Source organism: Mus musculus, chromosome 9 (genome assembly GCF_000001635.26).
Source record: "Mus musculus strain C57BL/6J chromosome 9, GRCm38.p6 C57BL/6J".
NCBI classification, from domain to species: Eukaryota; Metazoa; Chordata; class Mammalia; order Rodentia; family Muridae; genus Mus; species Mus musculus.
In genome coordinates this window covers 5,119,956-5,192,044 of record NC_000075.6, presented here as the reverse complement: position 1 = coordinate 5,192,044, position 72,089 = coordinate 5,119,956, and the positions used below count along the sequence as shown (strand labels likewise).

Genomic DNA, 72,089 nt, shown 5'->3' with positions numbered 1-72,089 from the left:
TGACATCTGTGTATTCTTAATGTTTGAATCTGTTGATTGGCTTTTGTCATTCAAAAGGAATTTCTATTTCTGGTTCATGGGGTTAGGAGTGACTTCCTATTGAAATATGAACATGTTGAGCTAGTAATATGAACTATTACACTAGAATACTATTGATCTTGTTTTGTTTGTGACTATAGGCAGTTTGTTTTGTTTTGTTTTATTTTTTTTCTGATGTTGTATGAGTGTAAAAAATACACAGCCATGTTTTTGCTAGGTGGAAACTGAAGTGAACATACCCCAACAGGTCTATAATGGTAGATGTTGCAAGATGTTACTGTTGGTACTGAGAAGCAAGCTGAGTTTTTTTGTTTGTTTGTTTGGTTGGTTGGTTGGTTGGTTTCTTGAGACAGGGTTTCTCTGTATAGCCCTGGCTGTTCTGGAACTCACTTTGTAGACCAGGCTGGCCTCGAACTCAGAAATCAGCCTGCCTCTGCCTTCCGAGTGCTGGGATTAAAGGCGTGTGCCCAGAGTAAGCTGAGTTCTTAATGGGTTTTACTGATACCTGATAGTATCTCAGTGCCTCACAGTGATGCTACAGTGAAAAAGTGAACTCCTTAGTATTTATAAGTGGTCAAATCAATTTTCTAAAACATCTGGCCTTGCAGAGTGGCAGGGTGTCTTTATCATAAGCAAAACAAGGAGGATATAACTTCTCACGTTGTCTCTAATGACATCATACTGAGAAAACGTATTTAGTAGGTTTGAAAGACCAGACCCTCCTCCTGCCTTTCTCAATACCTGCCCAGTGCTAGGGTGGGGACTCTGCATATCACAGTATGACAAGGGTAAGTCTTCATGCTTCCCCTGTTTCCAGACTTTTGCTGAAACAGTAGTGTTGTTTCCTACAGAATCTATCAGGAAAAGAAAACCTATCTCTAAACTTTTCTGCATTGTATGGATACAATTTTTCTGAAATTTGCTGGAATAGAAAACTCTTGTTGAGAGATTTTGTACATATGTTTGCCAGTGTTTTCCAGCATCCAAATTCTTCTGTTCTTAGGCTAATATGCACAAAGCCTTACAAAAGGCATATTCATTATTTGTTGGTGATTATGGTCTCTGGAAAAATATACTTGATGCCTGAAAAACTATAATGTTAAAAAATATATATTGTCAAAGTTTATTATGTAAGCTGATATTTCATTATTAAAGTAAAAATCCTTCATCTCTTCTCCCATCATTCTGAGAAGAGTTCTGAACTAGAGGGAAGAAGATAGGAACCTAGTTCATTTAACACTTTTTAACGAGGATTTCTTTATAGGAAGACGAAATGTTGAAACTGCTTTTTTAATGAGCCATTGTCTCAGTCTATTAGATGAGTAGCTTAACCTGACCAACTGAGCCATCTGGACCAATCATTTTGTTATATAAAGTAATTGTTTGGGAGCTATTTATAGAAATTAGATATGTGAATATATTTTTACTCCCGCAGTCTTTATTAAGGATTTGGCAGTGATCCATGTATATTACATATGCAATGCATTAAAGAACAATTTATTTTAAGGCTTAAACTGAAAGACAGTATCTTAAGCTTTATTTTTCCCCCTTCGAAATTACAACACACAATCATTTGCCAATGTCATGCCAAAATCTTGTTTTTCATATTCATGAATATTTTGGGCTAAAATCTTTACCCATAATGTAATATGAAACCATTTCATAAGCCAATCTTATGCCTGGCTACTATCAGAAAGAAGCCAAAGTTCAGTGCTGATTTTCTCACATTATTTCAATTGACTATTCTGTAATTTTACTATAAGATTAAATATTCAAGGCACAATATGTAGCACCTACTATTTACTGTGCTTTGTAAGATTGAACAAAAGTTAAATGAGATGAAAAGGAAAGGCCATAGGCTAATGGTGGACACCCAAGCCTCACCATTTTGAACAGAATTTTAGATCTAACTGTGACCCTAAAATGAATGAAAATGTATTTCATTCATTGCTATTATAACTGATTTAAAAAAATTAGGCAAAAAGAATAAAGCAGGTATATGGGTAGCTACTTAGAAACTGGTTGAATTGGTGCACGCCTTTAATCCCAGCACTTGGGAGGCAGAGCCAGGCGGGTTTCTGAGTTCAAGGCCAGCCTGGTCTGCAAAGTGAGTTCCAGGACAGCCGGGTCTACACAGAGAAACCCTGTCTCAAGAAACCAAAAAAAAAAAAAAAAAAAAAAAAAAAAAGAAAAAAAAAAAAAAGAAGAAGAATTTGAAGTGAGTATCATAGCTCTATAAATATATTTTGGGTCAAGATAGAGTCATAAAATGAAATGAAAAAGATGAGTATATTTTTCAGTATCCTAAAATTTATCATGATACTTTGTGAAGCTGGGGAACATAGAACTTTACAGAAGCAATTTCCTTATTGTATTATCTATGTAGTATACATTAGTTATTAGTACATATTTCAAAATTTTATATCTATCCATTAATTATAATACAAGGAATAGTTACATGTAAATTTAACTCTGTAAATACTATTTTCTAGTTTATTCTTCTTATGTGTGCCATATTGTCTCTTACTGATCTAGCTATGTATAGCACACTTTTATGCTCTTGGCCATAATATATTTTTATATTATAGTCATAGAAGTTTACATGCATTTTTAATTTAATTTTGCTTTAACATAGCTCAACCACTTTATACATCCTTGTTGATTTCAGGATATTTCTACTCCAATCAGATTGTATCAATAAAGCTCCATTAAAAAAAAATCTAAAAATATCAGACATACATCCAGTATCATGTTTATACTGAGGGAGGAAATATGATACTTTGGTTGGTTTTTCTCATGAATTTCAACATTATTACAATAACTTAGGTAATGAATATTCTGGAAATACTGAAAAGTTGAACACACATTACACCAAACGAATCCATCTATGTGTGTCCTTTGACAACTGAAGCTGATATATATATATTGCCCAAGGAAAGAGCTTTTTCAAACTGCTGATCATGTTCTTCCTGGTAAATTTCTCAAACATGAATGACATACTATGTGAATAAACTTAATTATGTATTGTTGAAGCCATTTATATATTCTCAGAAATCTATTCTTCTCATAGTTATGTAGGAGAAGAAATAAAATGTAGTTCTTTAGGGTATTAATTAATATATTAAGTTCAAGTCCATGAAATGTCCCAGAGGCAGCTGATTACTTATTTTAAAGTATTTTGTCTTTGTTCACTTTGCCCTACAAATAGTAAATTATTCATTGCACACATTTATCATATGCTAGCCATCTTCCCAGAATAACCAAGTTTGAAAAAGTGGGCAGAAAAGGTAGGTCAAAAGCATATTAAAAACACGAGCAAAATGATACACATTTTCCTGCAAATTTTTAAATATCAAACTGTAAAGGCACATTACTTGTGCTAGCTGTTTTGTTATTTTGCAAGCATATAAACATGTTTTAGAATTCTGTTTGGTTTAAAGTCAAATATGTGTGTGTGTGTGTGTGTGTGTGTGTGTGTGTGTGTGTGCGTGTGTGTGGTGTGTGTGTGTGTGTGTGTGTGTGTGTATCAACAGCTACCTCAATATGATCTTTGGCAGAAAAAAATTTCTGCTCTAGCAGTAGTCAGATTCTACATGTTTCCCTTTGTCTAATTTGTAAAAGTTTTGGCATTCATTTGTCACAATTGGCTTTCTGTAAGTGTATAGAAAAACATTATATCAATGATTAAACAGAAAATTTCTCATTCTTATTTAAATTTAATTTTTAAAATCTACTGTATTTATATTTTGATGTTGATATTCTTACATGTATGGTTAGATAGTGTGTGTGGTGGTAGGAATAAGAATGTCCCCCATCTACAGGCTCAGATAGGTAAATGCTTTGTTGTCAGGAAACAGCATTAATTGAAAAGGATTAGGGAATAGAGCCTAGTTTGTCACTGGAGTTGGTTTTTGCGGTTTCCAAAAGCTCAGTCCAACCCCAGTGTCTCCTCCAGCTTCAGATATGGATGTAGAACTCTCATATACTTCCTTGTGCCATGTCTACATATGTGCTGCCATGTTTCTGACCATGGTGATAATGGGCTAAACCTCTAAAACTGCAAGTAAGCTCCAGTTAAATGCTTTATTTTATAAGAACTTCTTTGGTCATGGTGTCCCTTCACAGAAATAGAATACTAAGTCAGTAGGTACAAATGTTCATTTGTGTTTAGACAGCAGAGGAAAATGTTGAGATGCTGGCTATCACCTTCATTATTCCCCACTTTATTTTTGAGTCAGTGTCACAAGCTAAATATATAACTCACAGATTTAGTGTGACTATATGGGTAGCAAGCTCAAAGATATTTTGTCCTCACCTCTATCTTTCAGGTTATAGAAATGTGTCAATAACCTAGTCTTCCACATTGATTCTGATGATCTGAACACAGGAGCTCATGCTGCTCTGCAAGGAGTTTACCACCTTAACCTCTCTCCAAACTTATGTTTGCTTGTGTGTGTGTATATATATATCTATATATATTTATATGTATAGATATATATAGATATAGATATATTTGTTTTGTTTTGAAGACATAGTTTTACTCTCTAGTCCAAACTGACCTTGAAATTGCTGGCTAGGCCAGTCTGATATTATATTTTTGATTATCCTTCCAAGATTATTTGAAAGCACTGTGATTACAATCAGGCAAATTTCACAATGGAATAATGTGATCTAAGAAGTATTTTTTTCTATTTGCATTACACATTTAATATTAATTAATATTTACCTGCAACTATGTCAGAAATTTACCCTAAGGAATTTTGATGTATGTTCTTGATTAATGGCTATTGAAATAACTAAGAGATTGTGAGCATCTATATCTTATTCTAGAAATATGACAAATTCAGAGGGACTAACAAAATTTACACAGCCAACTACCAGAGTGTGCCCTTGAATCTACTTATGTCTGAGCATAGAGCCCAAGAAGCAAAAAACACATAGAGACTTCTATTTTTTTTCAAAGGAATAAGTGACCTAAAAACTAAAATTTCACCGGGATAACCCTTACCAGCTATTTTGTCACGGAAATTCGTTGTCTTTTATAAATACAGGGCTAAAATAGGTATAATAGAACTTTCCCTGTTAATCTTGGCCGTTAGCCAAGCCATGCTGAAGAAAGGATGTAAATGGTTCAATCTCTGCTTTAGATCCAGAAATAGTACCAGGTCTCATAAAGAACTGAAGGAGCTCAGTGCCTAGCACACAGATGCAGTATTTAGATCACAATGAGATAAATGAAAATGGAAAATGATGGAGTGTGTATTTTAAAATAAGAATGTTTTCAAAAGTACAAATGATCTCATTTATTATTCAATGACCTATCAAATCACCACACAATATTCTACAAGATTTTTAATGTTAAAAAGAAGATTGATTTTCTAGCAAAAAAACAAAAATGTGAATCTACAACTGTTACACAAGAGCAACAAAGGCTGAGCCTTGCTTTTCAGAGAATTTGCCTGCTATGCTTCCTTCAGAAGACTAAACTCTGAATGAGAAATAAATTATTCTCAGGTAGGTACTTGAGACTCTCCAGAACAGAAACAAAGGGGCAAATCGGGTTGTGATCACGCTCTGAAAATATTTCTCAGAGAATGCTTAGATTTGCTAAAAATCTGTTCCTTTCCAGAAAGTAAAAATATAACAAGTGTGCTTAAGGTAAGTATGATTTAATAGCAGAATATTTATGGTTCTGGGTTTAGAGATTAGAAGGGCTAATTGTCTTCGTAGCAAAATTAAATGGAAGTCTTTGTTAATACATTCTCCGTATAACCCTGGCTATACTAGAACTCGTGTTGTAGACCAGACTGGCTTTCAGCTCAGAGATCTTCCTGTCTCTGGCTCCAACTGCTGAAATTGAAGGCATTTGTCACTACCTCCTAACATTTGTTAATATATTCTGAGCTTCTTTTCCTGCAATTTTAGTGAACTGAGAACAAGAATTCAAGGAAAGGAGAAAAGTGAAACTACAAACAATAGACAGTTGAATGGTATTCAATGGAAATTCATCTCCCTCAAAACTAAATTTATATCTTAATTTCTAGTGCATTTGTACATGACCTCATCTCAGAGAAGGAAAAGACTGTTTGGGCAATAAAATTAAGCTTTGAATATTGAGATGGAAGTTCATAACTGTGGGTCCTAAATCCAGTGAAAAACATACTTAAAAGAGAATAGCAAATAGAAGCTGTGCAGAACAGAATGTATCATAGATATGGGATCAAATTTTGCTGCCAAAGGCCACAAGTCCATAATCATATCAGCTATCAGAGCCAAGAAGAAACAAGGTTGGATTCTACCCAAAGAGGCTTTGAAGGGAGCAAGGCTTTCCTTATAAGCAGCATTATAGATTTCAAGTCTTTCAAACTGTGAAAGAATAAATTTTTGTTGTTTTAAACTGTAATGGCACTGGAATTTTGATGGTATGCTTAAGAAATAAATACATTACTTACAATTTGCAAAACACACAAAACTCAAGAAGAACAAAGACCAAAGTGTGGACACTTTGCCCTTCTTAGAATTGGGAACAAAACACCCATGGAAGGAGTAACAGAGACAAAGTTTGGAGCTGAGATGAAAGGATGGACCATCCGGAGACTGCCACACCTGGGGATCCATCCCATAATCAGCCACCAAAAAAAAAAAAAAAAAAAAAGAAGCCATTGCATACGCCAGCAAGATTTTGCTGAAAAGACCCTGATATAGCTATCTCTTGTGAGGCTATGCCAGTGCCTGGCAAACACAGAAGTGGATGCTCACAGTCAGCTATTGGATGGAACACAGGGCCCCCAACGGAGGAGCTAGAGAAAGTACCCAAGGAGCTGAAGGTTTCTGCAACCCTATAGATGGAACAACAATATGAACTAACCAGGACCCCCAGAGCTCATGTCTCTAGCTGCATATGTAGCAGAAGATGGCCTAGTCGGCCATCATTGGGAAGAGAGGCTCCTTGGTCTTGCAAAGTTTATATGCCCCAGTACAGGGGAACACCAGTGCCAAGAAATGGGAGTGGGAGGGTAGGGGTGCCGGGGGGCTGGGTATGTGGGACTTTTGGGATAACATTTTAAATGTAAATGAAGAAAATACCTAATAAAATAATTATAAAAAAAGGAAATACATACATTACTTACTTCTATAGTGTTGTTATAAAACAATATCAAGAGAACATGAAAATAAAATAACAAAATAATATTTCTTCTTGCTTGCATTTAGACTTTTAGAATATTTTTCAATTTATCTGAGTTTGTTAACATTTAAAAATGATACACAGATCTGGGATAAAGGATGGACCCAAGAATCAATGAGTGTAACCTTACTACATTTGGGATATGGAACTTGAAGAGACCACCTCCTTTAGCCAGACATGAACCCCAGTGGAGTGATAAAGACACCAAAAAACCCACAAAACATTTATCCTAAAATTTGTCCTGTTTACAGGAAATGCAGGAGCAGTGGATAGAGCAGAAACTGGGGGAACGGCCAAGCAATTACCAGCCCAAATTGAGAATCATCCCATGGGCAAATAACAATTCCTAACACAATTAATGACAGTGTTTTATGCTCATAGACAGAACCAAGTTGTCTTCTGAGAGGCTCCACCCAGAAGCTGACTCAGACAGATGCAGAAACTCACAACCAAACAGTGATGGAGAGTAGGGAGTCTTATGGAAGAATAGGAAAGATGGCCAGCCCAGATGGTGATAGGCCAACAAAGTCAACTAACCTGGCCCCTTGGGGGCTTTCATAGAGTGAACCACAAACCAAAGAAAATATATGGGTTATATCAAGCTCTCCTCACTCAAATGTAGCAGATGAATAGCTTGCCCCTTACATGGGTCCCAAATAACTGGAATGGGGGCTGCCTTGATCTGTTGCTTGTATGTGGGAGATGTTCTACTAGCTGGGCTGCCTTGTCAGTGTGAGAGGAAATACATAACTTTGCAGAAACTTGAAGTGTCAAGTTGGGGAAAATATTTAGGAAGGGCAACTAGTCAGAGGAAAAGAGAAGTGAGGAATGATTGTGGGATGGAGTAACCATGAAGGGGACAGTGAGCTGAATATAAAGTAAATAAGTAAAAAAATTAATAATGAAAAAAAAAAAAACAGCCATTCTCCGGGCAGTGGTGGTGCAAACCTTTAACCCGAGCACTCAGGAGGCAGAGGCAGGCAGATTTCTGAGTTCCAGGACAGCCAGGGCTATAGAGAGAAACCCTGTCTCAAGAAACCAACCAACCAACCAACCAACTAACCAACCAACCAAACAAACAAACTCAGCTTGCTTCTCAGTACCAACAGTAACATCTTGCAACATCTACCATTATAGACCTGTTGGGGTATGTTCACTTCAGTTTCCACCTAGCAAAAACATGGCTGTGTACTTTTTACACTCATACAACATCAGAAAAAAAAAAAACCTGCCAATAGTCACAAACAAAACAAGATCAATAGTATTCTAGTGTAATAGTTCATATTACTAGCTCAACATGTTCATATTTCAATAGGAAGTCACTCCTAGCCCCATGAACCAGAAATAGAAATTCCTTTTGAATGACAAAAGCCAATCAACAGATTCAAACATTAAGAATACACAGATGTCAGAATTATTGTGGAAGGATTTCAGAGCATTCATCATAAAATGTCTCTACAAGCATGAGTGTTACAAGTGGAAAAATAAAAATGAAATACCAAAAATCTGAAAACAAAAATAAAACATCATTTGAACCCAATAAAATGCAACACTTTTAAAATCTTTCAAAGTATATATGGTAATTTGTATGCATCTACAAAGTGAGCTCCAGGAAAGCCAGGGCTATACAGAGAAACCCTGTCTCGAAAAAACAAAAAACAAAAAACAAACAAACAAAACAGCCATTCTGCCCTGAGCAGACCTTGGGCACAATCTCTGAAGCCAGCCCCACAACACCCAGAAGCAGCTCCACTCCCAGGTGCTCCAACATCCTCAGGACCAGAGGATCAGTGGTGAAGAGGACACAACATCTGCCCCCAACAATGGGAGTAACTGGGACTGGCAGGACACAGTCACATGGGAACTCTGTCAGATCAGAAATATAGAAAATTAATCTGGGAGGTGGCTTGTAAGAGAACAGCAAAGACTGATGGCTTTGCTTGATGTTTATAATTATTGTATCAATTTGAAGAAGATAACTTTATAAGTTATTGTATTCAGAGATGAATGCTTTTCAAAATCATCACAGCCAATGAACCTTCAGTGATAGAAGTAGTCACAGTTTGGTCTTCCTTCTTCTTGAGTTCCATGTGTTTTTCAAATTGTATCTTGGGTATTCTGAGCTTCTGGGCTAATATCAATTTATCAGTGAGTGCATATCATGTATGTTCTTTTGTGAGTGGGATACCTTACTTTGGATGATATTCTCCAGATCTATCCATTTCTCAAAGAATTTCATAAATTCATTTTTTTAATAGCTGCATAGTACTCCATTGTGTAGACGTACCACATTTTCTGTATCCTTTCCCCTGTTTAGAGACAAATGGGTTCTTTCCAGCTTCTGCCTATTTTAAATAAGGCTACTATGAACATAGTCGAGCATGTGTCCTTGTTTCAAGTTGGTGCATCTTCTGGGTCCCCTTGTACAAAGCTCAATTCTAAGTGGATCAAGGAACACCACATAAAACCAGAGACACTGAAACTTATAGAGGAGAAACTGGGGAAGTGTCTCGGAAATATGAGCACAGGGGGAAAATTTCTGAACAGAACAGCAATGGCTTGAGCTGTAAGATCAAGAATTGACAAATGGGATCTCATAAAATTGCAAAGGCAAAGGACACTGTCAATAAGACAAAAAGGCAACCAAAAGATTGGGAAAAGATCTTTACAAAACCTAAATCTGATAGGGGGCTGATATCCAATATATACAATGAGCTTAAGAAGTTAGACTCCAGAAAACTAAATAACCCTATTTAAAAATGGAACACAGAGCTAAACAAAGAATTCTCAACGGAGGAATACCAAATGGCTAAGAAGCACCTAAGAAAAAAATTTTAACATCCGTAGTCATCAGAGAAATCTTCTATTTGTGCATCTAAATATATCATGGCTCACATATGGAGGACAGAGTGCAATTTGCATAAATGTTTTCTCCACCTAGTGAGCTACTTTACATGATAAGTCATTTCTTTAGCCCAATGTTTTTGGAAAAAATATTTATTATAATTTAGCTGAGTTATAAACCATGTCTAATAACACAGGAAATAAACACAGTAAAGCTCATATCTAATTTAAGTGAATGGTATCATTGATTATTTTAATTATTACCATTATACTTCCGTGAGAATATTTATTATGTTTTCACATTTTTTTTAACCAACGTATTACTCTTAAGAACCTCCTCAACTCCCTACCTGTGTTGATACTTAATAAAAAGTGACAAAAATGTAAAGGTCTTATATGGAACATGTGAGCAGGATATCATTGTTAAAAGTAAAGTCACTTTCTCTAAACTGTCATCAATTTCAGTGGACCAGAGTGATATATCTTATCTACTACAGAAACCTACTTTAGAAAGCATTAAATGATCACATGAGCTCGAGTTCACTTCTCTTTATTTTCTTGACGACAAGAGATAGGAGATTCCAGAGCATTGTAACCCTGGGCATTTCCTGGAGGTGTTAGGAGGATTTGTTGCTCAGTAGAGCTTAAAAACAAGAGCTTGTAGCTCCATGAACTCTTATCTCTTATGTTCTGTGTCTTTCACTGACCTACACTATGCAAAGATATGTTAAGGATTATATGTCTTTTTAATTAGCTCTTTTTTTATATATTCATTTAGGCATTGAGTTCTCCTGCAAGGTGTTTGTTTGGGTAGGAAGATCATTACAGATACCTGTTTTAGATTCTGAGTGAATGAAAGGGTCTTCTATTCTAGAAATGTAAGCTCCCTACTGACCCACGCTACGATCTCGCCAGCAAAACGCATGCAAGCCACTCGGATCCTTCTGCAGTAAAGCTTTAATACATCTCGAGAGATAGATGATCAGCTTCAGGAGAGGAGACCCAGAGAGCAGAAAACCCTTCCCTTTTATGGGCTGCGAAAAACAGTTGGATACGTGCACCACCGGGATTGGCTGCCCACTATCAGTCAGTTAACGCCACGAGAGAGGCAGGGCTCAGGTAATGGAAAGATACCCTGACGCCTGCGCACATTTTACTAGGAGCAACCGATGTCAGCGCCATCTTGTAACAGCGACTATGAGGGTGGCTCCTCACAGGCCTCTTCTCCCATTGATGCCCTACAAGGCCATCATCTGCTACATATGCGGCTGGAACCACGGGAGCCATGTGTATCCTTTTGTTGGTGGTTTAGTGTCTGGGAGCTCTGGGGTCTGGGTGGTTGATATTGTTCTTCCTATGGAGTTGCAAACCCCTTCAGCTTCTTCAGTCCTTTCTCTAACTCCTCCATTGGGGTTCCCGTGCTCAGTCCAATGGTTGGCTGCAAGCATCTGACTTTGTATTTGTCAGGCTCTGGCAGAGCCTCTCTGGAAACAGCTATATCAGGTTCCTGTCAGCAAGCACTTTTTGGCATCCACAATAGTGTCTGTGTTTGGTGACTGTATATGAAATGGCTACCATATGGGGCAGTTTCTAAATGGCCTTTCCTTCAGTCTCTGCTTCACACTTTTGTCTTCATATTTCTTCCTGTGAATATTTTGTTTCCCCTTCTAAGAAGGACTGAAGCATCCAAATTTTGGTCTTCCTTATTCTTGAGCTTCAAGTGGTCTGTGAATTGTATATTGGGTATTCCAAGCTTTTGGGCTAATATCCACTTATCAGTGAGTGCACACCATGTGTGTTCTTTTATGATTGGATTACCTCACTCAGGATGATATTTTTGAATTTCATCCATTTGCCTAACTAAGAAATTCATGAATTCATTGTTTTTAATAGCTGAGTAGTACTCCATTGTGCAAACATACCACATTTTTTATATCCATTCCTTTGAACATGTGTGTAGTTTTGTGTGTGTATATGTCCATACACATGCATATGAGTATTTCCTTAAGCCAAAATAGTGTGTCATCTCCTGGAGGTGGAATTACATGCCATTGTAAGTCTCTTGATAGAAGTTCTGGTGTTATGAAACTCAAGGAGAATGAAGACTGAAGTGTGGACACTATGCCCCTCCTTAGATTTGGGAACAAAACACCCATGGAAGGAGTTACAGAGACGGAGTTTGGAGCTGAGATGAAAGGATGGACCATGTAGAGACTGCCATAGCCAGGGATCCACCCCATAATCAGCATCCAAACGCTGACACCATTGCATACACTAGCAAGATTTTATTGAAAGGACGCAGATGTAGCTGTCTCTTGTGAGACTATGCCGGGGCCCAGCAAACACAGAAGTGGATGCTCATAGTCAGCTAATGGATGGATCATAGGGCTCCCAATGGAGGAGCTAGAGAAAGTAGCCAAGGAGCTAAAGGGATCTGCAACCCTATAGGTGGAACAACATTATGAGCTAACCAGTACCCCGGAGCTCTTGACTCTAGCTGCATATATATCAAAAAATGGCCTAGTCGGCCATCACTGGAAAGAGAGGCCCATTGGACTTGCAAACTTTATATGCCCCAGTACAGGGGAATACCAGGGCCAAAAAGGGGGAGTGGGTGGGCAGGGGAGTGGGGGTGGGTGGATATGGGGGACTTTTGGTATAGCATTGGAAATGTAAATGAGTTAAATACCTAATAAAAAATGGAAAAAAAAAAAAAAAGAAGTTCTGGTGTTTCAAATCTGCTTCTCTGAAAGAGTAACACGCACTCTTAGTCAAAACTTATGTTTTATGTTCTTTTATGACTTTTTAATGCCAACACTCAGAATTCGAAAATTCCACTGTAGAAGGCATTTTTTAAATAATATTTAGGTGAGGAATTTTCACTTTTTATTTGTTTCTAGAAAACTAAAAAACAAAACAAACAAACAAACAAACAAAGAAACAAAAACAACTTCCTAAACTTCCTAATTTATTCAGTGATACATTGCTTTCCCAATACATTGTTCATGAGCTAGTGAATTTTCTGTAGCTTCTGTCATTTCAAGTTTTAATAAGTGACTCCCTGAGATTCTTTCTACTTGACTTGAAGTGTATGTGTGTGTGTGTGTGTGTATGTTTTTGTGTGTGTGTGTATGTGTGTAGTGATGAGCTATTCTTCTTGATCACTTCTCTTCATTTTATTGAGGCAGACTCTCTTGTCTAGAACCTAGAACTCTATAATCCCAGCCAGTCAGGTAAATCATTTTGATCTGGTAACTCCTTGCCTCTGGTTTCTGATGCTTCGAATGCAGGTGGCTGCCACACTTGCTCAGTTTTTATGTGCTTTCTAAGGAATCTAGTCTTTTATCCTCTGGCTTACAAATCAGTAATTTACCCATTCTGTGATTGAGACAAGAAACAGATGGGAAAAAAGTGAAAGAGTAGACTACATGATATGGACCACGAGTGATCATCTCTCTGTACTAATGTGTTATGTAGCCAAGTGACTGGCTGAGGTATTCAGTAGCCTCAGAGTATGTTTCAGTCTGACTGCTATTATTCACTATATCTGTGCCTTGGACATTTTTTTTTTCTTGAAGAATCTATGGCTTAGTCTGGAAATTAGATTTTTAGCCATAGTTTAAAGGGCTTTTTTGAAAATTTATGAGGACGTTGCTTGTTAAATGCCAAGGATAGGGTGTGGTTCATGGGTTATTGTCACTAAATGGTATATCCAGTTTTCTTCATAGTGAGATTTTGATGAATTAGCAGGCTATATCATCCGCACAGTATTGCCAGTATACCACAAATACTATCCAACAACACAAACATGTTTTCTGCCACATTATCACTGAAAACTTCTGTAAAGATTGTTTCCATAATCAGAAGTAATATAGTGTAAACAAAGTAGTTTTTCTTTTCCTTTAAAATTCAGTTCATTTTCTCCTCCATATCCACCTTACTTTAAGTTCTTTATCAAAAGCAAACATACAAACCACCAACACAACAAAATCCAAAAACCTAAACAGCAATATGATCTCTCTCTCTCTCTCTCCCTCTCTCTCTCTCTTTCTCTCTCTCACTCCCTTTTATTTTTTGAGACAGATTTTCTCTGTATAGTGCTGGCTATCCTGGAACTCACTCTTTAGGCCAGGCTGGCCTCAAACTCAGAAATCCACCTGCCTCTGCCTCCCAAGTCCTGGGATTAAAGGCATGCACCACCACTGCTTGGCATAATACCTCTCTCTAAAAAAAAAAGGAAAAGAAAAGAAAAGAAAAAAATCAAAACAAAACAAAAACAAACACCTCACCAAACTGTAACCAAATAAAAATCCAACAGAAAGAACTGAAGGAATTACAGAGAGAAGACTATGATCAAAATATATTTGAACTTAAGATTGTTTTAATAATAAAAATGATAATAAATTTGTTAACTGTTTTACTTGTATTTTTTACAAATTTAGTTTACCATTTTAGAACATCTATAATATATTAAGTAATTTTTATGAAACATATAAAGATGTTTTATAAAAATTAAAGATGAAGATGAACTAATTAATACTGTAACTCAGAGATTGCCTAAAAAGTAATTATAGTTCTACCTATTCTATAATGAGCTATCTGCTATAACATTAGCATGCATGAATGTAAATAGAAATAAAAGAGTTGATTCTGGAGTGTCATACAGGTTTAACACTTAGTTAATCCATGAATGATTAATAATAGACAAGGCTGTGTTTACAGACAGGTCACTTGAATTGTCATATAACAGTCCACATGAAGCAAGACCCAAAGCTTGGTGTAATGCTCTCTTATAATTAATTTTTTAAGAATTTTGGCTTTTGAGATTTATAGGTAAAACCCAATGAAGAAAATAAATTTTGTATGAGCAGAGGAAATGGCTGTATTATTTTCTTATTGTTCTTTGACATTCCTTTTCTTTATCCAATTTTTTTTATTAAAGAACCCCTCCTCCTTCTCTTTCCATTTCCTTCCTTAAACATACCTCCCCCCATTTCCATCTCATCTCAACGTGGGGCAGTCATTGGTTTGCTGTTGCCTCAGTTCTGCTCCAAGTTTATCCAAACCCATCTTGTAGGCAAGACAAAGCACGGGAACACTAAAGATTCCCCGTAAACATAGAATCCAGGTTCTCTCCAATATCACATTTAAATGAATGCACATAAAATACACTATATCTGTGACTGATTAGAAACTAGAACATCCACGGGGTGGGGGAAATCCCATTGATTGATTCAGTTTAAACATTTAACTGATTAAAAAATCATTTTACTTTATTAAATTAGCTAATATCTAATGCTGAGAAAGAAAATAAACTGAAAAGTAATAAGGTAACTTATAATTAATTCATTTTCTTTATGCATTTCCTTATGTATAAGTATGGACATAACACAAATGTAGCTTTCTTAGTTACAATCAACTTGTGCATGCTTGCAGAAGTAGTTAGGTTTACCTTCATTAGTACTTTATTATGTATACTAAAAATTATATGTGGTACCTCACAATTATGTACAGATTTTATTGTGTAAATTAGTTTTCTAAGGAACTACATTACTACTGATAGCAATTGAAGTATATTCCAAATATTTTGGGTAAGATATATGCCTATTTAATAAAAATATAACATAGAAGTGAAACAATTCTGTGTAATACTTATAGCCTTGTAAAGAGAAAATACATGTACAAACTACAAAAATTGCATAATTTCAGTGACTCCACATTAATTCAGCATTTAATTTTCATTTAGAAAGTGTTACTGAAAAATATAAAGGCAAATGCTTTAATTCATGATAATTGCTTAACACATTGATTCCTTACTTTAATTTTTAAACCACACAGTCTCAGCTTTCATTTGATCTACACTTGCATAAATCATTCTTAATAAGAAAATATAATGAGTCAAAGTGTTCATAATACCAATAATAGGAAGCTGGATTTATAAATGCCATGCTTTCAGTATCAGTCAGAAAAGATAGAGAAGGACAAGCTAAGTTCCTGGAAGCTACAAACTCTCCCTTCCTGCTCTGGACTTTTATGTTAGGATTTAAATTTCAGTATGAGATATCCACAAAAGGTTATTACTCTCACCTGAGACAATTTTTCAGTGTCATTTGAAGGAAATATGAGGATGTGGCTTTATTACCATGGAATCCTCTGACACCAGTCTCTTGTCATCTGTTAATTAGAAAGATTATAATGGAAGAGAGAGTCAGAGTGAGAGAGCAGGAGAGAGGTAAGATAAAAGAAAAAGAAAGAGGGAGAGGGAGAGGTAGAAAGAATGAATGAGTGTAACCCTAGTCGAGATACATAATTTAAATTTATCACCAGAGTTAATGTCTAAGTGCCATGGACCGGGCTCAGGTAGCTCCCTTCAATCCTTGGGAATCAGGGTTTCTAACAGATGGGCAAGGAGTAGGGGATGTCACAACATGGCCTGGGGCAGATCTGATTACCCAAAACCCTCCCACACCCAGACACAACAAGGTTTTGAACCAGATCAGAAGTGAAATACCCTCTGCCCCAATACCTGGTCTAACTTAGACCTGCACATGGCCCAGTGGAGGCAGGCTCTATCCTCCCTGCCCTGCTGGAAACACACCATTCTTCTGACTCAAAACTCAACTCCAGGGCAGAGCCAGTGCTCCAGATACACCTCTGTACCCAGAGACAGCTTGACTCCTAAGTGGTCCATCACCATCAGGCTTACAGGCTCACAAGTGAGACAGGAGCCAGTCAGAAACAGCAAGGCCAATTAACACCGGAGATAACCAGATGGCAATAGGCAAGTTCAAGAACATATGCAACAGAAACCCCTGTCACTTGGAGCCTTCAGAACCAAGTTCTCCCACCACAGCAAGCCCAGGATACCCTAACATCCCTGAAAGACTACAACCTAAAATCCCATCTCATGAATATGATAGAGGACCTTAAGGAGGGCATAAATAACTACCTTAAAGAAACACAGTAGAACCCAGATATAAATGTAGAATCTCTTAAAGAAGAAACACATGAATCCCTTAAGTAAATACAGGAAAACACAACCAAACAGATGAAGGAACTGAACAAAACTGTCTAGGATCTAAAAATGGAAATAGAAATAAGTAATAGAGAAATCAAAAAGGGAGGCAACCTTGGAGATGAATAATCTAGGAAAGAGATCAGGAGTTAGAGATGCAAATATCACCAACAGAATACAAGAGATAGAAGAGAGAATCTCAGGTGTAGAAGATACCATAGACAATATTGAGAAAGCAATCAAAGAAAATACAATGTGCAAGAAGCTCCTAACCCAAAACTTTCAGGAAATGCAGGACATGATGAAGACAGCATACCTATGAATAATAGGAAGAGATGAGAGAGAAGATACCCAAATTTAAGAGCCATGAAACATCAACAAATTCATAGAAGAAATTTCCCCTAACCTAAAGAAGGAGATGGTAAAGCATGTAGAAGAAGCCTATAGAAGACCATATAGATTTGACCAGAAAAGAAATCCTCCTATCAATAATCAAATCACTAAATGCACAGAAAAAGAAAGAATATTAAATCAATAAGTGAAAAAGGCCTAGAGACATAAAAACACAGACCTAACAGAATTACATCAGATTACTCAACAGAGACTCAAAAAGTCAGAACATTCTGGACAGATATAATGCAGAAGAGACCACAAATGCCAATGCAGGTTACTATACCTAACAAACTCTCAATCACCATAGATGGAGAAACAAAGATATACCATGACAAAACCAAATTTAAATGATATCTTTCCAATAACACAGCCCTACAGAGAGTACTAGAAGGAAAACTCCAAAACAAAGATGGAAGCTACATCCAAGAAAAACCAAGAAATTAATCATTTAACAAAAAACTCAAAATGACAGAAACATAATAACACCACAACCAACAAAAATAACCAGAGCCAAAAATCATTTGTCTTTAATATCTCTCAATATCAATGGACTCAGATATCCAATTAAAATCATAGGCTAACAGACTGGATATGTAAATAGGACCTAGCATTTTGTTGTCTACAGGAAACACACTAAAAAGTGTGATAAAAATGTACACTACTTCACACTAAAAGGCTAGAAAAAAATTTCCACACAAATGGTCCCAAGAAACAAGCTTGGATAGCCATTCTAATATCCAAAACAGTGTATTTTCAACCAAAATTTATGAAGAGATGGTGAAGGACACTTCATAATAATAAAAGGAAAATTCCAACAAGATGAACTCACAATTCTGAACATCTATGCCCCAAATGCAAGGGCACCCACATTTGTAAAAGAAACATTCCTAAAGCTCAAAACACACATTCATCCTAACACAATAATAGTGGGGGACTTCAATACTCTACTATCATCAGTGGACAGGTCATAGAGGAATTAAACACACACTATCAGAAGTTACAAACCAAGTTATTAAGAGACATGTATAGTGCATTCACCCTAAAATAGAATTGAAGAATATATCTTCTTCTTAGCACCTCATGGTACCTTCTCTGAAATTGACCATACAATCGGACAAAGGACAAGCTTCAACAGATACAAGAAGATTGAAATAATCCCAAGCATTATATCAGATCACCATGGACTAAGGCTGGTCTTCAATACCAACAAAAACAACAGAAAGCCCACATACATATGGAAACTGAATAACAATATACTCAATGATAACTTGGTCAGAGAATAACAAAAGAAAGAAATTAAAGTCTTTCTAGAATTTAATGAAAATTAAGGTAGAGTATATCCAAACTTATGGGACATTATGCAAACAGTAATAAGAGGAAAATTTCCTTCATAAGAAAAAAAAATGGAGAGATCCTCCACTAGCAACTTAATAGCTCTTTTGAAAGCTCAAAAACCAAAACAAAACACATTCATCCCAAGAGGAGTAGAGGCAGGAAATAATCAAACTAAGAGCTGAAATTAACCAGTTAGAAACAAAGAGAACAATACAAAGAATCAACAATACCAAGGGATGGTTCTTTGAGAAAATCCAATAGATAAATATGTAGCCTAACTAACAAAAGAGCTTAGAGACAGTATCCAAATTAACATAATCAGAAATGAAAAAAGGAGATATAACAACAGAAACTGAGGAAATTAAAAAAAATGTCAGAGCCTATGCTCAACAAAACTGGATAATCTAGATAAAATGGATGATTTTCTAGAAAGATACCAGACACCAAATTTAAATCAGGACCAGATAAACTTTCTAACCTCTAAGGAAATAGAAGCAGTAATTAAAATTCTCCCAACCAAAATAATCCCAAGGCCAGATAGTTGTAAAATTTAGTGCAGAATTCTATCAGACGTTCAAATAAGAGGCGAGTATACCTGTGCAAGGGGCAGAGGTGGAAACACTGGGATTAAGTACACCTGTGGAGGACCACTAGGCAGAGACACAGTGGGAGGGGAGGTCTCAACCAAGGCAGAGGATTTACCCTGTCCAATTACATTAGTGCAAAGGAGGCCTATGATTGGACAGGGAAAGGGAAGAGCCAAGAGTTAGAGCAACAAAACATGTCAGAGTAGAAGAAGAAGAACAGTAGCTGCGGAAGTGTACCCACATGGCGTTTTCCAGCTACAAGTAGCTATGATTTCACAAGGTTAGAAATATTGGGATAAAGCTTTTATCATTATCATTTGGCTCTGAAATTGTATTTGCATCTTGTAAATTGTGATATTATTGACACATAAATTTGATTGCTTAATTAAGCAGTAAGAGTCTTGATTCTACTGGGGTACTGGGTATTGTGATGTGATGGTGAAATGCACAGGCAGCTTGCCTCCAGGATTTTTCTCAGGAGTTTCCCTTCCCCCTGCTCCTTCATGCAGCAAGTGCCGTGAGGTTCCTCTCCCCCTCTCTTGGCAATTCAGAAGAGACCTGGTCTGGCCCCAGAATATTGCTCTCCCTCTTTCCACAAAGACACCCCTTAATAGCATACACCGGAGGAGCCACAAATGCCTGCTTCAGAATAGACAAATAGCAGCCTCCCTCTTCTCTGTGTTGCAGAGGCTGGTGCTCTCACTAATAAACAGCTAAGCACTTCCCAGGTCCAACTGGTCCTGTCCTTGAGAAAGAAGAAAAGAAATATCCTTGAGAAAGTAATCAGGGGTCACAGGTAGGAATGACTAGCTGTAAAACATACTAATTCCTACTTGTTGGGAGCTATTAAGACAACTCTATTGTCTTGATCTCAGAATTGGGCCTGCCCCACCCCCAAGTAGAAAAGGGGGTCAAAAGTGGGCCACTGACGCACCATTCTGAGAACAACCACAGAACGTTCCAGCCCTAAGTCAGTGCCAGATGTCCTGACCACAAGATGTACCCTGATACCACCAAGTTCCTGCTTCCCCCTGTAGTTGCCAAAAGAAAAATTTCTGCTGCCCCATCCCTCCTGCTGAGAAGTATTTCCTCTTTGTCTTGTGCATTTAAGCCTTGAGTCTTGCTGAATACAGAGACACCTTGATGCTACTCAGACTGCTTCTGTGTCGTTCTTGCACTTGGTGTCCGTCTCTCTCTCCCCCCATTTGGTTCTTAGGAGAAGGCCACCTCGAGACCCTTGAATAACTGGACCTGCTGGACGGGTCATCTACTAGCATCATAAAGTTACTCCTCAGGTCAGAGAATTCTCCCAGCCTCCCAGTTGAGCAATTCTGCCTTGTCACCTGAACAAACGATATCATGCTTGAAAAATGACTTGCTTTTTCACTCTCCCATCACACTAAAATCCAAAGAATTTCTAACTATGCTGTATATAAGTGCCAAACCTTCTAGATTCAGGATTGTACTCCTGTCCTTTGCAGTGGGAAAGTTTTCGATCTGAGTTTGACTCTTATCAATAAAACACTCTATTTGCATCTTTAAATCAGGCTCAGCAGTTCTGAGAGCTCTCCTGGAAGTTCTACAGAATCATGGACACAAAATTTGGGGACTCATCTGGGATTCCCAAGCGGATCTCTGGAATCTGCAGTCTTGGGAGTCTAAAACTGGTGAGTGAGTGTGGTGAGTGTCAGTGTTTCTGAATTGTTCATTGTTCACGTCTGTTCTTTTTGGCCATATTTTGGCATTGGAAAAGCCTCACGGTAACAGTGTATGCATCAAGAAGTGACTAAAGTGGATGTGCTGGACCGTCACCTCCATAATAGGGGTCAAGAAGACGTCCCTGACCCCAGGTCCTGGGTGGATGCAGTTCCTGCCCATCAGTTAGAATTGCTTGAAGAGACCTCGGCACAATCTGCTTCAGTATCAGCCTCTCTTCCACTTTCTGAGGTGAGAGTCTGTGAGTCCTAGTGTTTGGATTTACTCGTGTTTCCAGTCATGAAGTGGCTATATCGTGTGTGTGGTTTTTGTCAGTGGTGATTCTGTTAGTGCTTAGTCTTGTGTTGTTCTGGATGGTGACAGACACAACACTCACTCAGATGTTAACTCTCACTCTCTTCCCTCCCACCCCATTAACATTGTTTTAGCTCACTTAAAGGAAGTGAAAATCAGAGCTCACAATCTCTCAATGGACGTGAGAAAGAAGGAAATGCACAAATTTTGCAGATTGGAGTGATCTACTTTCAGAGTGGGATGGCCAGTGGAGGAAACTTTCCAACTCCTCACGGTGATAGAGGTAGAAGACAAAGAATTTTAGAAAGCACAGGGGCATCCAGAACAAGTTCTCTCTCTACATTGTAGTCTGGAAAGATTTGGATGCCAACCCATCACCTTGGGTGAAATCATGTTTACTACCTCTTACCAACGCTACTTAGCCTCCAGGAACCATGCCCACATCGATGGCAGAAGAACAAAAGTGGGAAGTCTCCAAGTCTTCTAAACCCCTCTATCCTATTTCACAGAACAGTACACCAGAAGAAGTAATTTTCCCACTGCCTTACACTCAGGCATCAACTCTGACAGAGGAATTCAAGTCACATGCCTAAACATAACAAAAGCAATATTCAGCAAACCAACAGCCAACATCAAACTGAATGATGAGAAACTTGAAGCAATCCCACTGAAATCAGGTACAAGAAAGGCTGCCTACTCACTCCATATTTATTCAGTATAGTTCTAAAACTTCTAGCTAGAGCAGTAAGACAGAAAAAGGAGGTCAAAGGGATACAAATTGGAAAGGAAGAAGTCAAGGTACCGCTATTTGCAGATTATATGATAGTATACTTAAGTGACCCCAAAAATTCCACCAGAGAACTCCTAAACCTGATAACTTCAGCAAAGTGGCCGGATATAAAATTAACTCAAACACATCAGTGGCTTTTCTCTACATAAAGGATAAGCAGGCTGAGAAAGAAATTAAGGTAACAGCACCCTTCACAATAGCTACAAATAACATAACAAAATCTTTGTGAAACTCTATCCAATCAAGTGAAAAATCTGTATTACAAGAACTTCAAGCCTCTGAAGAAGAAGAAATTCTCAGAAGATGGAAAAATCAGAATCAGTAGAATTAACATATTAAAATGGCCATGTTACCAAAAGCAATCTACAAATTCAATGCAATCCACATCAAAAGTCCAACTCAGGTCATCACAGAGATAGAAAGAGCAGTTCTCAACCTCATCTGGAATAACAAAAAACCCAGGATAGTGAAAACCATTCTCAACATTAAAAGAACTTTGGGTAGAATCACCATCCCTGATCTCAAGCCATACTACTGAGTAATAGCTATAAAAACCTTATGGTATTGGTACAGAGACAGACAAGTATATCAGTGAATATAATTTTATAACTAGTAATAAAGCCACACAACTATGGTCACCTGATCTTTGACAGAGAAACCAAAACTATACAGTAGAAAAAAAGACAGCATTTTCAACAAATGGTCCAGGTCAATCTGGTGCTTGACATGTAGAAGAAGGCAAATTGATCCATTTTTATCTCATTATACAAAGCTCATATTCAAGTGGTTCAGAGGCCTCCACATAAAATCAGATATGCTGAATCTAATAGAAGAGAAAGTGGTAAAGAACCTAGAACACATAGACCCAGGCTTTTGGTAACATGGCCATTTTAATATGTTAATTCTACTGATTCTGATTTTTCCATCTTCTGAAAATTTCTTCTTCTTCAGAGGCTTGAAGTTCTTGTAATACAGATTTTTCACTTGATTGGATAGAGTTTCACAAATTTTCCTGAATAGAACACCAGTAGCTCAGGCTCGATGATCAACAATTAACAAATAGGGCCTCATGAAACTGAAGAGCTTCTGCAAGGTGAAGGACACTGTCAACAGGACAAAACAGCAAACTACAAATTGGGAAAAGTTCTTTACCTACTCTACAACTGATAGAGGGCTGATATCCAAAATATAAAAACAACTCAGTAAGTTAGACTCCAGTGAATCAAATAACCCTATTAAAAATGGTGTACAGAGCTAAACAAATAGTTCTCAACTGAGGAATCTTGAATGGAAGAAAAGCACCTATAAAAAGTTCAAAATCCTTAGTCATCAGGGCAATGCAAATCAAGATGACCCTTAGATTCCACCTTACACCAATCAGATTGGCTAAGATAAAAAAAAAAAAAAAAAAAAAAAAAAAAACTCAGGTGACAGCAAATGCTGGAAAGGATGTGGAGAATGAGGCGCACTCCTCCATTGCTGGTAGGATCGAAAGATGTTACAACCACTATGGCAGTTTCTTAGTAAATTGAAAATAGCTCTATCTGAAGATCCAGCTGTATCACTCTTGGGCATATACTCAAGAGGTATGCCAATACATAACAAGGACACATGCTCCCCTATGTTCATAGTAACCTTATGTGTAATAGAAGCTCAAGATATCTCTGAACTAAATAATGGATATAGAAAATGTGGTTCATTTACAAAATGGAATTCTACTCAGCTATTAAAAATGATGACTTCATGGAATTTGTAGGCAAATGGATGGAACTAGAAAATATCATCCCTCATAAGGTAACCCAGACCCAAAAGGACATACATGGTGTGTACTTACTGGTAAGCCCAAAAGCTCAGACTATCCACGAAAGAACTCACAGACCACAATAAGCTCAACAAGAAGGAAATTCAAAGTGTATATGCTTCAAGCCCACTTAGAAGGGATAGCAAAATAATCACAGAAAGCAGAGGGAGGGAGGTATCTGGGTGAGAGAGTGGTAGGGGCAGAAAAAAAGGGCATCAGGACCAGGTATGGGAAGATACAGGAGAGAAATCCAGAGGGCCAGGGGGAAAAATACAAATAAGTAGCAGTTGGAGTGTGGGGAATTTGGGTAATCACTAGAATGTATCAGACACCAGTGATTGGAGAGGCTCCCAGGACCCACTGGGGATAACTTTAGCCAAAAACCCAACAGCAGGGAGATAGAACCCAAAGAGGCCACCTCCAGTGGATAGATATGGTTCCTAAGTGGAGGGATGAGACCACCCACCCATCTCAAAAAAATTTAACTCAGAATTGTCCCTGTCTAAAGAAAATACAGGGAAAAAGTGAACCAGATGCTGAAGGAAAGGCCATCCAGAAACTACCCCATCATGCAATCTATTCCATCCACAGACCTCAAACCACAACTTTAATGCTGATGCCAAGATGTACTTGTAGACAGGAACCTGGTATGGCTGTCCTCTGAAAGACTCTGCCAGCACTTGACAAACACAGATGCACATAGTTACATTGGACTGAGCCTATGGACCTCAAATCAAAGAGTTAGGAGAAGAGCTGAAGGAGCTGAAGGGGATTATAACCCCACAGGAAGAACAACAGTATTAATTAACTTGACTCCTCAGAGTTTCCAGAAACTAAAGTCCCAATCAAAGAGTAGACATGGGTGAATCCATGGCTCCCGATATATATGTAACAGAGTTCTGACTCATCTGGCATCAGTGGGAGAGAAGGCACTTGGTCCTGTGTTTGCTGGATGTCTTAGAGAAGAGGAATACTAAAGGGGTGAGGTAGAAGTGTGGGGGTGGGTACGGGAGCACCCTCTTAGAGCCAAAGGAGAGGGAAATGGGTTGGGGTGTTCGTGGAGGGGAGACCGGAAGTGGGACAACATTTGAAATGTAAACAAATAAAATAATAAAATAAAGAGGATGTCTTACCTTTTTGTGCTCACTAGAGGCAGAGCAGAAAGAACTCCTGTGTCATTTTGTGCTCAAATGAAGCATACAACTGATCCTTACCATCTCCTAGAAAAGTACATGACATTTAGACTAGGCACAAAAACAATCAACAAAACAGAACAAGAAGCAATTTTACCTTGTCTTAGTCAGGGTTTCTATTCCTGCACAAACATCATGACCAAGAAGCAAGTTGGGGAGGAAAGGGTTTATTCAGCTTACACTTCCATACTGCTGTTCATCACCAAAGGATGTCAGGACTGGAACTCAAGCAGGTCAGGGAGCAGGAGCTGATGCAGAGGCCATGGAGGGATGCTACTTACTGGCTTGCTTCCCCTGCCTTGCTCAGCCTGCTCTCTTATAGAATCCAAGACTACCAGCCCAGAGATGGTCCCACCCACAAGGGGCCTTTCCCCTTGATCACTAATTGAGAAAATGCCTTACAGTTGGATCTCATGGAGGCATTTCCTCAACTGAAACTCCTTTCTCTGTTATAACTCCAGCGGTGTCAAGTTGACACAAAACTAGCCAGTACATACCTCATCTCCTTTTATTTTTGAAGTCTTATAAGATAGGTATTTCTATAATGGGTTTTAAATTAAACCTTGTTTCTAAATTGTATATTTTCTAAGGTGTGTTTCCTGTTTTAAGAGAAAACATTGCCCCTTCCAGAATTGAAAGATAAGTAAATTGTTCTTGTTTTTACATAGTGTCCTTTAGAATCATTTCTTTTCTGCTTAAAAGTTATGGGTTTTGCTTGTTTTGTTTCTTTCAACTGAAGTCTGTTTTTATCTTAACAAAGGGAACATAAACTCAGCACTACTTTTTCTTTTAAATAGGCTGCTTGTCACAACCCAACAGATGTTGAATGCCTATATATCTTGCATATGATCCTGGATCTGTTTCTTGGCTTTCACTTCTGTCCTATAGAGAATTTATCTATTCCTGGCTTGCATGGTGCTATTTTTACTACTTCATATTTTATTTAAATAGATGAAAGAGCTAATCTCTTACAATTAAACAGGGATGTCCTAACACTGTATTTTCTTTACATGATTATCTTTTGCATTTGAACATCATAATGTTATCTAATATTTAAAAGCTCTACCAGCTCCTTTAATCACGGATGTCCATTACTTTGAGCCCAAGGCTGTTTTCAGCTCATGTATGTAAGGCATTTGTCCTGCTGGGAATAGCATCATTGTTTCAGAGTTTGATTCTCCCATGATTGTTGGTTCGCTGCTTTGCTCTTCAAATTGAAAAAGTAAATTATTTTGTACAGGATTGTTTGCATGTATGTTTGTATATGTATGTTTGCAGCATGAGGAAAGCAGACAAAGGGAAAAACTTAAAATTTTTGCAAAAGGAATTCACGACAATACATGTTTGGTTTTGTATTCAATCCCTCTCTATTTCCCTTTCTCACAGCAAACAAGGAAGAGTTACTACAATGTTTCTTTATTCCAAATAGTTGACATGAAAATGAAAATAAGTAAAGATGAAGGTTTTTAACTAAAAAATATATAATGTTTCTATGTTTTCACCAGAGGACTGGGAGTCTCTGGTATCTTAGAGAGCCCATCCATTATTAACACCTATCTCAACAAGGAGTAGTAACCAAAAGGCCTTTTCTTGTGTCAAGACTTAGAATACCCAGAACTACTCTGACTGTTAAATTAAGAACTAATTTAGTACAATTAGCATGTATTTATATTTGCAAATAATTGACATTATATTGTTTTACAAACATGAAGGTATATTAATGCTGAAGATCCCAGTTGGAGTTCTACACAATATACAGTATTTCTTCTTTACAAACCCCTCCCTTACCACAGGGAAAGACATTAGTTGAGTCTATGCTGAGCACTTGACGAAAGCTGTATCAAAGGATTTCCCTAGGGACTTTTGAATGGAGAAAGTTCCTCTAAGTACATTTGTATGCAAAACACAGATGCTCATAATTTTAAACTTTCTGTTCTGCATTGCATGTGAGCCACAGGTTAAATGCACACAAAAACACACAGCAGTGAACCATGCCTGTGATTTCCTAAAATCAGCCAGGGGCTATGGAAGAGAATCCAGACAACTTTGGAGGTGGCTGATTGCTCAAAATGTCTGTGTTCTCACTTCTAACATCTCTGAGTTTATTTTAAACTAAGGCATTTACTTCCCATTTATCTGGCTTAATTAGCCAATTCCAATCAAGATGTATTTAGATAGTAAATTCCAGGTGTGCCTAGGTAGCCTTTTGATCAATAGCCTTTCAGGCATAGCTTAAAGTCTCAAACCTATGATTTGAGCAAATTACCCACTTAATTTTTAAGTGTTTTCAACAGTTAACTGAGAGTTAAAGACCTGGTTCATATTCCTGAGGAATATTACTGTCTGCTGCGTTGAAGTCAGCTTTTACCAGCCTTTCTAAGCTAAGGATGAAGTTTTTAAAGTTCCCTAGTTTGTGGCTAATATTGGTAATAATTGGCTTGTTACTGCGTTCCACTGTGGTTTTGTAGCTTGAGGATGTTGGACATCTGTGCTTGAGTACATTGATCTGTGCTAGCTTTCACAATATATCCCAGAATTGTCTTTGTGTTCACTGCTTTTCACTGTTGCATCTTGACAACCTGGTTCTTGCTCCATTGACCAGGCAGCCTCAGACTCACAAGGTCTGCAGCTTCTGCCTCTTGAGAGCTGAGAGTAAAGGTCTGAACCACTTCTGGCGTTTCCTTTTTGAAAGTGGCCTTTTCTTCTGGTTATTTTATTATTTCAATGATGATACCATTTTATTGATATGCATCTGATAACAAAATGCCTCTTTTTCATTTTTTCTACCACCACTGCATGGACACAAACACACGTGTACATCACGCCAAACCCCCACAAACACATACAAACATGCACACACATGCATACCACAGATATAAATATACAATGCACACACATATGTACCTGCACAGAGACACACAGACACATAGAATCTTACAGACATATAGACACAGACGCATACACACACATTGAGAATTTTAAATTATCACATTATTCAGCTTAAGTTATTAAGCATTTCATTTTCTAGAGGATGACATACAAAACTTGGAGAAAGAGCTTATTAAGTGTGCTCCCTGGGTCCTCACACATTTCATTAAAAAACCTTTATCTACTAAACTAAGACATAAAACTCCAGCCTACACCACAACTTATTCCCAAATTTATATCTGACATAAGCAGTTTCACATTTCTGCAAATGTCTTCTATAAAAAAATTGTATGGTGTTGGTTATTAAACAATTTTGTGAAACAACCAGTGGAAAAAAATTAACAGTCTACATCTTTCAATACACAAATGAATATGTGGTTGTACAGATGGGTTTGTGACAGGACTATTTCCAGTCCAGTGCTCCATGAAGGCTTCTGTTCACATTCATGTCAACTTAACTTCAGCCATAGCACAGTGGCCAGAACTTCGGCTGATGTTCCTGCTTCACACTGAGGTCTGCCACTGTCTTTGCCCCTGAGCAATGCTCTTCCATCTCCCTAATTCAATTATGTTTTAAATATAGTATTGATTGTAAATCAGAAGATGGTGAGTCATGTGATACATTACAGATTTGATTAAAGACCAATAATTTAAAGAATTAATACAAATTTCAAACATTCAGTGGCAAAAAGCTAATTTTGTAATTCTTGATAACTTCTGAGTATTTGAGCTTCTTATATTTAATGTTTTCTAATTGCTTCATTTGGTTAAATCTCACCTTCTCTGAAACACTATCCATATCTTAAGAGTAAGCACATAATTTATTGATGTCTTTAGTATTCAGAAGGCAATGTTCTTGGTTTGAAGCAGAGGCAGTGTAACAAAGAACTAATTAAGATGGAACATTTAGGAGCCCATGACGTAAACTAGGAAATTCAGAACTTTAGAATTTCATCAGGAGGTTATAAAGCTAATCAGCAGAGAAAACTCCAACACAATAGTGAGTGGAAAGTGTGCAGTGGATCCCAGAAATATGTTTTATAATGCTCTGGAGTGCTCAGCTTACATCACATCCTGAAGTGTTTTTGCTGCTCCTAGATATTCTCAAATTACAAATTGGCAAGTGGTATTTTCTCTGTAATAGCTTAGAATATTGCAAAACAGTAGGGCCCTTTTATCTACCAAAGTTTTCCATAACTGATTTTCTCTTGAAAGGATAGCCTTTGTGCATATATGTATACAAGCAAAACATTTGTATTTTGAACACATCAGAATGAGTTCTCTCTCTCTCTCTCTCTCTCTCTCTCTCTCTCTCCCCTTAGAGAAAACGTGCAATAGTGTGTCTGAAGACATATAGGGAATAAAAGGTGAACATTAAGATTTACAAAAGTACTTTTTAAACCTGAGAAATTATATGCAAAAGAAAAGGTTACCACATCCTCTATAATATCTCACCTTTGTGTGTGTGTGAGTGTGTGTTTGTGTATGTGAGTGTGTGTGAGTGAGTGTGTTTGTGTGTGAGTGTGTATGAGTGTGAGTGTGTGTGTGTGAGTGTGTGTGAGTGTGTTTGAGAGTGTTTGTGTGTGAGTGTGTATGTGTGAGTGTGTGTGTGTTTAAGACCCTAAAAGAATGGGGGAAACAAAAGTTACTAAGCATGTTGCCTGAAAGCACTAACTAAAATCTCTTTGCCCACTTCTCTGTGTCTTTTTGTATAATGTTGCTTTTTATTACAATACAATCCTTTATATTTATCTTCTTTATCACAGAGGGCATATGTTTTAATCAAAAGGAAAATGATGAAAGGTGTATGTATGTCTGTGAGTGTGTGTGTACAGAGAGAAAGAGAGAGAGAGAGGGAGAGAGAGAGAATGTGTATGTGTATGAGAGTATGTTTGTGTGTGTATGGAGTTTGCATATGCATGTTTGTATATGTGAATAAATGTGTATGTAAGAGAGACAGGAAGAGATGGGGGAGAGAGAGAGAGAGAGAGAGAGAGAGAGAGAGAGAGAGAGAGAGAGAGAGAGAAAGAGAGAGAGAGAGGGAATTATTTTTAAAAAAGAACCTTAGCACAACTTAAGCAATTGGGGAAAAAGAGCCTAGTACATTATTTTAGGCAATTTGTCTACTAGTGAGCTACATGCATATCTCTTTCCATTTTTGACTTTATTCCTAGAATATAAACATCAGCAAATTGAGTAAATTTCCAAAGTTTATTTCTAATAAAGCATGTATTTAAGTAATGAACCACTTTTAAGAGAACAATCCTCAATCTCTTATTATAGTGACAGTGTTTGGAGAGTTCTTTCTGTCTTTTAAAACACACAAGTTACTCTCACAGAGGCAGATAGTAAATTACTCTCTTATATTTGACTAGAGAACTTTAAAGACCCAGTATGAGGTGAGATAGTAACTTGTTACTGTGATTAACTTAGAGCCATTGAAAAAAACCTGAGGATTCTATTTGAGATAACTCCAATTTCTAGTTGGGGAAGTTTAATTTTAAAGATATCAAGGTTGTAAGTAAGCATTGATTGTATTTGCTTTAAATAGATGCTTTGTACTTGTATTGCTACGGTAAGCCTAGTCTCGTTCTCTTAAAGAAACATTCATTCTTCTTTATGTTATTCTGAGAAAGTTCATTATTTTACAAGATTGTTTTTCAAAATTTTTAATTTCATGTATTTTTTTCAGAGTTTCATGCATCAATATATACTTCAACTATATTCCCTGTATATGTCTAAACTGTGTATGACATTTGAGAAGATTTAAGTCTGTGGAATAGTTTTAACATTTTTATTCCTATAGTCAATAAACCATGGGCAAGGAGAAAATAAACTCAAAGCTTACTTAAAAATTGTTTTCAGTTGGGATTCAGGCCCCAGATCTATGGATGAAGTACACTCACCATGTTTTCTACCAATGAGTTGCACCGCAGCTAGTACTGGTGAGTAGAAAGGTCTTCATGGCGAAGCTGTGTTGTGATCATAGGTCTAGATTAGTTGCTTGGGCAAAATATACTGTTAGCTTTAAATATCATGGCACCAGACCACAATTATCTGTTTCCTTGACAAAGAAAAAAATGAGTTTCATGCTTTATCAAGAAATAGTGCTCATAAAAAGGGAAAGTAATTACCACAAATTAAATAGACTATTTGGCTTTTAATATTCTAAAATTAGACAGAATAAAAGTAAATTTGATTTGAAAATGATGAACAAAACATAAGGTAGTACTTTTGACATGCAACTAGTTGGCAGATGCAGTGGTAAAAACAAGGTAGCGTTGTCTCCTCTCATGGCTGCTGCTTGTCTCTGGTTAGACAGAAGAATGGGAAGGTCATTCTATGTCATTCAATCCCAGGGTGCTTACCAGGAACAGTCAGTTACCCAGTGTCAGTGACAGTACTATAGAACATGAAAGCCAGGTGGTTTGTGCTCTATTTTCTGCCGAAATCATTGACTTTAAAATAGATATGTGTAAGACAGGAAAGACTCAGTTCTATTTAAGGGTCATGCCACTGAGGGTTTAACCCTGATTCAAATGAGACTTGCTTAAATTTATTTTTATAATTTTATTCTGATTTTTATTTTTACTTTTTTGTTGGGGGAGGTCATAAGTGTGTTTGGAAGGGAGAACAGACAGAGAGAGCCTAGACAGTGAATGTGATTCAGGTACATGATGTGAAATTCCCAGAGAAGCAATAAAAATGTTATGTTAAAGAAAAGAGACAGTTGGAGTGTGATTAACTTAGTATACCTTAGTACAATATGACTGACATCCTTTTGAGATGAGTATACAAACATGGACACAAAGAAAAATATCTGCATAAAAGGGAAGAAAAGAGTAAGCCAAGAAAAAAATTCTACACAAAACCTTGGGCTTGATCTTCCAGCATCTAGAACTGTTAGAAAATGTGTTTTAAGCCATTTGAGCTGCAAACTTCATTAACAAATGAAAGGAACATAGAATTAAAATAAGTTCAGTTACTTATACAACTTGAGTAACTAATATCATTGTAAGAAATGTGTCTGGTGAATTCTATTTTACAATAAAACAAAGATACGTGGTCTACATTTACCTCCATTACAACTTTCTGCTTTCCCTGGTGTGTGAGATAGTTCTGAAGTGAAAATGGTGACAAATGAAAGGCTTATAAATACATGTCTGCCCTTAAATAACTCAGCTTAAAATGGACTGAAAGAGTATTTCTGTTCTCTTAAAGCTACCTTTTCCTTCTCCTGACTCTGCTACCAAGCAGCCCACACATCCACTCCATGCCCAAGACTTGCAGGGATGCTGATCTTCTGGAAGAATGCTGTTCTTCTTAGTTTTTCTTCGAAGGGAAATATGTTCTTCTAAGTTTAAGTCTCTGAAAATGTTCTTGAATAATCTGCCGAAGAGCATTGCTGAAGATTCACATAAAAGGGTATGCAGTTTTTGTGAATAATCTGGTCCTAATATTATGACACATCTGTATTTGTATGTGATATGCTCTGGAAATAAAGCAAACTTAAATAAAGTCTTAATTATAAAATCCTACTACTTTGGTCAAACAACACCTATAAACATGTATCTTTGGTTTTCATCAATAAAGCCTGTCAGAATCACATATTAATATATTCAGTAATTTTTAAATTAGAATTTTATTTGTTTTCATTGATTTATGAGTACATTCTCAGCAATAAAACATTGTTAGGTGTAAATGTTTCAAAATTCTTCTAATTTGATTTATTATACCATATAAATTATTTCGATGTATACTGTGTCCAAATTATTAATATTTTATTTCATTATTTATGTTCTTAATATCATATTTAAAATATTTCTTCACACTCTCAACATGTTTTATGATATCTAATAGGCTTATTTTTATCACTTTAGAAATATATTGAAACTGTTGTTGAATTTATAAATGTTGCAAATGATATCTGTAGGATAATATTGCTTGCAAGTATTTAACATGTTATAAAATGTAGTGGACTTCTTTTATCACAACTAGTGATATATAATTAGAATACTTATATGAGAAATTGAGAATGATTTTGTTTCTCTAAAGCAACAGAACATCAGACAGTCTTGATACTAAAAGAAAGAGAAATTGCACATTAGTAGATTTCTTTAATGAATCATAACAGCAGGTTATTACAGTATAAACCAGCACTACTGAGGAAGAGTTTCCTCTTTGCTATGAGTTTGAGGCCACCCTGGTCTATATAGTGATGTGTCTCAAAAGCTTAAAAAAATTAAAAATAATTAAAATATTTTACTCATATTTATTAATTACACTTAGTAGGAAAACATGTCTTCATTTTAATGTTTTCATATTTCAATTTTTAAATCGAAAGAATGATACACTTAGGAAAATTTCCTTTTGTGTAATGGATTAGTTTGGCATGTACTTGTTATGCAAGCAGCAAACACAGTATATTAGTCATTACTAGGCTGAAATGATGTTATTAACAGCTTTTGTCATGATCGTTTATATAGTATAGTCTATTTAAGTTGAAATATGAATCAAGAATGCATAAGCCTCATTTTAATTAATCCAGCATTGTGAGACATCTTTTTTGTTGTTGTTGTTGTTTTTGTTTGTTTGTTTGTTTTTGGTTTTTGAGACAGGGTTTCTCTGTGTAGCCCTGGCTGTCCTGGAACTAACTCACTTTATAGACCAGGCTGGCCTCGAACTCAGAAATCCACCTGACTCTGCCTCCCAAGTGCTGGGAATAAAGGCATGCACCACCACTGCCCGGTATGTGCAGAGGTTATTGCCATGGCCACTACCACTCTACTTCAAGCATAAGCTATGAAGAATTAACATAATTTAGAACCAGATTTCAAAGGCAGTCCTTTATGTTTTTGTATGCAGAGGCAATTTCACTCAGGAGAACACTCAAATGAGACATATGATCTATAGGAGCAAAATGGGTGGTATTTAAATTCTACTCTGATATCATAGGAAGGAAATATGATGTGACAATGCCAACACAGTGTGAGAGTTCAGTCTGTAGGGCTATTCCATTCAATCTATCACAGTCATAATACAACCTGTATACTAATTAACTGTAACTTTCATAGATAAAGCAGGATATATGATACTACTTCTCCAAACACAGAAAATAAATAGCTTTTCATAAATAATTTGAGTAATAGAATAGCATAAAATTTACTAAATTCTTAGTTGTCTTTAATTTTAGGTTCCTGCATAAATCTAGAAACATTTATTTTAAAGTAATAAATATTGACACAGACAATATTTGTCCATATTTTAAAAATTATTTTTAATCATTTTTAAAGTCTAGTCTTTATCCCCCTCCTGGCCCACTCTTTGACAGTTATTCACCACATTCCTCCTCCCCCAGCTCACATCTCAAAGAGGATGTCTCCACTTCACCATCCTACCCTACTCCACCCAAACCCACCGGACCTACCCACTCCCTGGGGTCTCAATCTCTCAAGGGTTAAGTGCTGCTTCTCTCACTGTGGCCAGACCAGGCAGTTCTCTGCTCTATGTGTGTCAGGGACCTCAGACCAGATAGTATATGCTGCCTGGTTGGTGTTTCAGTATCTGATAGATCTCAGGGGTCCAGGTTAGTTGAGACTGCTGGACTACCTATAGGGTTGCCCTTCTCCTCAACTTCTTTCAGCATTTCCCTAACTCATCTATAGGAGTCCTGACTTCAGTCCATTGGTTGGGTGTAAGTATCTGCATCTATGTCAGCCAGCTGCTTGTTGGGTTCACAGATGGCAGCCATGCTAGACTCCTGTCTGTAAGCACACCATACCTTCATTAATAGTGACAGGTCTTGTATCCTCTCCTTGAGATGGAACCCAAATTGGACCAGTCGCCAGACCTTCTTTCCCTCCGTCTCTTCTCCATTTTTTGTCCCTGCAGTTCTTTTAGGTAGGAACAGTTCTGGGTCAGAGTTTTTGACTCTGGGATGGCAACCTTATCCTTCCACTTGATGCCCTATCTTTCTAATGGAGGTAGAATCTGCAAGTTGCCTCTCCCCACTGTTGGACACTTCATCTAAGATTCCACTGTTTGAGTCCGGAGAGCCTTTCACCTCCCAGGTCTCTGGTACATCACCGAGGGTCCCCATACCTCCCATCGCCCAAGGATGACTGTTTCCATTCACTCTGCTGTCTCTCAGGGCCTCACTCCTGTTCTTCCCCAAACACCTGATCATCTTACCCTTTTCCCCTCCCCCCTCCACTCTCCCACCCAGGTCTCTCCCTCCCTCTGCCTCCCATGGTGATTGCTTTCCTCTCCCTCCCAAGTGGGATTGAAGCATTCTCACTTGGGCCCTTCAGTTTATTAACCTTCTTGAGTTCTGTGGATTGTATCCTGGGTATTCTGTACTTTTTGACAATATCTACTTATTAGTGAGTAAATACCATGCATGTCCTTTGGGTCTGAGTTACCTTACTAAGGGTATTTTCTAGTTCAATCCATTTGCCTGCTTTTACTTGGAACTTGTATTCAATGTATATCATTATAAATACCTTAAAACAAGTTTTGATAAATATAAAAACAAAACAGAACAGAAGAAAATAAACAAAAATAAACAAAAACAGAGGTGAATAAAAGCGAACTTGATTTGAGAAATAATGGATGTTTGTAGCAAATAGCTAAGTGAAAAATGATCTCAGAGTTTACTAACAGGTCAAGTGAATTAAAAAAAAAAAAAAAAAAAAAAAAACGGCAAGGTAGACCTGATTTTATAAGAGAACTTGCTATATTTAGTTCTTGCATGTGGCTCATTAAGGGAAAAATGCTTTTCTTTCTAAGGAACAAAGACTTAAATTATGAATCCAGATTTTGAATTCTACTTAAGGTCAAGATGAGCACATTATTAGCTAAAAACTATAATGTATTCATGCTTGGAAACTGAAATTAGAACACATTCCCCCAAGAAACTAGAGGAGGTAGTGTATGAAACATTTAAAGTGCATTTTAAGTTTAACAGAAATAAGAAAGGGAGCATTGCAAAAATTTTTTATGTAAAATTCTATTATTTGATGAAATTGTCTATTTTATCTCTTTTTACCTTTATCTGTATGCTATCTTCATCCCCATAGAGTCAGCATATTATAGAAAATTATACACCCCTGATGGTCCTCAACTAACTAAGGCCTCAAGTCTCTTTAAAGTAAATGAAGATACTTCAGAGACTGGACAGTTGTAAAATAAAGGAAAAATTTAGAATGGATAAATCATCTGGGTTCAATATCACCTGTATTAGGAAAATAAAAGGTTATAATATAAAGAATGTAAATATAGAAAGATGGCAGGTAGGATAAGAGAGGACCTATCTTCTTTTCCAGGAGATTTAGTACACCTGATAAAAATGAAGTTCAGATGAAATATAAGAAAAGATTTCTTATACTAGGACAGTCAATAGAAAACTGAAAAGTAGGAAGGAAAAATTCCCCCTCCTTTTAGGTAGGTACTAGATATCTGGGTTCATAGTCCCAGATGGTGTAGAGGCCCTGAAATCATGTTAATCAACATGGCCAATAATCAAGATGATAAGCTGGGAACAGAAGAAAAACATAGTAAATCTAACCAAGAGTTATCATGATCTTTTGTATTCATCCATGACTATATGTAACCATAACTCCGTTATAAGATTAATAAGTTCCATTTACTTGCATTACCTCACATATTTACTCACATAGCTCATTATAACTCAGTGTAGGTGGATTTTGTAAAATGTAGAGACTTTCTCAGACCTGCTACACAGTCCTGCAAATACAGAAAGAAATGGTAGTGACTGCGTTAAGGACAGAAATTTGCTCTGTAGCTTATAAATATGTGCACTTATTAAATGTGCATGCTCACTTGAAATTGTATAGATACATGTGTATAAATAAGATTTAAGATTTCTTCCAGAACTGTTTTCTAAACTTATCTAATATGTTAGGGTACAAACAGGTGCTTCTTATTTCTATAGCATAAACTTTTATATAATTATAAAACTCTCATTCAGCTAATTTTACATAACTGAAACATTTCTTAATATTTTTCATTTAAGCTTTATGTGTTTTGCATACATGCAAGAAGAAAATATTCATTGTTTATGAAAGCAAAGCATCTCCTTTATTCTTTTTAAAAATAAATTAAATAATCTGACTGATAGGAATGTTCATGGGTTTACACATACACAACTGTATAAACACATAATCATAAATTTATTGATCACAGTTATATAATAAAAATAAACAGGGACTTATCATTTTGAAATTGCCAAGAATTTTAATTGTTTTAAAAATTCTTCTACCAATTATAATCTAAGGAGATCTTCTCTCATTTCTGGCATTTTGTAGAAAACACTGAAGCAAAAGTATTTGGAACACTGGCTCAAGGTCACACAGATCATGAGACTTATTTTGACCTTGAAGTCAACTCTCAGCATGGTGCTCTTTACCAATCAACTGTATTTCACTACTTTGATTGAAGGAGTTATACTATAGGATATGAAAATCAAAGAGCAGTGTTCTACATTTGTGCATAGAATACTCTCTTCTTCACAGAGGTTGATTCTGGGTTGAAAGGTGAAGAATGAAAATAGATTCACTCCTTTGATTATTTCATTTCAGGCAACAAGAAAAGTGTGTGGCAGTGATGTACCTTCAATTTAATTTCAAATAAATTATAAGGAAGGGATGACTATACCAGAAATTCAAAAATGAGAAAAAATTACTTGCTTTTAAATATCTGAGTGGAGACTTTGAATTGCATATTTCATTTGTTATGCATAAAATGTAGGAAAATGGATATATATATACCATTAGACATATATATACATACATATATATAAAGACTATTAGACTACAATAGACTATTATATATATATAACCATTAGACTCATGTAAACTTAAACTTTAAAACACAGCAAAACAATTTAATTTTTCAAAAAATTATTTTAGTTATGTATCCTTGTACCAATATATTGATCTGGATAGGTCCCTATTTTTCATACATACATATATATATATATATATATATATATATACACATATATTTACATGTGAAAATATAAAAATATTTTAATTGTTATTGATTAAATGAAATATATGAAGCTCAAATCAAAAACTCATTGAGCAAGTAGCATCAAATGATTAAGTTTTAGAGTTCTAAGTACATGGAATGTCATGTACAATGAATTCAAGGTGAGGTCATTAAGCAACAAGGTAATGCAAAACAGTAATCAACTTACTGTAAAACAACACAAGGAGTAATAAGGTGTAAACATAAGCAAAGTTCAGACATAGGCAGAATACAGACCCATGAAGGGAAGAATGCAAAAATGGAGGGTAAGATCTCAAAGAAAAGAAGGCAAGATAAAGACCAAATATGCTTAACTTTGAGATATAAAATACTACAAACTAGTACTCTGAGGCACTTAATTTACAAAGGTTAAATAACCTAGATAAAACTAATATATTTTTAGACAGAGTAAAGCTAACTCAAAAATATAAAAAATGTAGAAAATGTGTAAAATGCATGCATCCATTTAGCAATTATAAGTCAATTATTATGAAAAATGAATAAATCAAAGGTTTTAATTGATGAATTCAAGAAGAGTTTAAAGAATTAGCAGCAGTTCTGAACAAACTACAAAAAAATTATCAGAAAATGGATGCTTCTGCCAGTAAGTCCAAAGAAGCAAAACGAAAGAAAGTTACTACATTAAAAAGTGCAGACAAATATGATGTCAAAATATTCAAGAACATATTTGCAAGTTAAACCCAGGAATGTGTAAAATATGCCATGGCCAAGTGGGATTTACATCTCAATAATGAAAAATACATTACTTAATACCAATATCAAAAGCAAAAGGAATTACAAGTTAAATTTCTACAGATAGACAGACAGACAGATAGATAGATAGATAGATAGATAGATAGATAGATAGACAGACAGAAAGATAGAAAGATGGACAGATAGATATTACAAGGTAGCAAAAAAAGGATGCAGAAAATAACTAAATTTCCTCCCATTTTAAAAATACTAAAACTGTATTAACATGAAAAAATTTCCTCAAGCTTATAAAAGGAATCTAGTAAAAATCCATAACTTAAAGTTTCCTTTTTGCTTTAATGTTTTTATTTTTTCAAAAACAAATTTTTATTAGATATTTTCTTCATTTACATTTCAAATGCTATTCCAAAAGTCCCTTAGACCCTCCCCACGCCCTGCACCCCAACCCATGCACTCCTGCTTCCTGGCCCTGACATTCCTCTGTACTGGGGCATATAATATTCGCAAGACAAATGGCTTCTCCTCCCAATGATGGCCAACTAGGCCATCTTTTGCTACATATGCAGCTAGAGACACAAGTTCTGGGGGTACTGGTTAGTTCATGTTGTTGTTCCTTCTATAGGGTTGCAGACCCCTTCAGCTCCTTGGGTACTTTATCTAGGGCCTCCATTGGGGACTCTGTGTTCCATCCAATAGATGACTATAAGCATCCACTTCAGTATTTGCCAGGCACTGGCATAGCCTCAAAAGAGACAGCTATATCAGGGTCCTGTGAGCAAAAAAATGTTGCTGGCATATACAACAGTGTCTGGGTTTGGTAGCTGTTTATGGGATGGATCCCCAGGTGAGGCAATCTCTGGATGGTACTTCCTTCAAGCTCTGCTCCATACTTTGTCTCTGTAACTCCTTCCATGGGTATTTTGTTCCCCATTCTAAGGAGGAACAAAGTATCCACATTTTGGTCTTCTTTCTTCTTGAGTTTCATGTGTTTTGCAAATTGTATCATGGGTATTCTAAGTTTCTGGGTTAATATCCACTTATCAGTGATTGCATATCATGTGTGTTCTTTTGTGGTTGGGTTACCTGACTCAGTATAATATCCTCCAGATCATTCCATTTGCCCAAGAATTCCATAAATTCATTGGTTTTAATATCTGAGTAGTACTCCATTGTGTAAACATACCACATTTTCTGTATCCATTGCTCTGTTGAGGGACATCTGGATTCTTTCCAGCTTCTGGCTATTATAAATAAGGCTGCTATGAACATAGTGGATCATGTGTCCTTATTACAAGTTGGAACATCTTCTGAGTATATGGCCAGGAGAGGTATTGCTGCATCTTCTAGTAGTACGATGTCCACTTTTCTGAGGAATCGCCAAACTGATTTCCAAAGTGGTTGTACAAGCTTACAATCCTACCAACAATGGAAGAGAGTTTCTCTTTCACTATGTCCTCAACACAATCTGCTGTCACCTGAATTTTTGATCTTAGCCATTGTGACAGGTGTGAGATGGCGTCTGAGGGTGGTTTTGATTTGCATTTCCCTGATGATTAAAGATGTTGAATATTTTTCTCAGGTGCTTTTCAGCCATTTGGTTTCCTCAGTTGAGAATTCTTTGTTTAGCTTTGTACCCCATTATTTAATGGGGTTATTTGATTTTCTAGAATTCAGCTTCTTGAGTTCTTTATATATATATTGGATATTAGTCCCCTACCAGATTTAGGATTGGTAAAGATCCTTTTCCAATCTGTTGGTTTCCTTTTTGTCTTATTGACAGCATCTTTTGCCTTACAGAAGCTTTGCAATTTTATGAGTTCCCATTTGTTGATTCTTGATTTTACAACACAAGCCATTGTGGCTCTGTTCAGGAATTTTTCCCCTGTGCCCATATCTTTGAGGCTTTTCCCCAATTTCTCCTCTATAAGTTTCAGTGTGTCTGGTTTTATGTTGACTTCCTTGATCCACTTAGACTTGATTTATGTACAAGGAGGTAAGAATGGATCAATTCAAATTCTTCTACGTTATAACCACCAGTTGAGCTAGCATCATTTGTTGAAAATGCTGTCTTTCCACTGGATGGTTTTAGCCCTTTTGTCAAAAATCAAGTGACCATAGGTGGGTGGGTTCATTACTGGATATTCAGTTATGTACCATTTATCTACCTGACTGTTACTGTACCAGTACCATGCAGGTTTTATCACAATTGCTCTGTAGCACAGCTTGAGGTTCGGGATGGTGATCTAACCAGAAGTTCTTTTATTTTTGAGAATAGTTTTTGCTATCTGATTTTTGTTGTTGTTGTTATTCCAGATGAATTTGCAAATTGCCCTTTCTAACTCAGTGAAGAATTGAGGTGGAATTTTGATGGGGATTGCGTTGAATCTGTAGATTGCTTTCAGCAAGACAGCCATTTTTACTATATTAATCCTGCCATTCCATGAGCTTGGGAGATCTTTCCATCTTTTGAGATCTTCTTCGATTTCCTTTTTCATAGATTTGAAGTTCTTGCCATACAGATTTTCACTTGCTTAGTTAGAGTCACACCAAGGTATTTTATATTATTTGGGACTATTGTGAAGGGTGTTGCTTCCTTAATTTCTTTCTCAGCCTGTTGATTCTCAGTGTAGAGAAAGGCCAGGTTTTTTTGTTGTTGTTAATTTTATACCCAGCTACATTCCTGAAGTTGTTTATCAGTTCTATGGGTTCTCTGGTGGAATTTTGGGGTCACTTATATATACTACCATATCATCTGCAAATCGTGTTATTTTGACTTCTTTCTTTCCAATTTGTATCCTTTTTTTTTTTTTTTTTTTTTTTTTTTTTTGTCTAATTGCTCTGGCTAGGACTTCAAGTACTATATTGAATAGGTAGGGAGAGAGTGAACTGCCTTGTCTGTTCTCTGATTTTAGTGGGATTGCTTCAAGTTTTTCTTCATTTAGTTTGACGTTGTCTACTGGTTTGCTGTATAATTCTTTTATTATGGTTTTATATGAGCCTCCAATTCCTGGTCTTTCCAAGACTTTTATCATTAACTGGTGTTGGATTTTGTCACATGCTTTCTCAGCATCTAATAAGTTGTTCGTATGGTTTTTGTCTTTGAGTTTGTTGATATACTGGATTATGTGGATAAATTTCTGAATACTAAACCATCCCTGCATCAGTGGGATGAAGCCTACTTGATCATGATGGATGGTCATTTTGATGTGCTCTTGGATTTGTTTTACCAGAATTTTATTGAGCAATTTTGGATTGACATTCATAAGGGAAATTGGTCTGAAGTTCTTTTTCTTTTTTGGGTCTTTGTGTGGTTTAAGTATCATTTTAATTGTGGTTTCATAGAATGAATTGGGTAAAGTAACTTCTATTTCAAGTTTGTGGAACAATTTGAGGAGTACTGGTATTAGGTCTTCTTTGAAAGTCTGATAGAACTCTGCACTAAACCCATCTGGACCTGGGCTTCTTTTGATTAGGAGACTAATAATGTCTGTTTCTATTTCTTTAGGGGATATGAGATTATTTATATTGTTAATCTGATCCTGATTTATCTTTGGTACCTGGTATCTGTCTAGAAAATTGTTCATTTCAATCAGTTTTTCCAATTTTTGAATATAGGCTTTTTTAGTAGGATCTGATGATTTTTTTAGATTTCCTCAGATACTGTTGTTATGTCTCCCTTTTCATTTCTGACTTCGTTAATTAGGATACTGTCCCTGTGCCCTCTGGTTAGTCTAGCTAAGGGGTTATCTACTTTGTTGATTTTCTCAAAGAAGTAGCTCCTGGTTTTTTAGATTGTTGGTGTAGCTATTTTTGTTTCCACTTGGTTGATTTCAGCCCTGAGTTTGATTATTTCCTACTGTCTACGCCTCTTGGCTGAATTTGCTTCTTCAATATTCTATAGCTTTCAAGTGTTTGTCAAGCTAATGATGTATGCTCCCTCCAATTTCTTTTTGGAGGAACTCAGAGCTATGACTTTTTCTAGAGGACTGCTTTCATTGTATTCCATAAGTTTGGGTATGTTGTGGAATCATTCTCATTAAACTCTAAAAAGTCTTTAATTTCTTTCTTTATTTTTTCCTTAACCAATTTATCATTGAGGAGAGTGTTATTCAGCTTCCAGGTGTATGTGGGCTTTCTATTATTTATGTTGTTGTTGAAGATCAGCTTTATTCCATGGTGATCTGATAGGATGCATGGGGTTATTTTATATTTACATTTTTGTATCTGTTGAGGACTGTTTTGTGATGAATTATATGGTTAATTTTGGAGAAGATACCATGAGGTGCTGAGAAGAAGATATATCCTTTTATTTTAGGATGGAAAGTTCTATTGATATCTGTTAAATCTATTTGTTTCATAACTTCTATCAGTTTCACTATGTCTCAGTTTAGTTTATGTCTCTAGCATCTGTCCATTGATGAGAGTGGTGTGTTGAAGTCTCCCACTATTATTTTATATAGTGTAATGTGTGCTATAAGCGTTAGTAAGTTTCTTAATGAATATAGATGCCCTGGCATTTGGAGCATAGATGATCAGAACTGAGAGTTCATCTTTGTGGATTTTAACTTTGATATCTATGAAGTGTCCTTCCTTGTCTTTTTTGGTAACTTTAGGTTGAAAGTCGATTTTATTCAATATTAGAATGGCTACTCCATCTTGTTTCTTGGAACCACTTGCTTGGAAAAAAAATTTTTAGCTTTTTACTCTGAGGCAGTGTCTGTCTTTGACCCTGAGGTGGGTTTCCTGTATGCAGCAAAATGTTGGGTCCTATTTATGTAGCCAGTCTGTTAGTCTATGTCTTTTTATTGGGGGATTGAGTACATTGATATTAAGATATATTAAGGAAAATTAATTGTTGCTTTCTGTTATTTTTGTTGCTAGAATTGGAATTCTGTTCATGCAGCTATCTTCTTTTAGGTTTGTTGAAAGATTACACTCTTGCTTTTTGTAAGGTATAGTTTCCCTCCTTGTGTTGGAATTTTCCCTTCATTATTCTTTGAAGGTTTGGATTTGTTGAAAGATATTGTGTAAACTTGGTTTTGTCATAGAATACTTCGATTTCTCCATCTATGATAATTGAGAGTTTTGCTGGGTATAGTAGTCTGGGCTTGCATTTCTGTTCTCTTAGGGTCTATATGACATCAGTCCAGGATCTTCTGGCTTTCATAATCTCTGGTAAGAAGTCCATTGTAATTCTAATACATCTGCCTTCATATGTTACTTAGGATTTCTATCTCCAGTGTTGTCTCCCTTTGTGATTTCTTTATTGTTTCTACTTCCATTTTTAGATCCCGGATGGTTTTGTTCAATTCTTTCACCTGTCTGGTGGTGTTTTCCTGTAACTCTCTAAGGGATTTTTGTGTTTCCCCTTTAAGGGCTTCTAGTTGCTTACCTGTGTTTTCCTGTATTTCTTTAAGGGAGTTATTTATTTCCTTCTTAGAGTTCCCCATCATCATCAGGAGAAGTAACTTTAGATCCATGTCTTGCTTTTCTGGTGTGATAGTGTATCCAGGACTTGCTATGGTGGGAGAGTTTGGTGCAGATGATGCCAAGTAACTTTGGCTTCTGTTGCTTCTGTTCTTACACTTGGCTCCTGCCAACTTATCTCAAATGCTTGTTGCTTTAAGAGGGTTATTAACCTCCTTAAAATCCTCTACCAGCATCATGAGATATGATTTTAAATCCAAATCTTGCTTTTCCGTTGTGTTGGGGTATCTAGGCCTCACTCTGATAGGGCTTCTGGGTTCTGATGATGCCAAGTAGTCTTGGTTTCTGTTGGTAAGACTCTTGTGTTTACCTTCCACTATCTGGTAATCTATGGTATTACATCTTCCTGCTGTCTCTGGCTGGAGCTTGTTCCTCCTGTGAGTCTATTAGCCTGTGTCAGCACTCCTGGGAGATCTGCTCTCTCCTGGTAAGACCAGTGCACAGAGGGATTGTGAACAGCCCCACCTCCTGGTTGCATATGGAGGCCTGTAGAACCCTGTCTCAGCTGCTCTGCTGCTTCTCCAGCCTATTTACTCCTGAGTGGACCTGCCTTAGAGAGACACCAGAGAGAAAATGGTGATCTCACCTAAGTCCTGGGGTCAGAGCTCTCCCTGGAGGCAAACTCTTCTCTGGCAGACAAGCTATAAAGAGGACTGATAATTAGGTCCACCTCCTGGCTGCAGATGTTGGCCCATAGGGCCCTGTCCCAGAAACTCTGCTGCCTCCGCAGCCTGTGCTCTCCTGTGTGGACCCATCTTAGAGAGACACCTGAGAGAAAATGATGGTCTCCTCTTAGTCCTGTGGTCTGAGCACTCCCTGGAGGTAAATTCTCCTCTGGCAGGGAAGGTGCACAGAGGACTGAGGATCAGCTCCACCTGCTGGCTGCAGATGTAGGCCCATAGGACCTTGCCCCAGAAGCTCTGTTGCTTCTGTGGCCTGTGCTCTGCAGGCCAAGGCAGGAAGAATGAAACAGAGTCTGGGATGATTGGGGTCTGCAGAACTCTGGTAGAGTCAGGAATGCAAGAATCCTATTCCAGCTGGAGCCAGAGAAATACCCAGGGAGCTGAAGGGTACAGAAGCCCCATAGAACGATCATCAATACGAACTAACCAGTACCGACAGAGCTCCTTAGAACTATACCACAAATCAAAGAAAACACATGGTGGAACTTGTGGCTCTAGCAATATATGTAGCAGAGGATGGCCTAGTCGGTCATCAATGGGAAGAGAGGCCCTTGGTCCTGTGAAGAATCTATGTCTCAGTAAAGGGGAATGCCAGGACCAGGAATGGTGGTGGGTGGACTGGGGAGCAGGGGGAGGGGAGAGGGGATAGGGGATTTTTGGAGGGGAAACTAAGAAAGGGAATAACATTTGAAATGTAAATAAATGAAATATATAATTTTTAAAAAAGTTAAAAATAAAAGGAAGAAAAGAAAAGGATTTATTCAAGTGGCTAGTGTAAGGATAGTTCTTCGAGCTCAGGTTACATGGCAGCATAAACTGTCTTGACAGTATCACGGCCTGTGTTTTGATGAGACCCTCTGTGGGAGACAGGAGCCTGGCTAGGTAGACAGATGTATCTAAAGGGAGAGAATCTTCCTCCAAGTGTTAAAATACAGAAGGAAATAAAAAAAAAAAAAGAAAGAAAGAAAGGCCATGTCAGATGATCCTTGGTGAAATAGCTTGCATTCTTTGTGCCATGTGAACAGAGATGTTGACAATCTTGGGGAAATGGATAGAATTTGGGTGGTAAAACATTCTATTTCCTGAGACTAAGATGTTGCTGATACTCTAGTTGGATAGGGTGAACTTCTGGTGCTGGGCTACTTGACTGACTCCTGTGAACACCTAGTTGGGAGTTACCTGATTACATGTCCCAACACAGGGACAGAAACAGGGAGAGAGTTAGCCCCATTTTTGTTGAAACTAGAATGAGAGGTAAGTCTCAAGTTTGGAGATTTCCAAGGTTCAAAGATAATTCCTCCACCTCACATGCTACATGTCAGTTCCCCTGGTGATATGACCCATGTTCCTTATAAGTATTGTTATTTTAAGGTCTGTGAAGAATTATGTTGTAATTTTGATGAGAATTACATTAAATATGTAGATTGCTTTTGGTAAAATCACATTTTTCACTATGTTATTCTTAGTGATCAATGACCATGAGAAATATTTCCAATTTCTGAGGTCTTCTTCAATTTCTGTTTTTTAAATACTTGAAGCTTGAAGCTCAGCAACTATGAGGTCTGCCCTGACCCTTTATGCTCTATATTCCAGGCCATACCACTAACCTTAACCCCAGATGATTACAGCCATCAGTGACCATCATCTGAGTCTTTTTCCCCAATTTCCTGCCTGACAGACCCACTGAGAAAACCCAGCAGTGAAGAGATCCACCCTGACCACTCTATACTCCACTTCTTGTACACAATAATCCTGCAACTCTGGAGCTCTGCTATTCCTTAGAACAAACCTACAACAAGTCTACAAACATCAGGTACTATTAGGTCTGCCTGCATCCCCAGAAGCCTACTCTGAATAGGTCCTACAAGTATTAACAAAACTATGGATAAATGCTGCAGACTGGACTCAGTCAGTCCCTCAACCTGCGGGGAAATCAGGGTCCTGGTATTCAGGTGGGCAAGGAGTTGGTGAAAAAAGGCAGACACAAACACCAGAGAAAGTGTTGGATCTGAATGTAATATCTCACAGCAAGCATCAGACTTATAATACAGAAGAAAAACAAGGAAGATAGGCGATACATCAGCCAAGGTACATCAAGATGCATAATGGCTCTTTACACAAAACAGAGAAAATGCATATATAGAAGCAAGCAGGAACCAGACAGTGTTTACAACTGAGATAAAATCAGCCCTGTCTAAAATCAGCTGTTCACAGGAGCCAGATGAAAGGGCTAATATGCCCAGGTGCAATTCTAGACTATTGTTTAAGACACCACCAGGGGTCCATTAGTAAATACCCAACTATGGTATTCATCTGGGCCTAGTGAAAAACATGTACCAGGGAAGTTCCATTCTACCAACCCTTTCATTAATAATGCAATACTCTAGTTCCTCCTTAAACCACAACCCATCTTCTTTCTAATATTATGTAATGTAGGCTGCCATTATGTCTGTAATGAGAATTCTAAGTATACTTTGTTGAACTAGCCTTGAGATTTCTAGCTCCTATCTAGCAAACTGCAATGCCTGATTTCTTACTATCAACACTGAAGGCATTTCGTCTGAATGAGTAACATTCTAATGAAATTCCAAGTCCAGAGTTGGCTTAATGACTGCCTAACATACTGGTAGAAGCCAGGAAGCAATCTAACTTAGCTATTTGTCAAATCATTCCATCGGGGCACCTATAATAAAATAATACTGAAGGAAAGCACACAAAACTCTCAGGGACAAATCTGAAACACATCTGTGCTACGGGATGCCAAAGAACTTCCAGGAGACAAGTTTCTGTGAAACTTTTTGCCTCAGGACTGCAGCCAAGCTTTAGGGCTTGTCACACAGATCTCACTGGAGTTTGTGTGGCAGATAAACAGAAGGCAACAGGCCAGGCAGAAAAATACAATTAACAAAGTCCATGGCAATATGGTACCATCAGAAACAAGCTATCATACAACAAGTCCTGAATATCCTAACACATCTGAGTCACAAGAAAATGACCTTAAATCAAATGATATGTAAATGATAGAGACATTCAAAGATGAAATAAATTATTCCCTTAAAAAATACAAGGAAATGCAACTAAACAGGTAAAGGAGAAATTAGAAAGTATAAAGAAATAAAGGAAAATGCAATAAGTAAGGTGAAAAAGGAACAACTGTTAACAATCTGAAAATTAATATAGAAGCAATAAAGAAAGTACACACTAAAGCAATCCTGAGATGGAAAACTTAGAAAAAAAGAACAGAAACAACGTACACAAGGATCACAAATGGAATATAAGAGATGCAAGATAAAAATATAAGGTATAGAAGATATGATAGAAGAAACTGATACATCAATCAAAGAAAATACTAAAGCTAAAAACATTCTAACAGCAAACATGTAGGAAATTTGGGACACTGTGAAAAAAAAAAATCTAAGAATAATAGGGATAAAAGAAGGAGAAGACTCCCAATCAAAGGCCTAGGAAATATTGTCAACAAAATCAGTGAAAAAAAAATTTCCTAACTTAACAAAAGAGATGCCGATAAATGTACAAGAAGCTTATATAAACTGAATACAAAAAAAGAAAATCCACCTGCAACTTAATATTCAAAGTGAAAAATTTATAGAACAATGAAAGATTATTAAATGTCACAAGGCTAAATAGCATACACAGGCAAATCTACTAGAATGACACCAGAAGTCTCAGCAGAGACATTAAAAGCAGGAAGTTCCAGGGCTCATGGCTTATAGTCTCACAGATGCCAACCAAGATATCTATCCCAGAAAAAATTTCAATCATGTTAGATAGAGAAAATATATATTCCCACCTCAAAACCAAATTTAATCAACATTGTTCCACCAAGCCTCACAGAGAATACTAGAAGAAAATTTCCAACACCACATTGGCAAGTGCACCCAAGAAAACACAAAAATTAGATAACTACACATCACTAAAAGCAAACACACATATACATACACACACACACACCACCACCACCACCACCACCAACAACAACAACAAAATCAAAATATAATAGGAGCTAATGATCATTGTTCATGAATGTTTCTCAGCATCAATGATCTTGATTCCCCAATAAAAAGACACAGGCTAACAGACTGAATGCATGAACAATATCCCTCATTCTGCTGCATACAAGAAACACATCTCACCAAAAAAAGATAGACATTTCCCTTGAGTCAAGGGCTGGCATAAGGTTATCCAAGAAAGTGGACACAAGAAACAAGCTGGAGTAGCCATCATACCATCTAATAAGATAGACTTTCAATAAAACATAATAAAAAATATGCAGAAGGACAATTCATACTCATCAAAGGAAATATCTACCATGATGACCTGTTACTTCTGAATGTCTATCCCCAAAATGCAAAAGCACCCACATTTTAAAAGAAAAGTTACTAAAGATTAAATCGCACATAGAAAGCTGCACATTAATAGTGAGAGACTTGAACACCCAACTCTCAACAATTGACAGGTTGTCAAAACAAAAACTAAGTAGAGAAATAATGAAACTATGAGAGGATATGAATTAAATGGAACTAACAGATATCTATAGAACATTTCACCCAAACACAAAAAAATTATAGCTTCTTCTCAGTAACTCATGGAATCTTTTGCAAAATTGGTCACAAAGTAAGTCTCAACAGATAGAATACAATTGAAATAACTGTGTATCCTATCAGACCACCATGGATTAAAGCTGAACTTCAGCAACAAAAGAAACATCAGAAAGCCTACATATTCAGGGAAACAGAACAATTCTCTAATTGATGATTACTGGGTAAGGGGAGAAATAAAGAAAGAAATTAAAGACTTTCTAGATTTCAATGAAAAGAAAGATTTCAAGAGAAAAGTAAAGATAGAAAAGAAAAGGAAAGGAAGGGAAAGAAAAGGAAAGAAGGAAAGGAAAGGAAAGGAAAGGAAAGGAAAGGAAAGGAAAGGAAAGGAAAGGAAAGGAAAGAAAAGGAAGCAAACAGGGAAAGCTCCTGTTCTGTCTTCTCCACTCCACCCACACTTAGGTACAGATTGTGCTTCAGGACTTTGGACAAATCCAGGATCACAGGTGAGACCCGAATCACCCTCAAATACCTAACCTAAATGGGACCCCTCAGGAGGCATCAACTACTGCCCCAATACCTGGCATAACTGGGACCTGTTAAAGCACATGTTCTTTCAGGATTGCACCAGAGCCCAGGAGCAGACGCTGGGCACTGGATTTCCCAGGAATTCTAACACAGCCAGTACCAAAGGATAACAAACTCACAGGAAGGACAGGCTCCAGTCAGAGACAGCAAGAGCACCTAACACCAGAGATAACAGGATGACAGGAGGCATGATCAAGAGCATAACAAGCAACAGAAACCAATGCTACTTGGCAACACCAGAACCTAGTTTTACTACAAGAGTAAGCCATGTATCATCCAACACACCTGAAAAGCAAGATTTGGATCAAAAGTCTCATCTCATGATGATGATAGAAGATTTTAAAAAGGTCACAAGTAATTCCCTTGAAAAAATACCAGAGAACATAAATAAACAGGTAGAAGATGTAAAAGAGTATACAAATAAATTCATTAAAGAAATAACAGAAAACACAATGAACAGGTGAGAAAAGGAACAAAACCATCCAAGATCTAAAGATGGAAACAATAAACAAAAAGAAATCACAAAGAAAGACAACCCTGGAAAGGGAAAATCTAGGTAAAAGTCATAGATGTAAGCATGACCAACAGAGTTCAAGAGAAAAAAGAGAATCTCAGGTGTAGAAGATACCATAGAAAACATTGACACAACATTTTAAGAAAACGCAAAATGCATATATCTCCTAACCCAAATTATCCAGGATATAAAGAAAACAAAGAAAAAACAAAATCTAAGAATAATAGAGTGAAGATTCCCAACTCAAAGGGTCAATAAAAATCTTGGACAAAATTACAAAAGAGAACTACTCTAACCTAAAGAAAAAGATGAAAATAAAAATACAAGAGGCCTACACAACGCCAAATAGATGGGACCAGAAAAGATATTCCTTTCATCACATAATAATTAGCACATAAAATGCACAAAACACAAGTCCCATCCAGTTGGATCCAGCACCTGGTCATCTTGGGCGTGGAGTCAGCAGACACCCCCACGGTCCCTAGAGGACTCTCCATGCAATCTTAGGACCACTGGTGAGTGGAACACAACTTCTGTTCCATTCCAATCGGGCGGGACCTGAGACAGCATTGAGGAAGCAGAAAACTGGCCTGACCAGGGTCACAAGTCCCTTCTGGTTGGCGCCAGTACCTGGTCACCTTGTGCTTGGAGTTGGTGGACACCCCCAGGGTCCCTAGAGGACTCTTCACATGATCTTAGGACCACTGACCAGACATCCCCATGTTCCTCAAAGGAGATACCACTTCTAGGCACTGTAACATGCCCAGGATCTGTGACAACAAGATCCCAAAATAAAAGGAGCTTGGTCACACCAATATTTCAGGGTCTCAGGGGAACTTGACTGCCAAGAACTCTGACACACCTAGAATCTCAGGATCACAGGAGCCCACAAGCAAAGGATCACAGAGAAAGCTGGACTCTGAGGAGTCCTGAATCAACTGGGATTTTAGGAAGGACAGGCTCCATACAGATATATTGAGGACAGCAAACACTTGAGATAATCACATGACAGGAGGCAAGCATAAGAACAGAAGCAACAGAAACCAAGGTTACTTGGCATCATCAGAACCAAACTCTCCTACCATAACAAGTACTGGATACACCATCACACCAGAAAAGCAAGACATGGATCTAAAGACACTTCTTATGATGATGATGGAAGAATTTAAGAAGAAAATACAGGAAAACACAGGTAAACAACTAAAAGCCTTTAAATAGGAAACACAAAAATGCCTTAGAGAAGTTACAGGAAAACAATACCAAATAGGTGATGGAATTGAACAAAACCATCCAGGATCTAAAAAGGGAAATAGAAACAATAAAGAAACCCAAAGGGAGAGAACTGTGGAGATAGAAACCCTAGGAAAGAAATCAGGAACCATAGATACAAGCATCAGCAACAGATTACAAGAGATGAAACAGAGAATCTCAGCTGCAGAAGATTCCATAGGGAACATTTACACAACAATCAAAGAAAATGCAAAATGCAAAAAGACCCTAACTCAAAACATCCAGGAAGTCCAGGACACAATGAGAAGACCAAACCTACGGGTAATAGGAGTAGATGAGAATGTAGATTTTCAACTTAAAGGACCAGCAAATATCTTCAACAAAATATTGGAAGAAAACTTCCCAAACCTGAAGAAAGAGATGCCCATGAACATACAAGAAGCCTTCAAAACTCCAAATAGACTGGTCCAGAAAAAAAATTCCTCTGACACATAATAATCAGAACAAAAAATGCACTAAATAAAGACAAAATATTAAAAGGAGCAAAGGAAAAAGGTCAAGTAACATATAAAGGCAAGCATATTAGAATTACTACAGATTTCTCACCAGACACTGTGAAAGCCAGAAGATCCTGAACAGATGTTATATAGACACTAAGAGAAAACAAATGCCAGCCTAGGCTACTATACCCAGCCAAACTCTCACTTACCGTAGATGGAGAAACCAAAGAATACCATGACAAAACCAAATTCACACAATGTCTTTCCATGAATCGAGCCCTTCAAAGGTTAATAACAGAAAAAAAAAAAAAAAAACAATACAAAGACATAAACTATGCCCTAGAAAAAACAAGAAAGTAATCCTCCTTCAACAAACTTAAAAGAAGAAAGCCACAAGAACAGAATGGCAACTCTAACAGCAAAAATAATAGGAAGCAACAATTACTTTTCTTTAATATTTCTTAATATCAATGGACTCAATTTCCCAATAAAAAGACATAGACTAACAGACTGGCTACACAAACAGGACCCAACATTTTGCTGCTTACACGAAACCCATCTCAGGGAAAAAGACAGATACTACTTCAGAGTGAAAGGCTGGAAAACAATTTTCCAAGCAAATGGTCTGAAGAAACAAGCTGGACTAGCCATTCTAATATAAAATAAAAATCGACTTCCAACCAAAAGTTATCAAAAAAAAAAAAAAAAAAACCCACAAGGAGAGGCACTTCATACTCATCAATGTAAAATCGTCCAATAGGAACTCTCAATTGTGAATACCTATGCTCCAAATGCAAGGGCAGCCACATTCATTAAAGAAACTTTAGTAAAGCTCAAAGCTCACATTGTACCTCACACAATAATAGTGGGGGACTTCAACCCCCTACTTTCATCAATGGACAGATCGTGGAAACAGAAACTAAAAACAATGAAACAAACAGAAGTTATGAAACAAATGTATTTAACAGATATCTAAAGAACATTTTATCCTTGAAGAAAAGGATAAACCTTCTTCTCAGCACCTCATGATACCTTCTCCAATATTGACCACATAATTGTTCACAAAACAGGCCTCAACAGATACAAAAATATTGAAATTGTCTCATCCATCCTATCAGATCACCATGGACTAAGGCTGATCTTCAATAACAACATAAATAATAGAAAACCAACATTCATGTGGAAACTGAACAACACTCTCTGCAATGATACCTTGGTCAAGGAAGGAATAAAGAAAGAAATTAAAGACTTTTTAGAGTTTAATGAAAATGGAGGCACAACATACCCAAACTTATGGGACAAAATGAAAGCATTTCTAAGAGGAAAACTCATAGCTCTGAGTGTCTCCAAAAAGAAACTAGAGAGACACTAGCAGATTGACAACACACCTAAAAGCTCTAGAAAAAAAGTAAACAAATTCAACTAAGAGGATTAGACAGCAGGAAATAATCAAACTCAGGGGCGAAATCACCAAGTGGAAACATGAAGAAGTATTCAAAGAATCAACCAAATGGAGAAAATCAACAAGATAGATAAACCCTTAGCCAGACTCACTAGAGGGCACAGAGACAGCATCTTAATTAACAAAATCAGAAATGAAAAGGGAGACATATCAACAGATCCTGAAGAAATCTAAAACACAGTCACATGCTTCTACAGAAGGATATATTGAACAAAACTGGAATACCTGGATGAAATGGACAAATTTCTAGACAGATAACAGGTACCAAAGTTAAATCAGGATGAGATTAATGACCTAAACAGACCTATATCCCCTAAAGAAATAGAAGCAGCTCTTAAAAGTCTCCCAACCAAAAACAGCCCAGGACCATATGGGATTAGTGCAGAGTTCTATTAGACCTTCAAAGAAGATATAATTCCAGTTCTTCTCAAACTATTCCACAAGATAAAAAAAGATGTTACTCTACAAAATTCATTCTATGAAGCCACAATTACTCTGACACCTAAACCACAGAAAGACCCAACAAAGATAGAGAACTTTAGACCAATATCCCTTATGAATATCAATGCAAAAATACTCAATAAAATTCTTGCTAACTGAATCTAAGAATACGTCAAAACAATCATCCATCCTGACCACGTAGGTTTCATTCCAGGGATGCAGGGATGGTTTTATATGAGGAAATCCATCAAAATAATCCTCTATATAAACAAACTCAAAGACAAAAACCACAAGATCATCTCCTTAGATGCTGAGAAATCATTTGACAATATCCATTACCCTTTCATGATAAAAGTCATGGAAAGTTCAGGAATTTGAGGCCCATACCTAAACATGGTAAAAGCAATCTACAGCAAACCAGTAGCCAACATCAAAGTAAATGGTGAGAAGCTGGAAGCAATCCCACTAAAATCAGGGACTAGACAAGGCTGCCTACTTTCTCCCTACCTATTCAACACAGTAATTGAAGTCCTATCCAGAGCAAATTGTTAACAAAAGGAGATCAAGTGGATACAAATTAGAAAGGAAGAAGTCAAAATATCACTATTTGCAGACGATATGATAGTATATATAGGTGACCCTAAAAATTCCACCAGAGAACTCCTAAACCTGATAAACAGCTTCAGTGAAGTAGCTGGATATAAAATTAACTAAAAGTAAGTCAATGGCCTCTCTCTACACAAAGGATAAACAGGCTTAGAAAGAAGTTAGGAAAACAAGACCCTTCAAAATAGTCACAAATAATATAAAATACCTTGATGTGACTCTAACTAAGGACATGAAAGATCTATATGGTAAGAATTTCAAGTCTCTGAAGAAAAAAAAATCAAAGAAGATCTCAGAAGATGGAAAGATCTCCAATGCTCATGGATTGGCAGGATCAATATAGTAAAAATAGCTATCTTGCCAAAAGCAATCTACAGATTTAATGCAATCCCCATCAAAATTCCAACTCAATTCTTCAATGAATTAGAAAGGGCAATCTGCAAATTCATCTGGAATAACAAAAAACCTAGGATAGCAAACTCTTCTCAATGATAAAAGAACATCTGGTGGAACTACCATGCCAGACCTAAAGCTGTACTACAGAGCAATTGTGATAAAACTGCATGGTACTGGTATAGTGACAGACAAATAGACCAATGGAACAGAATTGAAGACCCAGAAATGAACCCACACACCTATGGTCACTTGAACTTTGATAAGGGAGCTAAATCCATCAGTGGAAAAAAAGATAGCATTTTAAAAAAATGGTGCTGGCACAACTGGCGGTTATCATGTAGAAGAATGTGAATAGATCCATTCTTATTTACTTGTACTAAGGTCAAGTCTAAGTGGATCAAGGAACGCCATATAAAATCAGAGACACTGAAAGTAATAGAGTAGAAAGTGGTGAAAAGCCTTGAAAATATGGGCACAGGGGCAAAATTCCTCAGTAGAACAGCAATGGCATGTACTGTAAGATCGAGAATGGACAAATGGGACCTCATAAAATTGCAAAGCTTCTGTAAGGCAAAAGACACTGTCAATAAGACAAAAAGGCCACCAACAGATTGGGAAAGGATCTTTACCAATCCTAAATCAGATAGGGTACTAATATCCAATATATATAAAGAACTCAAGAAGGTGGACCCAGAAAATCAAATAACTCCATTAAAAAATGGGGCTCAGAACTAAACAAAGAATTCTCACCTGAGGAATACCGAATGGCTTAGAAACACCTGAAAAAATGTTCAGCATCCTTAATCATCAAGGAAATGCAAATCAAAACAACCCTGAGATTATACCTCACACCAGTCAGAATGGCTAAGATCAAAAGTTCAGGTGACAGTAGATGCTGGTGAGGATTTGGAGAAAGAGGAACAGTCCTCCATTGTTAGTGGGATTGCAAGCCTGTACAACCACTCTGGGAAACAGTCTGTAGGTTCCTCAGAAAATTGGACATGCTACTACTGGATGATCTAGCAATACCTCTCCTGGGCATATATCCAGAAGATGTTCCAACTGGTAATAAAGACACATGCTCCACTATGTTCATAGCAGCCTCATTTATAATAGCCAGAATCTGGAAAGAACCCAGATGTCCCTCAACAGAGGAATGGATACAGAAAACATGGTATATTTACACAATGGAGTACTACTCAGCTATTAAAAGGAATGAATTAATGAAATTCCTAGGCAAATGGATGGACCTGGAAGTAATCATCCTATGTGAGGTAACCCAATCACAGAAGAACTCACATGATAAGTAGATATTAGCCCAGAAACTTAGAATACCCAAGAAACAAGTTGCAAAACACATGAAACTCAAGATGAACAAAGACCAAAGTGTGGTCACTTAGCCCCTTCCTAGAATTGGGAACAAAACACCCATAGAAGGAGTTACAGAGACAAAATTTGGAGCTGAAACTAAAGTATCGACCATCTAGAGAGTGCCACACACAGGGATCCATCCTATAATCATCCTCCAAAAGCAGACACCATTGTATAAGCCAGCTAGATTTTGCTGAAAGGATCTTGATATAGCTGTCTTTGTGAGGCTATGCTGGTGCCTGGCAAACACAGAAGTGGATGCTCACAGTCAGCTATTGGATGGAACACAGGACCTGCAATGGAGGAGCTAGAGAAAGTACCCAAGAAGCTAAAGGGGTCTTCAAAACTCTAGGTTGAACAACAATATGAACTAACCAGTACCCCCATAACTCGTGTCTCTAGCTGCATATGTAGCAGAGGATGGCCTACTAGACCATAATTGGTAAGAGGCCCCTTGGTCTTGCAAACTTTATATGCCTCAATACAGGGGAACACCAGGGCCATGAAGTAGGAGTTGGTGGGTAGGGGATTGGCAGGGTGGGAGCGTATGGGAGACTTTTGGGATAGCATTTGAAATATAAATGAAGGAAATACCTAGTTAAAAAATAATATCTAATAAAAAATCAATCAATAAATAAGAAAACGGAAAAAATGCACAAAACAAAGAAAAAATTAAAGTGGTAAAGGAAAAAAAATAAACATATAAAGGGAGAATTATATCAAAATTAAACCTGACTTCTCAACACAGACTTTAAAACACAGAAGATCTTGTGAAGATGTCATACAGACCCCAAGAGAACGAAAATGCCAGCACAGGCCACTATACCCAACAAAACTGTCAATTATCATAGATGGAGAAACCAAAATATTCCATGACAAAACCAAATAGTCCTATAATTCTTAAAGAAACAGTCTTAAAGTCACCCAACAAAAAGGCCTAACACTAGTTGTTTTTTCACAGATTTCTACCAGACTTTCAAGGAAGAGTTAATAATAATAATCCTTAAACTATTCCACACAGTAGAAAAATAATGAAAATCACCAAATTTATTCTATGAGGCCACAGTCACCCTGATATCTAAACCACCCAAAGACTCAACAAAGAAAGAATATTTCAGACCATTTCCCCCTATGAACTACAATGTGCAATAAAATACTCAAAAAAAAATAAATAAAAAGCATCCAAGAACACATCAAAGACATCATCCACTATAATCAAGTAAGCTTCAACCCAGAGATACAGGGATGGTTCAATATAAGAAAATCTATCAATAGTCTACCAATGCGAAAAAGAAGTAAACTCCATGATCATCTAATTAGATGTTACAAAAAGCCTTTGAAAAATCCAATACCCTTTCATATTAAAAGTTGTGGAGAAATTGTGTATGCAAGGCACATATATAAACACAGTAAAGGCAATATACAGCAAGCCAATATCTGACATCAAATTTAATGGAGAGAAAGTTAAGTTATTCCACTAAAATCAGGGACAAAACAAGTCTGTTCACTATCTCCCTACCTCTTCAATATTGGACTTGAATTCCTAACTAGAGCAATTAGACACATAAAGGAGATCAATGGAATACAAATTGGAAAGAATGTAGCCAAAATATTGCTATTTGCAGATAATGTGATACTATATATAAGAAATTTGAAAAAGTCTACCAGGGAATTCTTATAGATAGATATAAAATGAACTCAAGGAAATCAGTAGCACATTTTTTAATACAAATGATAAATGGGATGAAAAAGAATTTAGGGAGATAATATGCCTCAAAATCATCAGGGATAATGTAAAAGATCTTGGTGTAACTCCACTCAAAAAGTTGAAAGATGTATATGACAAGAACTTCAAGTCCCTGAAGAAAGATGAAGGATATCAGAAAATGGAAAGATCGCCCACGCTCCTGGATTGGTATGATTATAATAGTGAAAATGGCTATTTCACAGTCTACAGATTCAATGTAATCTCCATCTAAATTGCGACACAATTCTTTACTGATCTTAAAGGACCCATTCTCAATTTCACATGGAAATAAAATCCCACAATAAATTAAAAAAATATTGTTCAATAAAAATATCTAGAAGTATCACTATCCTGACTTCAAGGTATACTACAGATCAAAAGTCATAATGGTATTGGTATCTAAACAGACAGATTTATCAGTGGAATCAAATTAAAGATGCAGAAATAAATCCTCATATTCATGGATACTTGATTTTTGACAAAGAAGCTAAAACCTTACAATGGAAAAAGGAGAGGATCTTCAATAAATGGCGCTGGTCTAACTGGATGCCTCCATTTAGAAGAATGCAAATATATCCATAATAATTACCCTGCACAAAACTCAGTACAAGTGGATCAAATACCTCAACTTTCAACCAATACACTAAATCTAATAGAACAGAAAATGGAGAATAGCCCTGAAATTATTGGTACAGGAGACAACCACTTGAATGGAACACCGATAGCTCAAGCACTAAGATCAGTAACTGTAGCTGTCCAGAAGCCATGGATGAAATGGGTTACCTGAAAGGGAGGCTGGAAATGAAAATGGACAGGGGGATGGAGGGAGGTGAGAGAAGGATGAAGCCAAGACAAAACTTTCTGATCAAGACTCAAAGTTTAATTTTTAGCACTGTAAATATATAGGGAAAGTCCACAGACCCATCCTTTGTTTCAGTTGAATTATGTTGCAAAGCAAGCTCAGCAGGCAGTCTACCTCTGAAGGAAATTGCAGGTGCAGCAAGGGGAAGACTCCACCTATGTGGTTAAGGTCCTACTGTGGCAAACACTTAATGTCTATTTAGTCTATTCAAGGTTGGGGAAGGGCACAATCCCCTTTTTTTTTGTTTTTTTAAAGATGAGCTGCATGTTGGGCACAAGATTTACTTGTTTTCCATAATCCTGTTTAGGTTAAAGAGTGGCTAGGCCATTGTGCCTGCCTTAGGTCATTGTTTATATTGTTCCTTCTTACCCAACATGGAGGACAAACATAGCTTTTTGATGTATGTCTCTTTCTTAGATCGATAGGAGCCAAATAACACTCTTACCCATCTCTGGCTACTGGTCTTCAAATTCTTTCCCATTCAGACCAAAGCCACATATGAATATGAATGCATTCAATGGGTTTCTTCATATAGGTGAGTAACTGTCATGGTGAATAGCTGAGCTTGCTGAAAGCAATCCTGTGTGAAGGTAACCAATCTGTTTAAGATACAAAATCCAAAATTAAAAGCAACAAGATTATAATTAGAAACTAAAGTTGTCTGTGGGAATGTTTCAGGTATTTAATTCAGCTGCTAAATGGCAAAGATCAAACACAAAGTCTGGCCACCAGCTATATGGGGGGTGGCTTTGAGAATTGGTAGAAAGCACTTGCTCTCCAGTAAGAGTGGAGACTAGACTCCAGGTTAACTCAGCTGGCTGAGAGAGATTTTGAGCCATCTTCATCATTGGAATCATAATCACTAGCAGGCTCACGATTTGTGTTCACTAGATGAACCAACCTTTCAGGCAGCCATCAGGTTCCATTTTCTTTTTGTGAAAAAACACAGACAGAACCATGCCCCCATATTAAATACCTGATTAGAATCATACCATATTCCAGTAAGTGGATCCTTCCATTTCCTTTAGGCATACCTATGCCTAGTTGTAGAGTGCCATAGACACTAAGAGGAGAGTTCCTTGGCATCCAAATTTTAAAATTTTAAAATAAAAGAGCACTATTTAAATAATGTGCATGGGTCCCATTTTTTTGTGAGTGAGGATATTGTTTTAAAGTTCTACAATACCTTATCCTTGATAACTATAAAGAGTCTCAGTAATATGTGTCATATTAAATTGTCTACAAAACATCTCAAATGCTTGACTGTAATAACTAGTTCTATTATCCGTTTTAATCTGATTTGGAACACCAATCATAGAAAAATAATGCAGACAATGACTAATTACAGTTTTAGTTTCTTCTCCTTTTAAAGCAGTTGCAACTAGAAAGCCTGAAAAGGTGTCAAGTCACATGTGTATATTTTAGTTTTCTAAAATCAACAAATATGAATGCCATCCATTTGCAATAATTGAATAGGTATAAGTCCTTAAGGATTGACACCATTATGTGGTACAGGCAGAAATTGAGGACAAGTCTATAAAGTTTGATGTGCCATCCCTAGAAATACCAAATTGTTATCTCAAGTTATTACTATTTTGATGATGTAAAAAGTGAAATTTTATAGCCAATTGTTCCTGTGTAAGGCCTACATCCTGCCTGGTATATAAATCTGCTGTGGAATTTCCATAAGTAGTCCATCTAGGAAATCCAGTATGAACTCTTAAATGTTCAAAGGCAGTCCTTCAAAGGGACAGTACTTTCTATAACTTGAGTTGTATTTGCATAAATAATTGCAAAATTAGAGAATTAGCAATATCGAGAAAATGAACAATTTCAAGCAATCTTAATCTATGAATTATTAGCATACAAATTAAAAGCTTGAATTTTTTAAAACATTTTAAGAATAGTGGCTACAGCACATAATTCAATTATTTGTGCTGAAGTTGAGGGAAACTCAAGAGAATAAACATGTGATCCAATCACATAATGAGCTGTTTATAAATATAGTAGATGCAGTCTTTATGGAATAGATGCATAAATTTACAGGAAATACAAAAGCATGCATAGAGGCAAATTGAAACAACTTATCTTTTGGAGAATGATTATCAATTTTGCTGAAAAGGTTTGCTTTGCAATAGGTCAAATATCACTATTCTGCAATAACCAATTTACTTGCTGTCTGAATAAGGAATAAATGTTTCATCAGGTTCTTAAGACGTTTTTTCCAAAATACTTTCATGATTCTATCCTACAATTCTGTATTAACACAACAGCTCCACAATAGGATGTTCAAACTTTACTTGCAGCTGAAGAAAGATGTATTCACATTAATGGTCCCTTTTGCCAAAGAATTGCTGTGAGCACAGGAGTAGCAATAATATAAATAGCCAACAATTGATCTAGAGTCTATATAATGTATCTGTTGTTGGCTAATGCTTCTCTACTTTCCACAAAACTATTCATCCTTCATCAGTTAATTTGTGTCCCTCTTGAGAATATAAAACAGAGGCTTAGTTTTTTTCTGTGGTAAGCTTAAGGTGAGGCCTAACCAATTCATATCTCCTAGAAGCTCTGGAAAATAATTTGAAGTAAATAAATCATCTTTCCTTTCTTGAATTTTCTGTGCCACATTTCTTTTAGGATATAACTGAGGCCCCAAATATTGCAAAAGGTATTGCCTTAGAATCTTTTCTAGAGCAACAACTGTAAAATTTTAAAGCTTGTTGTATAAGAGCAAAGGCTTGCAGTAAAATGCCTTCAGAGAAATCGGCTAATAAAATACACTCCATATAATGAATAATATACACTGAAAGATTCAAAATCCTAACTTCTTGTATTGAAGCTGAGACATTTTTTGTTTAATAATGTGAGGCTATTATCCATTCTTTGAGGCAAAAACTTTCAAATGATATCTCTTCATGAGCTCTTTAAAATTACAAGCTCACTAAAAGCAAACCCTTTACAATCATCATGATGCAAAGGAAGATTATAAAAACACTCTTCCAAATCCATAATAATTCTACATACATTTTCTGGAATGGCAGCTGGAGTAGGAAAGCCAGGCTGCAATGCCTTCATGAGTTCCTAACATTAACCTTTCATAAATCTTATGTTTGAACTTTGTTTTAGATTAATGGAATAACTAATCCCTTGGAGGTGAGTGAGTACATCAGTTGCAGTTTCAATTAATTCTTTAAAACTTTTTTCTTCAATTAGTAATTTAATGTTAGATCTCTTATTAGTAATAGATTGAATACACATCAGCAGAACCAAAGCTACCTTGTCTTCTGTCAGTCTCTACCAAAACAAAAGGAATGCCACACAAGCCTCATCTAAGGCTGCTCTGAGCTTTGCATTAACTCATTTGTTAAAGTATCTTAATCTGGGCCTATTTCCTGAGGCCTGGCCCAATGATAACCCCTCCTGCAGCGAGGACAGATTCCAGGGGAGTGATTCTGCTGCCTGTCTATACCTCTATTTTTTGGGGGGTGGTCTTTCCTAAAATGATTTATGATATTTAAATTTCCTTATCATGTTGGTGCTGTGAAAACATTGTGACACCCTGATTGTATGAGGGTCCAATTTCTGTCTCCAAAAATACTACCAGCTGGTTTTATCAGTCTATCCACAAATTCCTGAAATGGTTCATTTCCCTCTTTGATCCCAAATAAAATCCTACTGAGATCTCCTTTCGAATCTTGGGGGGTTAAATTTGCTTCTACCACTGTATCCAATAAAGCTTGTTTAAAAGGAGCAGCAGGCCCATACTGTGTTACAGCTGTTTTTAGTTTTTTATCACTCTTGCAATCATCTTAATTACAAATATGGGTGAGTTAAAAATCCTGAGCCTGTGATGGAACTGCAAACTGCAGCCAATGGAACACTGGCTGTTTAACTATAATTTTTAAGTTTCTCTGTGACACCAGAGCACAACCACAACTTTGGAAAGCAAAATTCAACCACTAACAAACTACCCAGTCTCTCCAAAATCAAAACCAAGTGTATCACCCCATAATACAAAGTTTTTGGCACCCAGCTCCTGCGCACAATGGTGCAGACTCCAGTACCTCAAAACAACACTGCTCTAAATCCTAGTCTGATTTCCAGGATAAAAATTACATAAAATATTATCCCAATTTAGAAATATCTTTTCTGGTTTGGCTTATGCCACATGTTGTTGTTTAGGATGACTCCAGCCCTGAGTTGCCAGTTTTAAGCTAGCTTTCTATTACCAATGTTACAAATTTTTAATCACACCCAATAACTTATAAGCCAATACTCCATAGATAAGATGTGCAGAACATATTTATACCTTTAAAAACATTCAGAAACAAAAATGAAAGTGGCTATACATGTCTTATATATTTAGACCAAACAAAATTATCTTATCCTTTCTAGCTGTAATTTCAAGAGAAAAGGTATCTGTCATTCACTGAACCCAATAAACACAATTGCTGAGATTTTTCTAGGAACAAAAAGTCATCAGCTTACTTGCCATAGAACTTGAGAAGTTCCTCACCACTTAAAAGCAGCTTTTCTGCATCTGTGATTGACTCCCAGCTACAGTGCCGAGTAACATTAGTTTTTGCTGTACAAATAGAGAGTGCTTACTAAACAAGTTAAACTACATTAAGGTGTGAATAGCCAGCAGATTTCTTTTCACCATGAAACACAGAACAACAATCATTCAAACAATGGAACAAAAACAGACATAAATTGACACTTGGCCAGATTGGTGCACCAAGGGCAGACAATAGACAGAGAGGGGAGAGATCTTGATGTAACCAAGACTAAAGGTATCTCCAGTAGGAACCAGAGAGGAAGCAGGCTCCTGATTTCCTCCTGTCCCTAGGAGAGCTCTGAGATAGCTTATACCTATTTTCCTTTTTTTTTTTTTTTTTTTTTTTTTTTTTTTTTTTTTTTTTTTGCTAATGCATCCCAGACGGAGGACAACTGGTTTTCTGAAACCTATTCTCTCTCTCTCCTCTCTCTCTCTCTCCCTCTCTCTCTCTCTCACATGTCATTTGAATATTTATCATTTCTACTTCTGGGAACCATGCACAGCATAAATCTACTTGAGCAAATAATTTTTCTAACATTTGCCTTCTTGGTTTTTTGTTTTTGTTTATGTGTTTTTTAAACCCTGTTTCTCTCAACTAATGAAGCTCTTAGCTGCAGACAAATGCCTATATAGAATTCTCTCATCCCAATTGTTCTGTCACCCTCTAGGTGAATTTGGAGTCAGGTTGACACCTACTCAACCTAGCCTGTATCTTCCTGCTACAACACCTTTCAAAAACTAAATTTATGTCTAGTCCTAGCATTAATGCTGAATGTTGCTTACCATGCAGGATACTGTAACTTTTTCCACTTTCTGTGGAGCTCCTCCCAAGAAAGTGTTTCTCAGTAGATGCCCCCATTTTCAGACCCCTCACTCAAGTGCCACCTGTAGCTGTCCAGCAGCCATGGATGAATTGGGTTACCTGAAAGGGAGGCTGGAAATGAGAAAGGACAGAGGTGGGGGATGAGAGAAGGATGAAGCCAAGACAAAACTTTCTGATCAAGGCTCAAAGTTTATTTTTTAGTACTGTATTTATATAGGGAGAGCCCACAGACCCATTCTTTGTTTCAGATAGATTATGCTGAAAAGGAAGCTCAGCAGGCAGTCTGCTCCTGTAGGAAATTGCAGGTGTGGCAAGGCTGAAGATTCCTAGGTCAGCATAAGACTCCACCAAGGTGGTTAATGTCACACTGTGGCAAACACTTAATGTCTGTTTAGCATATGCAAGGCCAGGGGAAGGAAATGAACAACTAAAAAAATAGGATCTCATGAAACTGAAAAGCTTATGCAATAAGACAAAACAACAGCCTACATATAGGGATCTTCACAAACCTATATCAGACAGAGGATTAATATCCCAAATATTTAAAAAAAAAACTCAAGAAATTCGATACCAACAATCTAAATAACCCAATTAAAAGTGGGGTACAGAGCTAACAAGAGAATTCTCAATAGAGAAATCTCTAATGGCCAAGAAACAACTAAAGAAATGCTCAACATCCATATTCATCATGGAAATGCAGTACAAAATGACTCTGAGATTCCGTGTTATACTCATCAGAATGGTTAAGATAAAAAACATAAAGGACAGCACATGCTGCTGAGGGTATCAAGCAATGGGAATACATCTCCATTACTGGTGGAAATGCAAACTTGTACAACCACTTTGGAACTCAATTTTGCAGTTTCTCAGAAAACTTGGAATTGTTCTAACTCAAAACCTAGCTATACCACTCCTGAGTATATACCCAAAAGATATTCTACCATCTTAAAGAACTCTTGCTCCACAATGTTCATAGTAGCTTTATTCATCATAGCCAGAATATGGAAACAACCTAGATGTCCTTCAACTGAAGAATGGACAAAAATAGTATGTGGTGCACTTACACAATGGAATGTAACTAAACTATTAAAAACAAGAACATTGTGAATTATGCAGGAAAATAGATGGAAGTAGAAACTACCTTTCTATTTATTTCATGTGTTTTCTTGAGTGCAGTTTACCTCCTTGCCTTGGACATTTCCTTCTAGTATCTTTTGTACGGCTAAATTTGTAGATATATGTTGTTTAATTTTGGTTTTGTAATGAAGTATCTTGTTTTCTCTGTCTATGATGATCAAAATTTTTGCTGTGTATAGTTGTTTGGGCTGACAATTGTGGTCTATTAGAGACTACATGATGTCTACCTAGGCCCTTCCAGCTTTTAGAATCTCTGTGGAGAGGTCACGTGTAATCTCAGAGGTCTGCTGTTATTTGTTACTTGGCATTTTTTCCTTGCAGCTTTGAATACTCCCTTTTTGTTCTGTGTATTTAGCGTTTTGGTTATTATGAGAAAAGAATAGGGTGTTCTTTCCTGTTTCAATGTAATTGTTAGTCTGTAAGCTTATTTTTTTGTTGTTGTTTATAGACACCTTTTTCTTTAGGTTGAAAGTTTGTTCTTGAATTTTTTTGTTGAAAATATTTTCTGGGCCTTTGAGGGGGGAATCTTCTCCTTCTTTTATTTCTTTTATTAGTTTGGTCTTCTCATAGTGTCCCAGATGTCCTGAATATTTTGTGTCAGGTACTTTTTAGATTTAATATTTTCATTGACCAAAATATTGAATTTTTATTGCATATTCTTTGCATGAGATTCTCTTTCTCTCTTGTATTCTGTTGGTGATGTTTGCATGTATAGTTCCTGTTCTCTTCTCTAAATTCTATTTCTAGGTTTTTAGTAATTTTATTAATTTTCATCACTTTTGATTGTACTTTCTTGTATTTTTAAGGGATTTATTTATTTAAAGGCCACTATCATCTTCGTGAGATTGGATCTAAGGTTGTTTTCTAGTACTTCAAGTATGTTAGAATATCCAGGTTTTGATGAAATAGGTGGGCTCTGATAATAATGCCATATTGCTGTGCTGGTGTTGATTGTGTTTTTATACTCTGCTTTAGGCATCTAGATTTTGCTGTTATTATAGTATTAGATGCTTATTTTTAAGTTTGCCTCTGTTGTATGGATGTTTTGGGAATTTCTTCCTCTTGTTTTCTGTTTTATGTTTGTTTGATTGTTTGTTTGTTTGTTTGTTTGCTTCTGTCTTCTGGTGATTGGCTAGTCTTAGTTTGGTGTCTTGTGAGGTCTCTGAGGTTCTGTGTGCTAATATTGCCTCTGGGGTTTGTAGTATCAGTCTTGCCTGCATTCCCTGGTGTCAACAGACTTGCAGGACAGCAGTCAGTTTGTGGAGTGAAAAATGATGTTTTAAGCATGATGGGTATGTTTTAGGGAAATATGGAAGGCAAGGTCATGGGTTGGGTTCTTATCTGGTTGTCTCTGGTACTGGCAGGCCCCTGAGAATGCAGGCAGTTACAGCTCAGGAAATGGAGTGCAAATTATGTGGTACAACTTACTGCTATTGGGTGTAATTTATGGCTAGACAAGGGCTTAGTATGGGTGGAACTTACCCATTGTCCCTGGTGCTAGGATACCTTGGGAAAACTGGCAGAGTTGTATGGTTCGAAATGGGGGCAGGGTAAGGGGTGCAGTTTGCTGCTGTTTGGTCTGTTTTCAGGGGAGTTGCCAGGAAGAGGTTGGGCTGGGGCATACCTGGTATTACTGGTACAGGTAAGGCTTCTTGGAAAGTAGGCAGGAAATGGAGCAGAGAGTATGGTGTGCAGTTTATCAGTGTTGTGGGTGTTTTCAGGGGAGTTGGTAGGCAGGATAGCACTGGGTTTTTTGTTTGATAATTCATGGTGTCTAGAAAAGGCATTGTTGCCCATTGTAGGGTAAAGGGATTTAAACTCTTTTTTTTTTAATGTATATATAGGTATATACATAAGTATGTGTATATCATAGGAAGTTTCTAGAGTAGAAGTTTTCTATGTGGGTTTTCAAAGTCATTAGTGTTCTTTACACCTCTCTATAGTCCCTCTTCTACCCACTTTCCTATCTCTCACCCTATAATCACAGTAAGGAATGCAGGTTGCAAGATTTCCCTAAATCTCAGTACAAATTATGAATTTGTGATAAATTGCAAAGTTTTGTGGTTATATTTCTCTTTAAATATGGTCTTTATATTGACTTTTTGCCTATTCACCCTTTTTTTTATACATGGTTATACCTCTGCACCATGAATACAAGGCCTCCTTCTCCTCTGAGTGCTGTGTACCTATCCCTTCTCTCACCCTGCTCTTCTTTACTTTGCATTGGGTGAAGTCTTTATTGTTTGTATTCATTCTCATCCTTCTGTTTCCTCATGTTCTCCAAGCCAAGAGAATTTGTGAACAGAACTAATTTGTGGAAGTTGGCAGCTGTTGTTTAATATGAAACTCTGTTCTCCATCCCAGAGTTTCTAAGATGGGAGTCTGTGAAGTGTATTTTTCTCAGAACTATGGCATCGGTTCCTTTTTGTACCTTTTTTTTTTTTTTTTGTCCTGTTCATCTCTGCAGTGCATAGCCTTGAATTCTGCCCTTGTAATTTCTAGAAGAGTTTCCCATTAAAGATAGGAAGAAATTGTCTTCCTGTGAAACAAGACAAAAAATCATTTCCATATTAGAACTTTGCCCCCTCAGTTTTAGACAAACAGATAACTATTACAAATATGCAGAAGAAAACTACATATTTAAATATTACTTACATACATAGAAAAACTTCCTTAAGTAAGCCATTCATACCATATATAGTCCACATCATATGCATATATGATCTATCAAGGCATGTCAGAGATGAGACAGTTCCACACAGATAATTTATTGTTCTTTTCATAGTGTATAACAGGCTTTTAATTTCTTGACGTATATCTAGATCCACAAACTACTGGCTACTCCTCACTGGTTTAGCAGTCTTCTGTGTTACATCTAGCAGGATGTGCATGGTAATTCAGGAATTTTAAAGTAGCTCCACATCTTTGCAATATTGAAACAAAATACTCAACCTTGGTAGTAAGAGTCCCTCTTTAAAATGGCAATGACTATTCAAATGTGTTTCATTCTATCTCCCCAGCCCAGGGTTAAAATATCCACATTTCTAGACATGTTAAGAAATATGGGATAGAGAAATAAAATGAATGCAGTGACACCATCCCATTGGCTGTTCATTTTTCATATCCCATGCATGAAGAAGGAAGGAGAGCAAATGGGAAGGGAGATGTCATGTTCTATCAGTCTCTATCTACTCTTTCAAGCTATATCCACTTCCTCAATCATCAATCAACATTTTTAGGTTGTTCATAAGTACAACACTGCTTTAAGGATTCTCTTTCAATATTATATTAGTTATTCTTCATGCTTCTCAATAAAATGTTAAAATCAATTAAATGATATTACATTAAATAAAAAGTTCCTGAGATCTTTTATATATATAGCTTTTTTTTAAGACTGGGATTCTCTGTGTAGCCCTGGATGTCCTGGAACTCACTCTGTAGACCAGGCTGGCCTCGAACTCAGAAACCCACCTGCCTCTGCCTCCCAAGTGCTGGGATTAAAGGCATGTGCCACCACTGCCTGGCCTAGTTTCTGAGATCTTGAGCCAGATTGCATTAAATCTATTGATGAAGTCAGTGTAAGTGACTTATTGAACGAGCTGAGATATCTTAATTCATAAATTATTGAGTCTTTTCATGTGTCTTAATTTGTATTTTAAAATCTTACTTATATACATACATTTCATTATTTGATTTCATCAATGAATAGTTTCCTAAATTTCTTACAGGATATGAACATGTTTTACTTGGCTTATATTGAAGTATTTCATTGTGGAAGATGCTGTTATTTCAAATACAGCTTATTCAATAATTCTGTATGGGAAAGTGATTGCCTTTGTTCATTAAACATTTGTTGGATCCAAGTACTGGGTTAGTGGTGGTAACCTCAGAATTTGAAAGTCTGCAGTAGAAAGACTGTGTGATGCAGACAAAACCAAATGGAGCTATATTATGAGACCCTTCTTCAAAGAAATAATAGCAAGATAAACAGATGAGTGTAAACGAATAATAATAATGTGTCCTTCTAACTTTCTTTTGTAATTTAAGTTATTGATTTGTTGTGGATTTCACAAGATGTACCCCAATTATACTCATCTCCTTGTCCCTTTGCACCCACCTTCTGCCCTTATAACCTCCCATCACAAAAGAAAAATAAAGAAAAAATTCATTATGGAAACTGTATTGTGTCACAGTGTGTCTCACAGGATATTCTTTTGTTCACACTTGTTAATTGCAAATATTCATTGTAATGAGTCCTTGGTCTGGTTTGAGGTCCCTGTCTTCTGCTACAATATCAATACTGCATTCTCATGAGGACTTCTTCTGGTTATATTGCCCCTGCCCAGTGTCAAAGAGATTCTGCAGTTTTGGATGTGAAGGATGGGCCCTTTTATGTGCTCCAGCAGATTATATATAAGGTAGATGTTGGGTTGGGATAACTTAAAACCCTGGGTCTGTGCCTGGTTGATAACTGAGCTAGTCAGCCCACCAACTTTCCTACATTCATACCACTAAGGTAAGCTCTACAGCACTGCCCCAGCTAGCTCACTCTATGCTGCAAAGAGCAAAGGGCAGAGACAACTGTCCTGCTCTCATGATTTCAAGGCCAGGTCTCCTACCTGCTGTAAGTGTTAAGGGATGTGGGGGGCCAAGGGCATCTCTTCCTCCTCCTCCCCACCATACAGCAGACATGTTAAGGCCAGTTCTTCAATGCTCATGTCCTCAGGTCCAGCTCACCCCCACTTCCAACCACCAGAATCAACTCTCTGTTCTGCTCAGGTGAGGTGCAAGGTCCTGTCATAATGTGCTGCAGGTAGTGAAGGGCAGGACCTGCTATTTCACAATGCCCAGGTGAGGGGTGTGGCCAGCTCTGCACAGTCCTCACACATCAACATGGTCCCAGGGAGCAACACAAACCAAGAACATCCACCTGGCCTATGGTGACAGCAAACCCTTTCTTTCTTAAGGTCACACACCAAGACACAGCCCTCAGTAGCAACCCAGGCCAGGAACCCGCCATGATACCAGGTGGTCTCACTGTCTACTTCCATCAAGCAGTTCCTCACTACCCTCAAATCTCTATTTCTGCCTCTCTTTGTTGTGCACATCCTTCTGTGTTTCTTTCTCTTTCATTGCTCTACTACTTCTTGTCTACCTCAGTGGTGCCAAGGGCCTCTGGGTGTCTAAAATAATCTCAAAAGATGTTATTCCTTACAGGTGAATGAGGTGATCTACGTCATACTCTCCTTCTATCTTTTATAACTGTGTGTTCATTCTCTTCTCAACATTTTTCATAAAGTAATCCAGTCAAAGTACCTACTTTACTAGTTTATTCAATGGTTTTTATAAGATGTTTGAATGGAATTATGGGTTGAAGCTCCTTTTCCCTGTTTTACCAAAGACTATACACTTGTTTTAGGATTGATGTCTTGCTTTCTTTTGTTTTTATAAACCAGTGAGTATTGTTGCAGTTAAACTGGTGTATGCCACTGTATATTCAATAACAATGATGGATGTGATATTGGTGTAATACATGGCATTTGTCTTTAAATACTATGGAATATTTCCTATTCCAAAGAAAATGTCACATTCTATTTAAATACAAGCACTTTGTATGAGTTTCTATATATGTTTCACATCTTAGTGACTTTTCTATTTCTATGAAGAGATGCCATGACCAAATTAAATTACAGAAGAAAGAGTATTAGGGGGTTAATATTTCAGAGAATTAGTCTTTATTCATCATGGCAGCAGACAGGCATGACTCTCAGCAAAGAGACTATATCCTTCCCAAAACACTAGACACACAGAAAGCAAGAACTAAAGAGGGGATGGAGAGAGAGAGAGAGAAAGAGAGAGAGATACAGAGAAGAGTGTGACACTAAATGAGAATAGTGTAGGCATATGAAACCTCCATGTCTACTTCCATTAAAATACTCTCAAACAATGCCAGGCCTCTTAGTGTTTCCCAATCAGTTCCACTAACGATAGAACAAGCATTCAGATATGTGAAACAATGACAGCAATTCTCATCCCAGCCACCAGTGGAAGAATTTCAGAAGTGGGCATAACATAAAACAGGAATAAATACATAGACTGTAGATAAAGAAAGTCTAAATCTATTTGGCTGAGTCTGAGGTTTCCATGGTGACTATAGAGAGTATTTAATACCCTCTTCTATTTCACTACTCTCATCCTTCTACTGTATGCCTCTTGACTTAAATTATCATAGAAAAC

The 72,089-nt window shown here is 37.0% G+C and overlaps 3 long non-coding RNA genes across 3 annotated transcripts; 1 reads left to right on the top strand and 2 right to left on the bottom strand.

Annotated features, from left to right (window-relative positions):
- The first annotated feature begins 20,522 nt into the window (after positions 1 to 20,522).
- Gm31492 lies at positions 20,523 to 32,659 on the top strand. The gene is made up of 4 exons (XR_379090.2): positions 20,523 to 20,694; positions 20,947 to 21,066; positions 30,987 to 31,066; positions 32,343 to 32,659. It is a non-coding gene; the product is annotated as a predicted gene, 31492 (long non-coding RNA).
- On the bottom strand, positions 25,139 to 35,007 carry Gm31429. Its single transcript, XR_379089.2, has 4 exons — positions 34,903 to 35,007; positions 32,347 to 32,526; positions 31,028 to 31,093; positions 25,139 to 25,220 (listed from the first exon to the last, which is right to left on the bottom strand). It is a non-coding gene; the product is annotated as a predicted gene, 31429 (long non-coding RNA).
- Positions 35,008 to 36,757: 1,750 nt separating this feature from the next.
- On the bottom strand, positions 36,758 to 64,822 carry Gm40508. The gene is made up of 3 exons (XR_870519.1): positions 64,676 to 64,822; positions 59,777 to 59,930; positions 36,758 to 36,866 (listed from the first exon to the last, which is right to left on the bottom strand). It is a non-coding gene; the product is annotated as a predicted gene, 40508 (long non-coding RNA).
- Positions 64,823 to 72,089: the final 7,267 nt, after the last annotated feature.